Consider the following 72089-nt stretch of genomic DNA (forward strand, 5'->3'; position numbering starts at 1 on the left):
CAATGGAGGGAAAAGGAGACATATGTAATATTATATGTAATACTTTAAACAATAAAAATTTTAAAAAAGAAAGCAAGGACAACCCACTGAATGGGAGAACATATTCACCAATGATACAAAGGACCTGAATAGACACTTCTCCAAAGAGCACATACAGATAGCCATTAGACATAAGAAAGGATGTTCAATGTCAATAATCATCAGAGAAATGCAAATTAAAACCACAATGGGGCTATCACCTCATACCTGTCAGAATGGCTATTGTCAATAAATCCACAAATGACAAGTGTTGACAAGGATGGGGAGAAAAGGGAACTCCCGTGCACTGTTGATGGGAAGGCAGATTGTTGCAGCCACCTGGGAAGCAGTATGGAGTTACCTGAAAAAAATTAAAAATGGAAGTGCCTTATGACCCAGCGATTCCACTTCTGGGAATTTATTCAAATAAACCAGAAACACTAATTTGAAAGAATATATGCACCCCTGTGTTGATTGCAGGGTTATTTACAATAGTCAAGACTTGGAAACTGCCCAAGTGTCCTCAGGAGGTGAGTGGATAAAACAGCTATGGTACATTTACACCATAACATACTGCTCAGCCATAAAGGGGAAGAATATTTTACCCTTTGCAACAGCATGGATGGACCTGGATAACATTTTGGTAAATGAATAAGCCAGTCAGAGAAAGACAAGTACCATTTGATTTCACTCATATGTGGAATTTCATGAACAAACAAGCAAAATAGAGATGGAGTCATAGATAGAGAGCAGGCTGACAGCTGTGGTGGGGGGTGGTAATGTTGGGGAGGGAAACTGAGCAAAAAAGAAAATAAAGGAAAGAACCCATGGACAACAGTGTGGTGATTGCGGGGCAGGGGGGAGCATAGGGGGAGTGGAGGTGGGAGAGGGTGTAGGGGGGATAAATGGTGATAGGAAAAGAAAGAAAAAGAAAAAAGAAGGGACCCTGAAGAACTCCCTATCCCTCCTGCCATGAGAGCGCACGGAGAAAAGAGCCATCTTTGAACCAGGCGGCTCTTGCCAGACACCAAATATGTCACCCTTTGATCTGGGACTTTCAAGCTTCCAGAATTGCAAGAAATAAATGTATGTGGTTATAAGCTACCCAGTTGATGGTATTCTGTTATGGAAAACCAAACAAACTAAGGCATCTGTCCTTCTAAAACAAGGAAAATCCCCCCCCACCCCCCACCCCCCCAAAAAATTGTTTTCCTTAACCAGAAGCCATTGAAAAGTCTGGAATTTCGAAAAAGAGTCCAAATAAAAAGTAATCATTTCTGCTCCACAAACTCCAATAAATATTACTGACATTGGCAATAAAGCTTCAGATCCGGATTATGCATGGGCCCATCTTCATAAAAACATTTCAGTGGAAGATGTAAGTACATTGTTAAAACAGAAATAAATTCTTGATATAAGACCCAGGCTTTTTTCATTCGGGCATGTAAAACGTGTGCATTGCCATTGCCTTCAGGCCACTCCATTTCAGGAAATTCATACTTTAAATAATCATTGTGAAAGCAGAGCCATTTTGTAAGTAAAAGAATGGTAGGCAAATTCATTCAATCAGAACTATATACAAGTCAAACCTTTTTTTTTTAATGAGAATGGTGGGGACGTAGGGTTTCTCCAAATTTCAGATGATATCTAATAATAGGAATGTTAAGTCATAGCATACAGTATTGAAAAAAATTAATAAGCTCACTGGCCAAGTAATAGTAACAGCCTTTGAGTAAAGAATGAGGTAACCAATTGCAGGAGGAGATGAAGAAGTTTACTGAAAAAATGTGCCCCTGACTACCTCTCCTCCAACTCCAGATCTACTCTCTTCCTCCAACCAAAACAGAAAAATGGTTTTTAGCAACCAAAAGCAAAGGAGAGGGCCTATGTACTGAGCACATACCACACCTTCCCTTAATGCCCCCTCCCATGAGAGACCAGTGCCATTTCTGTATTAAAGATACTATATGTTCATTCATTCCATAAAAATATGTTGTCCTGATATGAGCTAGGATTTGGGTGTACAGTGGTGAGTAAAATAGACAAAATCCCTGCCCTCACGGAGCTTACAGTCTTTTTTTTTTTTTTTTTAATTAATGGCATTTTATTTGGGTATTATGAGACAGAATTATTTTCACATTCTTTTTTTATCCCTTCCCCCTTTTCACCCAGCCGCTATTTTCACTTTCTTAATTTTGTTTGACATTTTGAAAATAGTATGCCTAATTCTTTTGTGTGGATTAAAAAAAAATTTAACGTGGCTAGCATGTATTGAATATTATTTTTTTCTTCTCTCAGGAATTGATGCAAGCACCAATATAGTTTCTGTTTTAGCTCAGAGAAATAACGCATTCTGTTTGCTCAAAATCTTTTTTTTTGTTGTTTGTTTTTTTTGTTTGTTTGTTTGTTTTTTTAATTAAATCTTTATTGTTCAGATTATTACATTTGTTCCTTTTTATTCCCCCCCATAACTCCCCTCCTCCCAGTTCACACCCCACCCTCCGCCCTCACTCCCCACCCACTGTCCTCATCCATAGGTGCACGATTTTTGTCCAGTCTCTTCCCACATCTCCCACACCCCTTTCCCCCCCAAGAATAGTCAGTCCATTCCCTTTCTATGTCCCTGATTCTATTATAATCAACAGTTCATTCTGTTCATCAGATTATTTATTCACTTGATTCTTAGATTCACTTGTTGATAGATGCATATTTGTTGTTCATAATTTGTATCTTTACCTTTTTCTTCCTCTTCCTCTTCTTAAAGGATACCTTTCAGCATTTCATATAATCCTGGTTTGGTGGTGATGAACTCCTTTAGCTTTTCCTTATCTGTGAAGCTCTTTATCTGACCTTCAATTCTGAATGATAGCTTTGCTGGATAAAGTAATCTTGGTTGTAGGTTCTTGGCATTCTTCACTTTGAATATTTCTTGGCACTCCCTTCTGGCCTGCAAAGTTTCTGTTGAGAAATCAGCTGACAGTCGTATGGGTACTCCCTTGTAGGTAACTGAGTTTCTTTCTCTTGCTGTTTTTAAGATTCTCTCTTTATCTTTTGCTGTTGGCATTTTAATTATGATGTGTCTTGGTGTGGTCCTCTTTGGATTCCTTTTGTTTGGGGTTCTCCGCGCTTCTTGGACCTGTAAGTCCATTTCTTTCACCAGGTGGGGGAAGTTTTCTGTCATTATTTCTTCAAATAGGTTTTCAATATCTTGCTCTCTCTCATCTTCTGGCACCCCTATAATTCTGATGTTGGTACGCTTGAAGCTGTCCCAGAGGCTCCTTACACTATCCTCGCATTTTTGGATTCTTTTTTCATTTTGCTTTTCCCGTTGGATGTTTTTTGCTTCCTCGCATTTCAAATCATTGACTTGATTCTTGTGCTCCTCTGGTCTGCTGTCGGGCGTCTGTATAATATTCGTTATTTCAGTCCGTGTGTGCTTAATTTCTAGTTGGTTCCCCAATATAAGATCGAGGGTCTTATTAGTTTTCGTGTAGATCTCATTAAGTTTATCGGCAGCTTCTAAACAGTTCTTGAGAGACCTTAAAAGTGTGGTTCTGAACTCTATATCTTCCATTGACAATTTTGTCAGGTTTCTTTGTCTCCGCATTTTGTTATGCTTCCTTGGTGCACCCCCTAGTGGTCTTTGTTCGCAGTCTTATAGATAAAACTTGATTGTTGTAGCTAATTCCAGGGAGGGTTTGACCTCCAGGCCAAGTGGCTATGAGAATCAGCTGTGTCAGCAGTGAGAGAACTTCTGTCCTCTAGGGAGGTGCTAATCTAGCCTTTGCCTGAGGCTATCTGGCAAATGCCTCCGTGCAGGGCTTGGGCGGGGCGGGTCGCACAGGATCAACAGGGTGGGCCAGAGAGAGCAGTTATGGCGGCTCTCAGTCCTGTCCCCAGGGGCTCTGCCTCTCTGAGTCCCAGCACCCCCTGCAAAGCTGGGAGAGAAAGCTGCACTCGCTCTGACCGAAGCCAGACAGTCCCGCTTCTCCCATTTGAGTCTGGGTCCCTAAAGACTCACCTGGATCTGGAGCTCAGAGTCTGCGACTCCCTCCCGATTGAAAACGCCAACCGCGCCCTCCGCCGCCAGCCCGCTCCGCACACTCCGCACCTCAGAATTTGACTTCAGCACTGCGCCTCCTCTGAGTGTCCGTATGCGTTTCTCTTTCCTCCTAGTTGTAGGACTTCCACTCAGCCAGCGTTCCTGTGGTTCTGGGTCATGTCCGTTCCGTGTTTTAGTTTCACTTTTGAAGTAGTTGTTCAAAGCAGCAAACTCTGGCGTTAACCTATGCCGCCATCTTGGTTCTCCCTTACAGTCTTTTTTATTATAATTGTTTAAAGTATTACATATGTCTCCTTCTTCCCTATTGACCCTCCCCCCCCCACCCCGCCACTCCCACCCTTAAGGGCAGCCCTCACTGCCCCAGTGTCTGTGTCCGCTGGTTATACTAATATGCATGCATACAAGTCCTTTGGTTGACCTCTAACCCCCCTCCCCTCCCCTTCTCCTTGTCTCTGGATCTATTTTTGTTCATCAGTTTATATTGTTCATTATATCACACAAATGAGTGAGATCATGTGATATTTATCTTTCTCTGACTGGCTTATTTCGATTAGCATAATGCCCTCCAGTTCCATCCATGCTGTTGCAAATGGTAAAAGTTCCTTCTTTTTTATAGCAGCACAGTATTCCATTGTGTAGATGTACCACTGTTTTCTAACCCACTCATCTGCTGATGGGCACTTAGGCTGTTTCCAAATCTTAACTATTGTAAATTGTGCTGCTATGAACATAGAGGTGCATATGTCCCTTCTGATTGGTATTTCTGATTTCTTGGGATATATTCCTAGAAGTAGGATCACTGGGTCAAATGGGAGTTCCATTTTTAATTTTTTGAGGAAACTCCATACTGGTTTCCACAGTGGCTGCACCAGTCTGCATTCCCACCAGCAGTGCACGAGGGTTCCTATTTTTCTGCATCCTCTTCAGCACTTGTGGTTTGTTGATTTGTTGATGATAGCCATTCTGATAGGTGTGAGATGGTACCTCATTGTTGTTTTGATTTGCATCTCTCGGGTGATTAGTGACTTTGAGCATGTTTTCATATGTCTCTTGGCCTTCTGTATGTCCTCTTTCGAAAAGTGTCTATTTAGGTCCTTTGTCCATTTTTTGATTGGATTGTTTATCTTCCTTTTGTTAAGTTGTATGAGTTCCCTGTAAATTTTGGAGATTAAACCCTTATCAGAGATAACATTGTCAAATATGTTCTCCCATGCAGTGGGCTTTCTTGTTGTTTTGTTGATGGGTTGTTGTTTTTTCTTTGTTTGTTTGTTTGTTTTGTTTTGTTGTGCAGAAGCTTCTTATTTTGATGTAGTCCCATTTGTTTATTTTCTCCTTAGTTTCCATTGCCCTAGGAGCTGTATTGGTAAAGATATTGCTACGACATATGTCTGATATTTTGCTGCCTATGGAATCTTCTAAAATTTTTATGGTTTCCTGTCTTACATTTAAGTCCCTTAACCATTTTGAGTTTGTTTTTGTGTATGGTGTAAGTTGGTGATCTAGTTTCATTTTTTTGCATGTATCTGACCAAATTTCCCAGCACCATTTATTGAAAAAACTGTCTCAACTCCATTGTGTGGAGCTTAGAGTCTTATAACACCCTCAGATATAACATTGCCCAAATACCAGCCTATGTCATTTTTCTATCAAGGAGGCAGCATTGCATAGGCAGTCAAAGGGCCTAAGTTCAAATCTTAGCTTTATAATGTAGGTGCTGCACAACCTCAGGCAAGTTACTTCATTTCACTGTGCCTCAATTTCTTCTTTTGTAGCCTCATAGGTTTGTTGGGAAGATTAAATGAGGAAGGAAATTACCAAGGCAATCAACGGTGTAAAGCAATTAGATTAGTGCCTGATAGAACGTAAGCTATAGATGAGCATTTGCCAATTCTATTAACATTATAGCAAAGGATGGGATTGATTGAAAAGCCTGTGTTTGGCACACTCATTTGATCAATGAATGTTATGCACCCAAACATGCCTTAACCCAATTTCCTGGTAACCAGGCCCCTTTTCCTCCAGACGGAAAGTATGAGGTTTATCTGGAAAAACAGAACGGCTTCAGAGAAAAGACCTCCATAAAATGACATTTGAAGTTTCCCAGCCAACTTCCTGCCAATCATCCTAAAACAATTAGCAGCAGACAGCAAGCCCTGCCCAAGTCAGAAGCATTCCCCCTCTACTTTCCAGCAGCTCATGCTTAGTTATGAATGAATTTCTACAAGTGAACAAGCCTGTAATAATAGATACATACCAAGAAAGAAATAGATAGGGGCAGCTCAGTAAACAAAGAAAACATACAAACAAGAGAAATCTTCTAAAAGGTTAAGGAAGATATTGCAAAACAGCACCAAAATGCTATTTTTAAAAAAATGTTCTTGGGAAATTAAAAATAGAATTGCTAAAATTAAAAATTCAATAAATAGTTGGGAAATAATGTAAAATTATATATATATATATATATATATATATATATATATATATATATATATATATATATATATCAGTAAATCCTCTTCCCTCCCCCTGCCCGCCGCAAAAAAAAAAAAAAAAGTGACATCATAGAGGGGGAAACTGGGTGGCTTCCCTAACCCATTTTTCCTCCATGTTCCATGTCCTAGGCTACATTGGAGAGCTCTTGACCACTAGAGATGTCTGTAATCATAAAGCCTGTGGCACATGAGGTGGCAAACGTCCAATGAGTAAAGGAAAGAATGAGTGGTTGACGGCAGCCTTGGTGTCATACCTTTGCCAGCCTCCTGGGCTCAAATTATGCAGTCCCTCCTTGAATATTCTCTCCCCCCTCTGCACAGAGGGATGCCTGCCAAAGGCTCCTGAGTGCATGGACATTGGATTTAAACTTGTACAGACCGGGTTTTACTTCCAGGCTCTGCTATGAAATTTCCAGAGAAGCGAGGGTATGTCTGTCAGAATACCATCAGCCACGCCTGGCCGGCATGGCTCAGTGGCTGAGCATCAACCTATGAACCAGGAAGTCATGGTCAGAGCACATTCCTGGGTTGCAAGCTTGATCCCTAGTGTGGGACATGCAGGAGGCAGCAGATCAATGATTCTCTCTCATCATTGATGTTTCTCTCTTTCTCTCTCTTCCTCTTTGAAATCAATAAAATAAACACATATTTTAAAAAAGAATACCATCAGCCAAAATGGTGACATCAATTTTTTTAATGGTCTTTGTCAATGTTGGTCTGAGAATATGCTACTTAAAATTATAATTAGTATTAAATAAATGATGATAATTAAATATATACACCTCAAAATGTAAATATGAGAGAAAAGATAAAATATATAAAAGATCAATCTGCAACAAATATCTGATAGGAGTTTCAAAAAGAAAAAGAAAAGTTCTTTGTCCAATAAAGAACAGAAAAACTTTTCTTAGAGTTTGAAGAACATGATTTTTCCAACTGAGAGAACTTGGCACAAAAGAAAATAGCTATAGAAAAAATCAGCATCATAAAATTTCAGAGCACCAGACATAAAGAGAAGAAATGTAATCTTTTCCTCATACCATACGCCAAAATTGATGTCAGGTAGACAAAAGACTTAAATGTGTAAATCAAAACTTGAAATCTTTTGGAAAAAAAATATAGCATTATGTCCTTATGTTCTTACCAAGAAGAAGAAGAAGAAGAAGAAGAAGAAGAAGAAGAAGAAGAAGAGTTTTTAAATAAAACTCCAAATACATCTATAATAATAAAAGTGTAATATGCTAATAATAAAAGCATAATATGTTAATTAGACTGGACATTCTGCCAGATGACCTTCCAGACAAAGCTGGGGCTGCAAGGGAAGCCTGGGTCCCAGGTTCCAGAGGGAAGCCGGTGCTGGCAGCCAGGGGAAGGAAGGCCTACTCTTGCATGAATTTCGTGCATTGGGCCTCTAGTAAACTTATAAAGAAAAAAATGGACACATTTGACTACATTAAATTTAAAGCTTCTGTTTCATTATAGGAGACTATCAAACACTGTCTCATTGTTCACTCATCCTTCTGGGCTTTCCTCTTGTACACAGAGCCAGACTCTTTCTCAGCCTCACCTGCAACAAGATGCGGCCATGTGACTGATACCGGCCAATGAAATGCATTCATTTGGGACAAGCTACCCTTCATACTTTAAAGATCTCTGGCGAACAGTGTTTTCAGTATTTCTTAGGGTTCACGACATATTTATGAAGCACTAGTTTTGGGCTCAGCATGGAGGCAAGTGCAGCAGAGAGTACTGCTTTATGGTTAAGGACACTACTCTGGAGTCTCTCAGCTCTGCCAGCTACTAGCTGTGTGACCCTGGCCAAGTGACTTCACTTCTCTGTGCTTCATTTTCCTAACCTGTAAAATGTGCCGACAAAACAAGGACAGAGCGTTACCATATGCAGACATTGTAAAGTTTTAATAATAACAGTAAGTGCTCAAATATCTTTACTTTTATTACACTTTTCAAAATGATTTAATCCACACCATGAGTGTGAAAATAGGAGGGAAATAATAATCATTGTACTGGGATGACTTTTCCACTGTCTAGTGAGGTAACTGACACAATAAACATTTTTGAATGAATGACATGAGTGAGTATGAAAGTAATGATGTTTTAAAAAATGGCTCAGGCAGAATGGGCCCGAGCCCCTCAGCACTACTCAGCAATTATTTTCAGTGTATTTCAGCTTCAGCTCACATTAGAATCACCTGGAATCTTTCTAAAAACAGTAGTGGCTGAACCAGATCAATTAAATCACAACTTATTTATCCAGATCAATCAGATCAATTAAATCAGAAACTCTGGGGTGGGAAGCAAGCATTGGTATTTTTTTAATACAGGTGGTTCTGTAGGGCACCAGGTTAAGAATCACTGCTTCTATTCTTCTGAGTTGACGTCACCCTTCCCATTCACCGCAGTAATGATTCCCAAGCTTTTTCACTTCATCCGGCCCCAACTCTATCCCTGCCCCCCTCTTCCGTGTAGAGGGCTATTCTTCATCCTTCTCTATCTCACCTTTTGCTCCCCACTTCGCCACTCTTCCTATGCATGAGAATATGTACATCCCTGGACTCAGTCCTGCCTCCATTCAAACCTGCAGCTGCTCAAATTTGCAGTTATCATGCTGTACTATTGAGTGGATCATGCATCTGTCCACTCTCCAGCTAGACTGTGAACTCCCCAAAGGCAGGTTGTGTTCATCTTTGCAGTTTCACTTCGAAAACTACACTTAGGTGTGATTTCTATGTAGTAAATTTCACCCTTTTCAGTGTACGCTCCCTCGGGGATCAGTGAAGAAAAGGAGTGGCAGGCACTTCATAAAGGACACTGAATGGGGCCTTGAATAAGAGGTGGAGTTCAGAGTAGCAGCCTTTAACTCTTCCTAGAACGTTGAAGAAACTATCTTTTTTTAAATATATTTTTATTGATTTCAGAGAGGAAGGGAGAGGGAGAGGGAGAGAGAGAGAAACATCAATGATGAGAGAAACTCATTGATTGGCTGCCTCCTGCATGCCCTCTACTGGGGATCGAGCTTGCAACTCCAGGCATGTGCCCTTGACCGGAATCGAACCCAGGACCCTTCAGTCCACAGGCCAACGCTCTGTCCACTGAGCAAAACCAGCAGGACGAAACTATCATTATTAAATCTTAACATACATGCTACCTATCACTACTACTTCACCCCAAAATTCCTATGGTTGCAAATAAAACATGGTTTTTAAAAGTACCTTGTCAAGCACCCAGCCGGCATGGCTCAGTAGTTGAGCATCAAACTATGAATCAGAAGGTCACAGTTCAATTTCTGGTCAGGGCACATGCTCCAGTTGTGGACTTGATCCCCAGTAGGGGGTGTGCAGGAGGCAGGCGATCAATGACTCTCTCTCATCATTGATGTGTCTCTCTCTCCCTCTCCCTTCCTCTCTGAAATCAATAAATATATTTTTTAAAAGTACCTTGTCAAGTATAAAAAGCAACAAAAATGAAAGAATGCTGCTAAGAGAAAAAAGAGCACGAGAGAGAGAGAGGAAAGCATTATTTTATTTCAACAAGGAGATACAACTGCAACTGCCCCTCTTGTTCCTCAGTGTCTGTAAAAGTGAGATGATAAGAATACCTTCCATGCCGAAACCGGTTTTGCTCAGTGGATAGAGCGTCGGCCTGCGGACTGAAAGGTCCCAGGATCGATTCCAGTCAAGGGCATGTACCTGGGTTACGGGCACATCCCCAGCGGGAGATGTGCAGGAGGCAGCTGATCGATGTTTCTCTCTCATCGATGTTTCTAACTTTCTATCTCTCTCCCTTCCTCTCTGTGAAAAATCAATAAAGTATATTAAAAAAAAAAAGAATACCTTCCTTCACAGATTACTGACAAGATTACGTGGGTTAATAAATATGAAGAGCATAATACAGTGTCCAACATATGGTAAGTACAATACATTGTTAGTTTTGTAATATTATTGTCTTCAAAATGTTAATGCCTACAGCTTTCAATCTGGAAAGGAAAAGGAGAATGATTTTGGGAAAAGAGGCAGATGGAAATGTATTAGGTGCCAGGCACTTCTCATAAGTATGTGATTTGAATCCTTCCCACAAAACTATGGCATAGGTATACAGTGTTATACTTATTTTATAGATGAGGACAAAGAGACTCCAAACCATGTGTCTATTCAGTGCACTTCAGGTACATTCTCATTCTACAGGACACTGCTAGGCTTTTTGATTCAGAGAAGACCTCCTTGTTTGCAGAAACGATTAATCCATACTAATAAAAGGGTAATATGCTAATTAGACCAGGCATCTTCCGGATATCCATCCGAATGTCCCTCCAGACAAAGCCACGGTGGCGGGTCCCAAGGCAGAGGTGTTTCGGGGCAATCAGACCAGCAGGGGAAGGCAGTTAGGGGTGACCAGGCAGGCAGGGGAGCAGTTAGGGGCATCAGGCAGGCAGGCAGAGGGGTTCGAGGTGATCAGGAAGGCAGGCAGGTGAGCGGTTAGGAGACAGCGGTCCCAGATTGCGACAGGGATGTATGAGAGGTTCCGGACTGGAGAGGGTGCAGGCCGGGCTGAGGCTCCCTCCCCTCATGCACAAATTTTGTGCACTGGGCCTCTAGTTTCATTATAATGTGCTAAAGATCTTTCAAATTGTTTGCTCCTGCTAGATGGCATTGTAATCAAACTGTCCAGGAGCTTGGAAATTCAAAGACTGCTATTAAATCAACTATTGCATGTACCTCTGGCTGGGTTCCACAGCATCACCCCCTCTTCCCTCTTGGCAGGGGGGGAGGGGGCAGTCAAAGGAACTCCAACCACTCTATCCAAATGCATGTGAGGGTCTTGGGGGAACTCCCTCCCTACATGCTTTATTTGAGTCTCCACCCTCAGAAACTCCAGCTTTTGAAAGTGGCCTGGATAGGGAAGTTATTTTCCTTTTAAAGAAGGATATCTATAATAATAAAAGCGTAACATGCCAATTAGACTGGACAACCTTCCAGACGAAGCCGCAGAGGTGGGGGCTGAGGCAGAGGCGGCCGCCATGGTAGCGTGGGCCAAGCCCTTTGCACAAATTTCGTGCATCAGGCCTCTAGTGTAATAATAATATTTCCCCTGCCAAAGTGAAAAGATTAACATGAGACCAGAACCCAGACCACAAACAGCTGCATTCTGTGGGAGGGACTCTCTCGGGGGTATGGCAGGGTTTTTCCACATCTTGTCTCCTCGTAACCCACTCTTGGGATAGGGTGCTGAGAATTGTCCCAAGCAATGGGTGATGACGATGGGCAAAAGGGATGGTCGGGGAACAGCTGCAGACCTGCTGCTCCCAAACCCACTCGCACCCCATTTCTGGACCAATACAATTTTATTGATTTGGTCCCTCGGATAACTGCACCTTGGGTCCCACTTTCTCCAGGATGCAGCTGCACTAGCTGTGTGCGAATGACGTATCTTGTGCATTTAGACTTTTTTTGTGATTTGTATTTTTGTGTTTTTTAATCTACAGCCCTCATTCCTACACTGTGTTCTCAGGTACATGAGCAATCTCAAGGATAAATGGGCAAGAGCTCCGGGTCTGCACAGCAGGAATACTTTGTTTTGTCTGGTCTAATGATAAAACAAATAGGGAGAACACCTATTTGGAGTGGATAGTCTATTGAACTACCTCATTTTTGCCCATTAGAGCTGGCTTTTCTGACAAAATATCCTCTTGAAACCCCTCCACCTTCAATGTTTTATGGAAGACTAGATTTTAATGGGGTAGTCTCATTACTTGACCTCCTACTAGAAGATTGGTCTGAACAGGAATCAGTGGTTGGTGCAAAGGTTAGGAGAGGCTGGACTAGGTGAAAGGCACAGAGGGGAAGCCAAGATTAGATACAGGTTGTCAATATATGTGTAACCAAGGATTCCTGTCCCATACCTGTAATCCCAGGGGTTGGGACTCACATTACATACCAGATCCGTCCCTAACTGGATTGGGCTAGGCCTACCAAGCACAACAAGGTGTATGTGTGTGATGATGAAGAGAATTTTAAAGAACACTATATCTCTACCCATCTTGAGCTGCCCAGGGGTAGATATATGAAGCAATGACTAAATTCCTTAACCTTTAAAAACTCTTTGCTTTTTCTCTTTGTCTTCCAGAAAGACCACAAGCAATGGCTTCTTTGTGGTGCTCAGAGCCAGTGCCCTTCCCTGCTGCAGCAATGATTAGTGTCATAGTGGCTAAAGGAGAAAAGCGGTTTTCATTAACATGCTGTGAGACCACTGAAAACCTACCTCACTGGGTTGAAACAGGGCAAATGCAATAGAATGCATTGGGTGATGTGTATCTGATCCTGGGTTCTTGTCCCCCACCAATTGCTGTCCCCTCTAGTTATTGTGCTTGTCTGGGCTTTGTAGGAATTCACAGTAGCTGATTTGGTGATTGCTAGGTGGCCTAGTAAATGTATTGGTCTTTCTCCATGTTCTTTTGGGGTTTTATTGTTTACAAACTTCTGTTTTGTATTGAGAAAAATAGCCAAAGCATCTTTGACAAAAGGCTCTGCACCAGGGAAAAGGGATCTGAAACAAGCTTGGGAACACCTCTTCTTGAAGTGGGGCTCTTGAACCATCCTTTCTTTTGTTTTCTCTTCCTCTTTTCCTATTTTGGACCAGATTTTCTGTCCTTAAAATTTGACTCCTATCCTCTTCTATCCACATCCCAAAAAGCCCATTTACCCACATGCATACACATTTAATGTGTGGGGTGTCACCCTATCTCTTAAATGATTTGTGTAAAAATCTGAAGAAGTTAAAAATACTCCATCCCTTCTTCCCAATATCCTAACTGAAGACCATACCTTGATATGTGATTCATGCCAAACATTCAGATTGCTATGTTTTAATTTCTAATCCTAGGGTAGAGAGCAGCAATGAGGGGGGCTTTCATTTTGAAAGTGGGGTTAGGAAACCAAGAAAGGGGAGATGAATGTATATCCAAGTCACTCAGGAACTTTTATGCCGGTGCAAAAAAACTTATGTCAAAGTAGCCACAAGATTGTTTAATAGGAAACAGATGAATGTAACCCATGTTTACTGCTAGAAACCAAAGCTTTGTGTGAAATCTTGAGTTTATGGGGCGGGAGGGAGGGAGGGTAGGAAAGCAGGTACCTGTGTGTTCTTTCCCTGATTCCTTCTTGTTTCTAAACTGCAGGGGGCTGAGCCGCCTTGGGCTTTGGTGACCTCTATCACTGGGGACTGTTTATTTGATGGTTGATTTTGCTGTGCTGGCTACTTCCACTTGCTATCATTTTGTAAAACACATGCTGACTTTTTCCCTTCCCCTCTTTTCCCTGGGAAAATAAAATGAATGAATAAAGACTTATTCCTACTGAAAAAAAAAAAAAAGTGTTACCTTTCCAGCCCTTCATCTTTGGCCCTTTCCTCCGAAGTTCTGAACCTCTGAGGGACCTAAGAGAGGCTGCCTTAGATGAACCTATAATCCCACATGTCCCACCTTCTATCCCCAGTCCTTATAGGCAACCCTGATTAACATCACCAGAGGTTTGTCTAACTCTGTTAGATTTCTTAAAAAAGTAAGTTACCACTTTAATCTTTGTTTTCTATTTTATTAATGGTCATTTCTTTTTTGAACATTGCTTAGGTGTAATCTATACTAATAATAGAAGGATATGCAAATTGTCCAGGATGCCATCACAGTAACAGTAAAGACCAAACAGCAGGCTGCATGGGGCAACAAGGCCGGCAGGGAGGTTAGTGAGGGATGACCAAACAACTGAACAGCAGGCTGCATGGGGAGACCAGGCCGGCAAGGGGGGGCGGGCAGTTGGGGGCTACCAGGCCAGCAGGGGGGGGGCAGTAAGGGGCAACCAGGCCAGTGGGGAGGGCAGTTGGGGGTGATTGGGCCAGCAGGGGGGGCATTTGGGGGCAACCAGGCCTGCAGTGGGGGCAGTTAGGGGGCGATCAGGCCAGCAGGCAGAGGCAGTTAGGGGTGATCAGGCAGGCAGGCAGGTGAGCAGTTAGGAGCCAACGGTCCCGGATTGTGAGAGGGATGTCCAAGGAGTCCCGGATTGGAGAGGGTGCAGGCTGGGCTGAGGGGACCCCCCACCCCGTGAATGAATTTGGTGCACTGGGCCTCTAGTATATATATATATATATATATATATATATATATATATATATATATATATATATATATAACCCTAATATGCAAATAGACCAAATGGCAGAACAACCAAACAACTGGTCGCTATGATGTGCGCTGACCACCAGGAGGTGTGCATGGAACATGGCGGGCATCAGCAGCAGGTGGCAGAGCGTGGAACATGGTGGGCGCTGGCCACAGCAGGATGGTGGAGCAGGTGAGCAGGGGCGCCATCCAAGGCATGGTGCCAGTCACTGTCATCAGGGCGAGCCTCTGGTAGTTACTGAAAATTCTTTGTTCCTGCACACCATGGTCCTGCCTGCCACTCGCACCCACTGCCAGCACCCGGCGCTGGCCCTGATTGCTCAGCGCTGTCTGTGGGTGTGGCCCTGATTGTCCCTGAGGGTTTCTCCACCTCCACCTGCTCCTGAGAGGTGATCAGGGTAGCAGCCACCACTCACACCCACTGACGGCACCAGCCCTGCTCGCACCCGCTGTTGGTGCCGGCCCCAGTAGCTCCGCGCTGTCAGTAGGTGTGAGCAGGGCCGGCACCATCAGCGTTTGGGAATGGCAGGAGCAGGGTTGCTGGCAGACAGGGGACTGGGAGCCATGGTGGGAGGAGTTGGGCAGGGGTGCGGAGAATGGGCCGAGACCCACCCCTGTGCCCACCACAGCTTCATGTCCCACAGTTTCTTTCAAGGTACACGAATTCGTGCACTGAGCCCCTAGTTTTTATATAATAAAGTTCACCTTTTTTTTTTCAGAGGGAAGGCAGGAGTGGGGAGGAGGGAGAGATTAACTGGGGAATGTATATGCATAACCCATGGACACAGACAACAGTGTGGTGAAGGCCTGGGGGAGGGTGGGGGGTGGAGGAGGTTAATAGGGAAAAAGGAAGACATCTGTAATACTTTCAACAATACAGATAAATTTTAAAAATAATTTAAAAAATAAAGTTTACTCTTTTTAGTTTACAGTCCTATGAATTTTAATAAAGGCATACAATCCTGTTACCACTACCATGAAGACATAGTTTTTATATTTATACAAAATCATATATTTTAATGATTTCAGAAAGTTTCCTTAGTGACCTTTTGTTGTTCTCGCCAGCTCTGGCAACTACTATCTGTTTTCTGTCCCTCTAGGTTTGTCCTTTCCAGAATGTCAAATAAATGAAATCAGATGGTATGATTTTGAGCTTTTTGAGTCTGGATTCTTTCACTTGGCATAATGCTTTTGAGGTTCATCCATATTGTGTCGTGTATCAGAAGTTATTCTCTTTTTATTGCTCAGTGGGGTTCCACTGTTTGGATGGACTATAGTTTGTTTATCCATTCCTCAATTGAAGGGCATCCGGGTTGTTTCCAGTTTTTGGTGCTTATGAACAAAGCTTCTATAAACATTTGCATACAGGTTTTTGTATGAACATAAGTTTCAATTCACTTGGGTAAACACCTAAAAGTGGGATTACTGTGTCATATGGTAAGTATATTTTAGTTTTATAAGAAACTAGAGGCCCGGTGCACGAAATTCATGCACTGAGGGGTAGGGGTTCCCTCAGCCCAGCCTGCCCCTCTCACAGTACGGGAGCCTTCAGTAGATGTCCTACTGATGGCCACAGTCTGGCAGCAAAGGCTCGGAGTAGGCGTCCCTTGTGTGTGTGTGTGTGTGTGTGTGTGTGTGTGTGTGTGTGTGTGTGTGTGTCTGCTGGGGGCCTGCCCCCAGCCACACCCAGAGGCTTGGAGCAGGCACCCCTCTGTGTTGATCTCTCAGGCTCCTGGCCTCCACTGCATGTTGTTCTCTCCTTTGAGCTGTGGCCAGGGTGGGGTGCTGCCTGCAGGCTGCACTTTCCTGCTCACAGATCGCCGGATCGCTGCGGAGACCCGGGGGGAGGCCCTCCTGGGTGCTGCCTGCGCAGAACTTTCCTGCTCTGGGATCGCCATGGTGACCCAGGAGCAGGCCCTCCTGGGTGCTGCCTAAAGGTCGCACTTTCCCTCTCACGAGTTGCTGGATCTCCACGGTGACCCGGGGGCAGGCCCTGCTGGGTGCTGCCTGCGGGCAGCACTTTCCTACTCTTGAATCGCCATGGGGTCCCAGCTGGCAGCGGGGCTTAGCAGGGCTTAGGCAGCACACAGGGGTCCCAGCTGGGGGTGGGGCTTAGGTGGAGCGGGGCTTAGGGGACACACGGGACATGGGTGGCAGCTCGCACTGTCCCACCCTGCCTGCAGTATGCAAATTATCCACCATCTTTGTTGGTGGTTAATTTGCATATTGCACTGATTAGCCAATGGAAGTCATAGCAAAGGTACAGTCAATTACCATCTTTGTCTATTATTAGATAGGATTGCCAAACTATTTTTTAAAGTAGCTGTACCATTTTGCATTCCCACCAGCAACAGATGAGGACTGTTGGCCTGCATCCTCATCAGCACTTGATATTGTCAAGTTTTATGTTATTTTATTTTTAGCCAATCTTTTGTGTGTGGAGCATCTCATTGTGGCTTAACGTTGCATTTCTCTAGTGACAGTGAGCATGTCTTCATGTGCTTATTGGACATTTGAATATCTTTAAAGTTTCTTTTCAAGTCATTTGTCTGATGTTTTAATTGGTATTTTTCTTAGTTTTGAGTTTGTGAGAGTTTTTAATATACTCTGGATGTAAGTCCTACATCACATATTGATTACCTGCTTGTTTTTTTATCTGTCATTTCTGAGATGAGAGCAGAGATGGTCCTTAGTCCATAGCACTAGTCCCAGGGAAGCAGATGTTTATGAAAGAAGACAGGAAAGATCTTGATTGTATACTAACGCAGAATCGTTCACTCTCTTCATCCTGTTTCATACAAATTAGAACAATACAGAAGATCTCTGATAAGAGGGAAGAAAGATACAAAATAACACAAAAGCTTTCTAAGAGTGGGCCAAAACCAGGAAGCGAAGAGTTAGTTTGGTAGCTGTTTCATTTTGAGACTGGACCAGGAGGTGCCCTTTTTATTCTGCCCTTTCTCTTAACATCCTCCCATGTTCCTCCAGAATCGGAGAGGAAGAGGTTGGTCCTGAGAGAAAGGGACATGGAAGAAGGAGAGGAAGAAGAGTTCCTTGGTGCCCATCTGGGAGACTCAGTGTGTACTGAGCAATGGCTTTCCACATTGCAATCTTCTGAACTCCTATGTATGTTTGATCAACAGAAAGATTTGTAAGTAAGAAAGGCTTAGAGGTGGTGATCTATTTGGGATTTAAAAAAAAAAGAATTGCAAATGTCTATATTCCATATCAAAGAAGGAAGAAAAGGTGAAGCTTTCTACTAATGGACTGTAACATCCCTCCTCCTAGCCATTAAAGACAGGCTGAGGAAGAGAGTCAGCCCAACTCCCTATCTGAATTTCCACCACTTATCTTTCAGGGAGATAAGATGATGATAGATAAATAGATAGATAGATAGATAGATAGATAGATAGATAGATAGATAGATAGATAATCACTGACTTTTAAATCAAATCATCCTAGAATTCCTAGTTCTGTGCTACTTACTTGACCTGAGAATATGTTATGATTTGTAAGCACTTGTAACATCTAAGACATTAAAAAAAGACAACCTTAAATTGCCCTAGTCTTCTATGGTAAACATAAGTAGTTCATCTATTTGCATTTCCTTTCTCTTATGCCAAAGGAGACAATTAAACCGGCAATGCGGAAGTGTGAATTCCTGTTGGTACAAATGATACCAAATGTGCCTCAGTAAATCACTAAATGTCTTGACCTCTACAGCTCTTCTGTTGATCCCTACACTCTGGATTGGGTATTTTCTTAATTATCTGAATTTTTATAGGTCTTTTCCACATCGTGGCACCTTGTGTAAGACGAGTGGTTCTGAAAACAGCGTCATGGATCATCAGTTATAGTGGGAGACAGATTCACCCAGGGGCATGCCACTGAATGATCTGCCAAAGGTACAGTTGACAAAGTCTTCATCAGTCAGTACTGATATAAATACCATCCTCCTCAGCGGAACATTTGCAATGTGTCTCTCAGAGCTAAATCAGTACTCTAATTGCAACATCAGTTATGGGCCCTGCTCGGTGATGAGAGAAGCAAAGATATGAGGATGTTCTCAGCTGAAGCTATTTATACATGCCGCGTGGTCTTTAATTATCTGGTCGGGAGGGGATAGGGAGAAGCAGAAAGTTAGCATGACTAAAAATTTAATCTACCCACCCTCTTTGCACCAGTCCTCCAAGAGGGAAAATTCTAAGTACTTCATTTCTGAAAGGTAAAGGTGAGAAACCATAAAGCCTGTGAAAACGCAGTCTACCCATTTGCCACCTAGTATTTCACTGTTGATACTCTCTCTATTGTGTGAGTTTAAGACTTCAAGGGACTATGGGAAAGAAAATTCAAGTTTTATGAGCCCAAAATTAAATGAGCATCTTGGAAGAATCTCCTTTTACCCTTAAAGGTAGAAGAAAATTGTCCATTAGAAAGTTGATTTGGTTATTTCAGAACTTTGGTCTAAAAATAACTCTAGACTTCAATATGAAAACTTCCTAAAACATAACATAAAATCATAATTACACATTCATAAATTGATATATTAAATGAAATTCAAAATGTAGTACAGGAAGATTATCCTATATAATGAAAGCATAATATGCAAATCGACCAAAGGGCAAAACGACCAGTCGGCAGGGGCGGGGGGACAGTGAGCAGGCAGCACCAGGCCAGCCAAGGTGCACACCAGCTGGCAGAGGGAGGGAATGGCAATGGGGCAGGTGGGCGACCCACAACAGTGGAGGGGCAATGTGGGGGGCCGGCATCATCCCCTGTTCAGCCCATCTGGTCACCTCCTGCAGAGGGAGGCCAGGCAGCAGCAGCAGGGTGATGGAGATTGCACCGTCCCCTGATCCCCTGTCTGGTCACCTCCAGCCGAGGGATGCCCATGGGGAGTGGGCCTAAGCCGTCAGTAGGACATCCCCTGAGAAATCCCAGACTGTAAGAGGGTATAGGCTGGGCTGAGGGACCCTCCCCCAGTGCACAAATTTTTGTGCACTGGACCTCTAGTCCTATATAATAAAAGGCTAATATGCAAATCGACCAAATGGTGGAACCACCGGTCGCTATGACACGCACTGACAACCACAAGCCAGATGCTCAACACAGGAGCTAACTGTTGCTGGTCAGTGCACTCCCATAGGGGGAGCGCTGCTTAGCCAGAAAATGGCCTCACGGATGGCAAGTGCAGTGGCAGTGGCGGGAGCACTAAGGATGTCCGACTGCCAGCTTAGGCCCACTCTCCTGAGGCCTCCTGGACTGTGAGAGGTTGCAGGCCAGGCTGAGGGCTCCCCCCACTCCCCCTGAGTGCACAAATTTCATGCACTGGACCTCTAGTCAAATATAAAATACATTTGGGAAGAAATAGCTATAATAATGACTATATTTATTTGGTGGTCTTTGTATAAGAGACAGTGCTAAGAAGCTATCTTATCTCAATAAATTCTTCCTAAGACTCAATAACAGATATGTTATTATCCACATGTTACTAATTAATAAGAAAAGTATGGCTCAGAAGATTAACCAGTGCAAGTCACACCTCATTTAAGTATAAGTATCAAAATTCAGATTCTCATCTGACTCCCAGGTCTTTACCCTAAAACACTACTTTTTATTTTACATATTTGTATTAACCTCAGAGCATATCTTACTCATATTTCATGCTTCCCTATAATGTCAATTGACCTAGTTATGCCCTTTCAAGCCAAATGCTTTCCCTCTTGGCTCTCCTTCAGATATCTTTAAGATGTGAATCCATTGTGAACAGTGTTACTTTCTATTTATTTCTCAACTCAGATCTAACAGTGAGATCATGATTGGTTAAGGGCTTTTCCTGTCTGACCAAAGATTTTATGCCAGGCTCCCTCATAACGTCATGATTGCCCATGGTCAGGTACCTGGTCTTGTTCAATTACTGGTGGCTGGGAGGGAGGGAGCAGGAGGGGAGAGGAGCCCCACTGAGGGTGCAGAGGCTGTGGTGGGCCAGTTCCCCTTGGCAGAGGCTGCAGAGACTGCAATTGACTTGGATAATACAAATACGGTGAACGGATTCCAAATATATACCACTGTGAAGAATTTTATTTCTGAACTCATCCTATCATAAATGCCCTCCAGGACACCAGGAGAAATTGATTCCTATCCCTGGAGATCAGAATCAGGATAAAAATCATCTAAATAGACATTATCACTAAACTGTCATATCTCCTATCTATTCTCATAAGAACCCATTTATCTCCCTTAAAAGTCTTTTTCCCTATTTTGATGGTATATAAGTCCCAAATTCTAACTCTCTCTAGTCCACATTTTTCTGTGAATTCCCATGTACGTACATGAATTTAAAAAAATATTTCTTTTCTCTTTCTAATCTGTCTTTTGTCAGTTTAATACGCAGGCCCCAAAATATTAAACCTAAGAGGTAGAGGAAAAGTTTTTCTTCCTCCATCAAAAATGTACTGTAAAGAACATTTAATGACATGGAAAAATATCCACTCAGCATTAAGTTAAAATAAGGTCACTCTGATGTAGAGTCAGATCTCATTTTTGTAAATACATATGGTTGTATACATGCATTGAAAGCCTAAATGAATGCTTACTAAATTATTTACAGTAGTTACCTTGAGGAATAGGATACTTTTAACTTTTCTTTTTATTCTATTTAATATTACTTGAATCTGTAAAAAATAAACGCCACTATAGAATCCTGTGCTCCTTGTGTGCGTTTTTGAAAAGGGAGATATGTAGAAGGTTCAGTGGCCAAAAGTAACCTCACAGGGTGATCCTGCCATCAATTCTTAAATGGACAGGTCACATGGGTAGTCACAATCTAGGCCTATAACTTCCTTAGTAAAAGGTTTTTAATGAAGTCCTGTCCACTATTCTTGTGCATCTAGGTTAACACACCCTTGAAATGCCAGAGTAATCCTCTTTTTCAGACCCCTCAGAGGTGTAACCACCCTCAAGAGAGCACATAATCTTGTTAACTATCCAGTACCTTGCTTTCTTCCATCTTCATGTAATCTTCCTTACATTCCCTCATTGATTCAAAATGTATTTAAAAAAATGCAAAACGGTCATTCTCTGGAGAATCTGAGATCTTTTTTTCTCAACATGTTGTCAGTTTGGGCTCAAATAAACTCTTCAAAAAATTATCTACAGTTTTGGATGTTTCTTATGTTGATAACTCCAACACCTCTACACTCTCCATAGGATTTCCAAATCTCTTTCCTTTGTGATGATCACATATAGACATAGACTCGGCTAAAGTATACTTGATACCTAAGTAGTAAAGGTATGTTTAGTCAATAAATAATGAATTTTTTAAATATTTTAGTCTACCTAAATAAAGATTTTCGTAACACTTCTAGCACCAAGATTACTTTATCCAGCAAAGCTATCATTCAGAATTGAAGGTCAGATAAAGAGCTTCATAGATAAGGAAAAGCTAAAGGAGTTCATCACCACCAAACCAGTATTATATGAAATGCTGAAAGGTATCCTTTAAGAAGAGGAAGAAGAAAAAGGTAAAGATACAAATTATAAACAACAAATACATATCTATCAACAAGTGAATCTAAAAATCAAGTGAATAAATAAGCTGATAAACAGAATAAACTGGTGATTATAATAGAATCAGGGGCATAGAAAGGGAGTGGGCTGACTATTCTTGAGGGGGAAAGGGGTGTGGGGAATGCGGGAAGAGACTGGACAAAAATCGTGCACCTATGGATGAGGACAGTGGGGGGAGGGGGCGGAGAGGGGGGGGGAACCGGGCAGAGGGGAGCTATGGGGGGAAAAAAGAGGAACAACTGTAATAATCTGAACAATAAAGATTGAATTTAAAAAAAAATTTTTAATTTTTTAGGAGGGAAGTTTTTAATTTAATTTTATTTTTCAATTACATTTATAGTCAATATTATTTTGTATTAGTTTCAGGTATATGGCATAGTAGTTAAATAATCATATACTTTACAAAGTGTTCCCCCTAATATTTTCAGTGTCCACCTGGCACCATATATAGTTATTACAGTATTATTGACTATATTTTCCATGCTGTACTTTACTTGCAGAGTAGAAGATGGAAAGTGGGGTACATCATTCTGAACACATTTCCCCCCTTATTGCCATTATAAGTTCTTACACTTTATTTTTAAATCACTCTGCCCAAGATAAGGAACTAAAATGCTCCCTGAAACCAAATTCAGATAAACGTGTCTGGGGCTATTGTTCATTTCGTGTGTGAAAAGTTGTTTTCTCAGTCCAGAGCAGCGATGCACGAATGTGATGGCATGCCCACAGTAACCTGGGAAGGCTTTAGGCAATTAGCCTAGCTAAGGAGGAGCCAGCACTTATATCCAAAGTTTCTATTTTCTGAAGATAGAAATATTGGGGGTGGAGAGTTCCTGCAGAGAGATTTTGGCCAATGCTAAAAATATGTAAAAAACAAGAGCCCGAACAAATCAGATTAAACTAGATGAGAACAGTAGGTGGGACTTCAAAGGGGGCCAGGACCAAGGAAAGACATGTCCTCAGTCCTTAGGGCATGAGGTCAGAGGGATACCCTGAGGTGGCCTATTGGCCAGCCTTCAATGTCCCGTGGAAAAAGTATGCGTTGATCCAAGCCACGGAGCACATCTGCCTCCCCTGGGGAGCAGTAAGATACTTGCCCCAAAGCCCATGGGGTGACTCACATTTTTTTTTTAATTTTCCAGGAGGAGGAAGCTTAAGAGTAGGCTGACAACTTAAAATACAGCCTAGCTGACCAGCATCATGGGAATCAACCAGCCTGCTTTGTGGAGGACATTCAACTCTAAACTGAGATTTCCTTGTTTACCACTGGGTCAGTCCAGTGTGGTGCCTGTGCCCTGAAGTCCCCCATGGGTAAAAATAAAGAAAGAAGAGCTGAGTTTCTGAAACTCGGTGTTCCAACAACCAGAAAAGAGCCTGGTGGCTGGGCTTAATTTATCCGCAAGACAGTTCTATGAGAGAAAGGCTATACCTTTTGTCTACAGATAAGAAAACCAGGGCACAGAGTGGTTAAGTAATCTGCCCCAACATGCCAATATTAAAATTTTTCAATTAAATTAAATTAAGAAGACTATGTAGCTGCAGGATCCAGGTGTTTAAACACTAAGCTGTACTCTCTCTCCATGAGGTCACACATGGAAAGTCCTTTGACAGTGCCTGTTGTATACAAGGATTTCAATAAGTGTTGGCTACTATTATTATTCTCCTTTTACATACAGGCATTCAGATTCCAGTTAAAATTATCACTTAAGGTTATCAGTTAACTAAAAATTATTTAAAATAACAATATGTCAAAGCATATTCCCCAGGAACTTCTACTAGGTTTAGGTAATATTTGTGGAGCCAGTCTCCTAGTATTCATACTCTCGTATAATCTTGCCCAACTTGTATCAGGGTTGAGCTGTATGATCAATAGACTATGGAGGAAGTTATAAAATATCAATGGAGGTTAGGCTATAAAAGACATTGACTTTTGCCTATCTGTCTCTTAGATCCCTCACTCTGTGATGGACAGCTGCTATACTATGAGCAGCCTTATGGGGAGACCCCCGTGGCAGAGGACTGAGGCCTCTTGCCAACAGCCATGTGAATGAGCCATCTTGAAAGTGGATCGTCCCACAGTCAGATCTTCAGATGGCAGGAGTCCTGGCCAACAGTCTGACTGCAACCTCACTTGAGACCTTGAGGCAGAACACCCAGCTAAGCCACTCCAGGTATTTTAACCTTCAGAAGCTATGTGAGATGCTAAAAGCTAATTGTTCAATGTTATCCTGTTTGGGGAAATTATTATGCAGCAATATACAACTAACACATTATCTTTTCTAGAAACCTTCTACTGAGTGCAGTATTTTGTGCCCTCCTCTATGATAGCACCTTCTATGCTATAACTTACATGTTTTCATCTCAGTCTTCCCTTCTAGACAATGAGCTCAAGTACAGAGACTGACACTGTTCCTGACTTTTGGATTCTCCACTCCTAGCATAGTGCTGCAATTGGCATGGACTTAATTTAATAAGTCTATGTTATTGGACTAAGCTATATCCACTATATGTCCTTTTTTCCTTAAAATATGGTCTGTATTTCATATTTTTCATGAATCCATGTCATTCTTGCCATCTACAAAATTAGGCCTGCTTTCAATCAACCAGTAGTTGGTTATTAAAGCTAATACCAACATTTGTACTATCGAAGACATTATACACATCTTTTTTATTTTTGCAATAGAATCATATCAACTTTTAACAGAAGAGTTTAGTAATGTGTAAGGTAGAAACATTTTTGTGCTTTGAAAACCATTGTGCCATTAATCCAGAATTTTTATTTTCCCAAATACTCTCAAACACCTAGAGATAAAAGTAGTTCACCAGTGAAAAAGATAAATAATTTTTTAGAAATATTACATGAGGAGAACCAAGATGGCGGCATAGATTAACGCCAGAGTTTGCTGCTTTGAACAACTACTTCAAAAGTGAAACCAAAAAACGGAAGGGACATCACCCAGAACCACAGGAACGCTGGCTGAGTGGAAGTCCTACAACTAGGAGGAAAGAGAAACGCACACGGACACTCAGAGGAGGCGCAGTGCTGAAGTCAAATTCTGAGGTGCGGAGTGCACGGAGCGGGCTGGCGGCGGAGGGCGCGGTTGTTGTTTTCAATCGGGAGGGAGTCACAGACTCTGAGCACCAGATCCGGGCGAGTCTTTAGGGACCCAGACTCAAACGGGAGAAGCGGGACTGTCTGGCTTCGGTCAGAGCGAGTGCAGCTTTCTCTCCCAGCTTTGCAGCGGGTGCTGGGACTCAGAGAGGCAGAGCCCCTGGGGACAGGACTGAGAGCTGCCATAACTGCTCTCTCCGGCCCACCCTGTTGATCCTGTGCGACCCGCCCCGCCCAAGCCCTGCACAGAGGCATTTGCCGGATAGCCTCAGGCAAAGGCTAGATTAGCACCTCCCTAGAGGACAGAAGTTCTCTCACTGCTGACACAGCTGATTCTCATAGCCACTTGGCCTGGAGGTCAAACCCTCCCTGGAATTAGCTACAACAATCAAGATTTAACTATAAGACTGCGAACAAAGACCACTAGGGGGTGCACCAAGGAAGCATAACAAAATGCGGAGACAAAGAAACAGGACAAAATTGTCAATGGAAGATATAGAGTTCAGAACCACACTTTTAAGGTCTCTCAAGAACTGTTTAGAAGCTGCCGATAAACTTAATGAGATCTACACGAAAACTAATAAGACCCTCGATCTTATATTGGGGAACCAACTAGAAATTAAGCATACACGGACTGAAATAACGAATATTATACAGACGCCCGACAGCAGACCAGAGGAGCGCAAGAATCAAGTCAATGATTTGAAATGCGAGGAAGCAAAAAACATCCAACGGGAAAAGCAAAATGAAAAAAGAATCCAAAAATGCGAGGATAGTGTAAGGAGCCTCTGGGACAGCTTCAAGCGTACCAACATCAGAATTATAGGGGTGCCAGAAGATGAGAGAGAGCAAGATATTGAAAACCTATTTGAAGAAATAATGACAGAAAACTTCCCCCACCTGGTGAAAGAAATGGACTTACAGGTCCAAGAAGCGCGGAGAACCCCAAACAAAAGGAATCCAAAGAGGACCACACCAAGACACATCATAATTAAAATGCCAAGAGCAAAAGATAAAGAGAGAATCTTAAAAACAGCAAGAGAAAGTAACTCAGTTACCTACAAGGGAATACCCATACGACTGTCAGCTGATTTCTCAACAGAAACTTTGCAGGCCAGAAGGGAGTGGCAAGAAATATTCAAAGTGATGAATACCAAGAACCTACAACCAAGATTACTTTATCCAGCAAAGCTATCATTCAGAATTGAAGGTCAGATAAAGAGCTTCACAGATAAGGAAAAGCTAAAGGAGTTCATCACCACCAAACCAGGATTATATGAAATGCTGAAAGGTATCCTTTAAGAAGAGGAAGAGGAAGAAAAAGGTAAAGATACAAATTATGAACAACAAATATGCATCTATCAACAAGTGAATCTAAGAATCAAGTGAATAAATAATCTGATGAACAGAATGAACTGTTGATTATAATAGAATCAGGGACATAGAAAGGGAATGGACTGACTATTCTTGGGGGGGAAAGGGGTGTGGGAGATGTGGGAAGAGACTGGACAAAAATCGTGCACCTATGGATGAGGACAGTGGGTGGGGAGTGAGGGCGGAGGGTGGGGCGGGAACTGGGAGGAGGGGAGTTATGGGGGGGGGGGGAAAGAGGAACAAATGTAATAATCTGAACAATAAAGATTTAATTAAAAAAAAAAGAAATATTACATGAGTGGGTTGTACAATATCAGGGAGTTGGGATTAAATTGGAGGTTATATTTATTAGCTCATATTTAATATAACTTTATTGTTACTAAAGATATTCACGCACCTATGGTTCATCCACATTCTGATCCTATGGAGACAACATTCATCAATTTTCTCCTAAAATTTAATATAAAGCTTGAGTGATCAGTGACCTTTCTTATTTTGTATTTATAAAATAAGAAACCTATTAAATACATCCACTTAAATGCATTTTCCATTATGGTTATTACCAAGCGATGATATTGGACTGAACTATATCCATTATATGTCCTTTTTTTTCTTTAAAATATAGTCTGTATTTCAGATTTTTCATGAATCCAGGTAGTTCTTGCCATATACAGAATTAGGCCTAGAAGTGGTGACATCTAAGAGCTCTATCTTCAGGAAACAAACAAAGGCCCACTTCATAATTTCAAAGTTGTCATTTGTCCTTGCTCCAAAAAGTAGCAAAATACAACAAGCGAATGGATGCCATTGCTATCAATATGTCCCCAGATGAAACCATTCTGAAGAGAACTTTGTCAGCTCTGAGTGCTCTGAGGTTCATCTGTGAGCAATGACACGATATACAAAGGTGTGGGTGGAGAGTAGAGATCTTGACATTGACACATAATGGTACTGTAATCGAGTCAAAGCTCAAACTGCTTGCCACACAACTGCCAGTAAGTCTAGTGGCAAGGATGTAAGGCAAGGAAAGGGAATCAATTCAGAAAGCCAGCAAGCCAAGACGATGGATGGCTAGAGTCCTAAAGAACCATCTTGAGAAAGTATAGAATTCAGGCTTCTATTATGTCAAGGAAAGGGAGAAATGAGAGAGGTTTGAGATCAGGAGGTGATTGATGACTGCAGACATCTGGATGCCAGCAAGGGTCCAAGGGAGATGATGAAACATCTTTGCTTTTGGTCAACCACATCCAGTTGCAGTGGTCTCAGTCACCAGATCCCTATAAATATTTAATAAACAATCATTATTTTTGTACCCTTATCTCCTTGGGGAGGTAGTTTTGAGCAGGGAGGTTGTTTCAGTAATTCCTAGGCTACAGGTTAGATTCCTTTAATGGTTAGCTTATCTATGGGCAGGACTAAGCAGAAGTTGCTAATTGACATGGGAACTGAGCAGACTGAAGCAGGATGGAGTCAGAAAGACTGATTATCCTATCTAATAAAAGAGAAACATGGTAATTAGCATACATCCGCTACCCTTCCCATTGGCTAATCAGGGCGATATGCAAATTAACTGCCAGCCAAGATGGCAGCCAGCAGCCAGGCAGCTTGAAGCTAACATGAGGCTTGCTTGCTTCAGTGACGAAGGAAACCAATGTTCCCCACTTGCCTTGCCGGCCTCTGAGCTTGCAGTTTGAAACATTGTTACAAATATAGAAGCTAAACAAAACCCCAGAAACCTGCTTTCAGCCCGCCAGGATCTCAGAGCTGGAGTTATACATTGTTTCATTTATAGAACCCAAACAAACCAGATACCTGTTTTCAGCAGCAGAGGTCTCAGAGCTGGAGCCAGAGCTAAAGCTGGCCCAGAATTTTAAAAAAAGGAAAAAAAGGAGCGGTTGGGAGCTTCAGTCATCCGCCAGCCTGAAAACAGCCCTCAGCCCCTCACCCAGGCTGGCCAGGCACCCCAGTGAGGACCCCCACCCTGAAGGATGTGTGACCAGCTGCAAACAGCCATCATTCCCTCACCCAGGCTGGCCAGGCACCCCAGTGGGGACCCCCACCCTGATCCAGGACACCCTTCAGGGCAAACCAGCTGGCCCCCACCCATGCACCAGGCCTCTATCCTATATAGTAAAAGGGTAATATGACTCCCAGCACCGGGATCAGTGGAGCCGCAAGGCCTCCCGGCACTGGGATCAGTGTGACAGGGGGCAGCGCCCAAACCCCCTGATCGGCCCTGCTCTGTGCCTGATAGGGGGGAGCTCCCCAACCCCCTGATTGCCCTGCGGCTCTGTGTGTGACAGGGTGCGGTGCCCCAACCCCCCCCCCCATGGGCCCTGCTCTGTGTGTGATGGGGTAGAGCCATAACCTCCCATCGGCCCTGCCCTGAGTGTGACAGGGTAGAGCCACAACCCCCCTGATGGGCCCTACTCTGTGAGTGACAGGGGGCAGCACCCCAACCCCCTGATTGGCCCTGCTCTGTGCGTGACAGGGGGTGGCCCCGCAACCTCCCCATCAACCCTGCCTTGAGTGTGACAGGGGGCGGTGCCCCAACCCCCCGATCGGCCCTACACTGAGCATGACTGAGGGTGGCATCGCAACCTCCCGATCCGCCCTTCTCTGTGCATGACAGGGGGCAGTGCCCCAACTCCCCAATCAGCCCTACTCTGAGCCCAACCAGGGGCTGCACCTAGGAATTGGGCCTGCCCTCTGCCACCTGGGAGCAGGCCTAAGCCAGCAGGTTGTTATCTCTCGAGGGGTCCCAGACTGCAAGAGGGCACAGGCCGGGCTGAGGGACGCCTTCTCCCCCTCGAGTGCACAAATTTTTGTGCACCAGGCCTCTAGTCTATATATATAAAAGCCTCAGTGACCGGTTGACTGACCAGTCGATCAGTAGCTATGAAGCACACTGACCATCGGGAGCAGACACTCAACCCAAGAGTGCTCCCACAGTGGGAATACTGCTCAGTTGACCAAAAGGTGCCAGACACCTAGCTCATGGCTGGTGAGCACAGCTGCTGCGAGCCTCTCCTGCAGATACTCCCCCTGCATGCCACTCCCCCATCCAGACCTGAACCATGGTGGTGGCAGGTACAGTGGGGCCTGGATGAGCTGGAGTGGTGCAGAACCTGGCCTGGACTCCTGCTCCTCCCCAGCTGCCTGCCGCTTCTTGCACTGCTGGTTTCGGCCAATCCCCACAGGCCAGGTCGAGGGACCCCACTGGTGCATGAATCTGTGCACTGCACCTCTACTTTTATTCTATTACAATAACTCAACAATGACAAAGTTATAGAATCTGACACAATTTCCTCACATTGTAACCTGATGCAGTCTAGACTGGAGAAAATATTTAAAATAAACTAGATGAGTAATCAAAATCCATGCAATAAGTTCAAAAATTAAGGATGAGAATGGAAAACACCTACCCCATATACACAGCTTGTGAACCAAAGATTGAAACTCTCTAACCCCCTCCCCAACAACTTGTTTTCTACAATACATTAACATCTTGTCTTTATTATTAGTATACCTTTACTAATCCAGGAAACTCTTGCCCAGGCAAATAACTTGATTGTTCATTATAGGAACTCCCTAAAGAGAGCCTTTACCTCTTCAACAGGAAGCATCAACAGACAGTTAACCAGAAGGATCTTCAAATTACTCACTTCAAAATCTTTTTCTTGCTGTTTTCAATCCTAAGCTGTTATATCATTATCCTTACCCAACAAGCCTGCTCACTAAAAGACCACCTTAAATCAAACTTCCAATTTTCAATAAAATATGACCTTGCTCTGTCTGTTGTTTATTGCCTTACGACAATGAGAATAAGCGTAGCTTAGTCTTAGCTACAGGTTGTGTTAGTGACATTCGGAGAGCCAGCCCCTGACAAGTGTTTAGTATGACTCTTACAATAAACTAAAATGATTGGAGACTAAAATATGGCCTTTAAGGGATCAGTGGCCCTCAAGGTTTAAATAGTTCTACATCTGAACATTTAAATTTTTGCCTGGCCCAGCATTTGCCACAGAATGTTCTCTCCGTTAGTAAGAGGTGTTACTTGCTTTAAAGAAAAAAGTTTCCATAGTCAAACAATTTGAGAACTGCTCAGTTAAGGATAAAACCCATTATTTCTTTACTGCACGATTTCTCAGGGCCTTTAGTATACTACCAATTATTTTTTTTTAATGTATTTTATTGATTTTTTACAGAGAGAAAGGGAGAGGGATAGAGAGTTAGAAACATCGATGAGAGAGAAACATCAATCAGCTGTCTCCTGCACACCCCCTACTGGGAATGTGCCCGCAACCAAAGTACATGTCCTTGACCAGAATCGAACCTGGGACCCTTCAGTCCACAGGCCAACGCTCTATCCATTGAGCCAAACCGGTTAGGGCCTAAGTATTTTAAAAAAAAAAAAAATCCAAAGGGGAGTTATCAATATACAGCCTTTGCAAAATATATTTGAATGTTTTGTCCTAAAGCAGCTCACTAGATTGTCACTGAATACAACGCAGATGAAGGACAGTTTTATTTAACTTAACCTTCCACCCTGCCCTTTATCCATAGGCCACTGCAGGAGAATATGGCCAGAAAGTAAGCTAAATGGAAATAGCTGTCTTGGCACTCAGCAATCAGCTCTGGGGAAATTTTGGGCAGCCTTGAGCTGTGTGGGCAGGTGAGGATGAAGGAAATGAATCAGCCTGAGTCTTGATGGCCTTAAATGATGAGGTCTGTGTGCCCGGAGCCATGCATAGGTGGTCCCAGCTCTCCCCCAGAAATGGAACGCTAGCCATCCGACATCCTGCTGGGAGTTCCTCAAACCTTTCCCGCACTTCTGAGCACCAGGCACAAATTGGCTAAATATTCCAAGTTGCCGATCTTTGCTCAAAAGGAGGCCCTACTGGCATAAACCTGTCAGGTTACAATGAGGTGGCATGTGGCACACTGCTTCACTAACAGCTAAAATTCTCACGCTGCTATCTTTTTCACCGTGCCCTTCTACCTAGATCTCCACTGAAAGGACATTCTTTCAGGCTGCATTCACAAGTCTGACTCCCCTGTTGGGGGGTTGCAGAGAGGAAATTGACAGTTACTGTGCATTTCCTTTGTGCCTGACATGGCATAGGCACTTCACATGCTTTATCTCATGTAATTCACACAACTACCAAAAAAAATCATAATAGTGAACATTTATGCAGTGTTTACCATGTGTTAGAAACTATTGCAAATGTTTTACATATTTGTGGTCGCAGCAACTCTATGTGGTAGACGCTATCATTACCCCCATTTGACAGGTGAAGAAACTGAGGAATTCAGAGGTGAAGTCTCTTGTTTAAGGTCACAGAGGTGGTTAGTGGCAAGGCCAGATTTGAACACACTCCATATGTCTAACCACTCTACCATTATCTGCCATCATTTGTTTTGTTAGATGAGAAAACCAAAGCTCAAAGAAGTGAAGTGGCTCATTCAGAGGCACACAGGAAGTGGAAGAACAGGACTGGAATCTATGTCTGCCTAGTCTCAAGTTCTTCCCCCCCCCCTACCCCGCCCCCACCCTCCAGACCAATGGTTCTCAAAGCATGGTCCTGGACCAGCAGCATCAATATCCTTTGGGAACTTGTTAGAATTTCAACTTCTTGTGCTCAACCCCAGACCTAGCAAATCTAAAACTCTGATGTGGGGCCCGGAAGACTTGCAGATGATCTGAGGCAGGCTAAAGTTTGAGAACCCTGCTCTACACTGAGCTGCCTTCTGTAGGGCATTAAAACCTGAGGTTTCCTTCAAGGGCCAGAGAGTCTTGCTGTCTACTGGTTAGGGACTCTGAGAAGTCAGAGAACCAGTACCTGCCACTACCTGCCTTGCTAAAAGACCTCTTGATAAGACCCAGCATATTTCATTGGCTTGTCAATAGCCTAGCCTGTGGTTGTCTTTTTCCCCTTACCAATTCACAGAACAGGAAAAAAAACAGCTTTGCTCTAGTCTGTGGTCAAGAGGAAGACCAGGTTCTCTCTTTGGCCATCCTTGACCATGACACTTGCTTCACAGATACAGAGATGCTCAATGTGTTTCAATCCAATGTTTCTCACATTTGCTGCCAGCTCTGTCTGGACCTATCTGTAACCCTTCTTATCTCTCATCTCCTGCCTCTTCAGGAGAAACACTTATGTGGCAATGCCATCAGCTGACATGCTGCACTCCTAGTAAGTGCATTATGCAATGAAAAACTTCTTAGAGTTCTGGAACCAAATATTGCCCCCCTAAGGAGCAGTTCAGTAGCTACACTAATGCTTTCATCACCCACTGCTTCTATGAAATGTTTACAATCTCAGCTTTCCCCTGAATGGAACTGTTGTCAAGAGGTTCAGTGTATGTATAAGAGACAGACAGAATAATAAAGTGATTTTTATATAGGCTGAAAGGAAGTTAAGGAATTTTTGATGGTTCAAGATGGGAGCTGGAAAAGCCTTTGACTCGAGGACAAAGGACCACACAGTCCTTAATAAGGGCTATACCCCAGGGGAAAGAGAGGGAGCCCCGATAAGAGGGAAAGAAGCTAAACTGGCTCCAAGGTGCTTACTTGCAGTCAGGGATCAAAAGCAAACTACTCTTTAAAACCTGTTGGCCTCCTTTAATACAAATTAATTTGAGATCATTGAGTTTCTACAGGCCATGTGTTCCAATGCAGCATCAACATGGCATGCGTCAGTTTACTTTAAGGTTGAGGGTGCAGACCTCCTGGTGGAAGAACATGCTGTGTACTGATCAGCTAGAGTTGCAAGGAGAGCTACAGAGGAGCCATCCAGATCTCATTCATCGCTGTTCTTGCTTTTTGGTTGGTTTCTGGGATCTGTTGGTTTGTTGGTTAGTTTTGTGCTTGATTTGAAATCTTGGTTTTTATTGATCTACACCAAAACCAATTAGTACCAGAAAGGGCACCACATTAAGAATCAGCAAGCCTGGCGTGGACGTTAGATTCAGGCAGAACATTCCATAGCTTATAATGTGTCTGGTGGGTTATCTTAAGGATTAAGTGAGAAAATGCATGTAAATACAAGCTGTTAGCTATTATATTCTATTTGCACTCATTGAGAATTTAGTGGGTGCTTGTTCCTGCATAGACGAGGCTTTTCAGGGCCATAGAGGGGCTCTCCGTGGAGGGCAGGTCTGGCTTGCACCGTCACCAGCTCCCTGACCCAGCCCACTGAATTTGGACAAGCTCCTTACATATCTAACCTTCTGTATCTTTTCATCTGAAGAAACACATCCCCCAAGGGGGTTGGGGGGAGCAAATGAACGTGATCATCTGAAATTTTCAAACTTCCATGTCAAGCCAACAAAAGATAGCATAATAATTTTTTATACAAGTAGAATACATACTTTTAAGTTTCTAATTCTCATTCTGGTTGAACTTTTACTTCTGTGGTGTAATAGAACCCCTAATAGAACCTTCTAATTTGGAATTAGAAGGCCTGAATTTAGGTCCTGCTTCTGCAATTCTGTCATTCATTCCCTGTGCAACTTTGGTCCAGTCACTTAACCTCCCAGGGCCTCAGTTTTCTTATTTAAGAACTAGGCTAACATCATCTACCCACAGGTTTTTGTAACAAAAACAGAAGTTGTCGGGGAGAGAGGAAGAAGAATGCATGTTGTGAAATGAACACTATCCAAATGTGGTTGCTATTAACTTACTTTAGCCTGGGCTCCCTCTGCCTCCTGAACCACTGCACCCTCCTCTTGGACACTACAGCCTGGATTCCTCTTGTCAACCTAAGAGAACTGCCCGGAAGCATCACGGTTGGTGTGGGCATTTTGTAGAAATAGTAATTATAATAAAAGCCCCCACTTATTGGGCACTTAATGTGTGCCTAAACTGGGCTGAGCATTTTACATGTATTGCATCAAATAGCGCTTACAACTCTGCGAAGTAGGAATTACTCTTCCCAGTTTGCAGATAGGCTCAGAGAGGTAATTGTCCAGAAGTCACACACTAATAACCTGAGATTTTTGACCAACACCCAAGCCCACACACTTAATCACTGTATATCACATTCTTTCCTCTTGATTGCCCCTTGGAAGAAGAATGCAGTCTATTTGGGTTGAAAATCCCAAGTCCTAACTCCTTAATCTTCATAGTAAACTGCATGGAAAATGTTTAGCTCACAACTTAAATTATGACCTGCTTTCTCACCCTCACTCCTCCCAAATGACTGCAGTGATTTAAAATAAATAAATAATAAAACCTTGATGTAACCATCTCTGTTCCTCAACCTTAAGTGTTATAAAAAGTCTGAATCACAAAGATCAGATACTATTTCTAGAATGATATCCATTTGGTTAGTTCTAAGGTTTTTTAATATATTTGACATAAAATATTACACACACACACACACACACAAACACAAACACACACACACACAGTCTTTAAAGCTTTCTTCTTTTTCCACAAAAGCAGCAGAGAACATTTTTCCCAGGACCGGAGCCCAAGATAGTCCTGATACCAGATGCCTCCACAAGCTGGGCTGCTGTCAGCGGGACAGAGGAGCTGCCAAGAAGGGAGGCCATTTTCGCTCCACATTTGGTCTGAGGCCAGAGTGTTGTCTTTCAGCTTTTTTAGAAAGACCTCCTGGGGAGAGGTGGGCCCAGCAATGACTGTATGTGACCATCATGGCCCATAGGGTGTCGAAAAGAGGTAAAAACCTTTTTAAATGGCCAAGATCTCACCTTTTTCCAATGCAAAAAACAATAACAACAAACAGAAACAGTCCAGATTAACCTTTGCTTAAGGAGATAGGGAGTCCTAGTTCAATATTGCAGACGATGCTAATAAACTTCTGGTGAGGACAACGTCCTAGTGCTGTGGGCCTTAATGGCGAGCTCGGACCCACGAGTTTGGTCACAGTTTGCTTATGCGTGTGTTATTCAAAGTGAGTCCCAAGGAATGTTGTGCTAAGGCTGGTAAGGGCTCCTTGCCGAGGCGGCACATGCATGTGCAGGTCTCACTGCGTCAGTTCGGAAAGGAGATATTTGAAGGAATAGGAAAGGAGGCACTATTTTAAATCTTTGCTTTGTTCTATCACATTTTTACTTTTATAGGCTTCTGTAGAAGGAGAAGGATGTATATCCTTGGCCTCCAGTATGGCATGGGGGCTGGAGACAGTAGAAAGGTAAATGCTTCAAGTCATTGACAATCCCTAGTGCATTCATTCAACAACTGTTTGGGGAGGGGCGTCACTGTGTACCAGGTAAGGTGCCATGTTCTACAGATACAAATGACCAAGAGCAGGCATCACTGCTACCCTCATGGAACTTGGTATCTAGTATAGGAGATGGTCAACAATCATATAGCCACATGAATATATAAAAAATTGAAACTGTGACAAGTACTAAGAAGGAGTGGCCATGGTGCTTTGAGAGCCTAAGTTAGAAGAATCTGACCTAGTCAGAGAGGTCACCAAAGGCTTCCCTGAGAAAGTACTGCTTCCGCTACCTATAGGATGAGCAAAAGTGAACTAGGTAAAGGAATGGGGAGGAGGGGGTGAATTCCTGGCCAAGGGAACAGCACGTGCAAAGGCTTAGTGTTGAGAAGGAGTCATCTTGGTGGGAAGTCAGAAATATGAACTGAGGTCACCAGGAAAGCCCGACACTTCTGCCTCTAATCTCTAAATTCCCACCATTATTCAGGCATGCTTTGGGTTAAGATTGTTTTTCCCATAATGAGTTATTTTATGCTCAGGAGAATAACCTAGTAAGTCAAGTGAATTGTGTTATCTCTTCAATTTTCTTCCTTAAAACCAAAGTTCTTGAGGTAATGGCCACAAGTCCTTAAGATTTGTACAGGGATTTGAATGGTACTGAAGAAAAATAAGATTCAATTAGCAAAATGATACCTTGCTAGCAGTCAGATATTTAATGAAAATAGAAGAAAAACAAAGATTAATTGTTAGAAACCTAGTATCTGCATGCAGAGGACAGCCAGTCATGATTTTTAAGCTTGAGTTTGAAGCATCTGTAGATGGTGGAAGTCAGGATGGCAGTGAGCACCTGAAGAATCTTTCTGGTTTGCTGTTTGATGCTGCTGGGGATGGCATCAGTGTTCCAGTGAACTTTCCGAGTGGCACATACAGCAGAAGGCATGGAGGCTGCCCAGATGTCATCTGTTGTAGTCTTTTTTGTTGTTGTTGTTAATCCTCACCCAAGGATATTTTTCCCCTTGAAGTTTTTAGAGAAAGTACAATGGAAGGAGTGGGAGGGAGAGAGAGAGAAAGTGAGAGAAACATCCATGTGAGACACATCAATTGGTTGCCTCCTGCATGCAGCCACCTGGGATAGAATCTGCAACCCAGATACAAGCCCTTGACAGAGAATCAAACCTTCAACTCTTAGGTTGGAGGGCTAATGCTCTAACCGCTTAGCCACACCAGCCAGGGCTGTAGTCTTTTTTTTTTTTTTTTTCACATTTATATCAAGCAATCCAGCTTTAGCTTGCATAGCTTTGTGAAAAGGGCAGTTTCAGTTCCAAATCAAGGAGGAAAATTTGGAAGTGTTAATTTTGAGTTATAGCTGGATATTGGAAGAAACTAAAAGAGTTCAGGACTTAGCCAGAACTGGCAAAATGAGCTGGACAGAACCTTCAAGGGTGCACTATTGTTTTTTCATTGAAACAAAAAAAAAATTTCTTTCTATAATCACCTCCATTTCTATCAAAGATAAGCAAAGTAAGACTAATTTGTTTGAGAACTATGTCTGGTCTCATTAAACTTGGCCTGATTATTCACATCAGTGCACCAAGAGCTTGCATGGTCCATTTTGAGTTTGTTTTGCTAGAACTTTTCAGAAGGAATCCCAGATTGGACTTTGAAAAGCTAGGAAATCAAGCCAAGAATACACTACCTCATTTCGCCTGTAATGCATACTAATTTGGCTGAATTCTTCTTTTCTCACTGCTCCCAAAATATCCTTACTCACCTGCAAAGTGGGGAACCCTGTAAGCCAAATGCAGGCCAGCTCTTCCAAAGGGGGCTTTATAAGCACTGGTTCCTTAAAGCCAACTTCTGTTCCTTAACGCTGTCCGGTCACGTCTGATTTGATGCACATCATTCGCAAACATGTCATTCCAATCTAAGCCCTGGTAACAATTGTGTCTTGTTACAAGAAGAACAGATGCTTATTGAACTTAGGCAAATAACTACATTGCTATGAAAATAAGAATGCTAAGAGTTTTCTCATTCTAGAGAGATCATATAGGAAGAAAAAAGAAATGTTTCAACTCTGTTTACAAAGGTATAGTTTACAATATTGCTATAAGTTACAATAGTTTAAAATGAAAAAAAAAGGGTTTCCTTAAATCTGGAAAACAAAACATTAAAGAACTAGCAATGTTTTAAATAAAGGTCATTAAAAATTATAGTCATCCTTATCAGTTCACTCAGGCCCATGAATTAATTCTTGTTCTGCTTGATGTTGGGTTAGCATTTTATGAATCCATCAGCTTCTTCGTTAGCTCTAGAAATTCTTCCTCAACCTGGTGGCATGGTCTCAGAATTATTCCAGTGATGCCATCATGGGTCATTCTCACGCATAAACTGCTTTCAGGGGAGAATCGGGGTAAAACAGTAACTGTCTGTGAAAGGCGAAGGGCTTAAAATGGCCTTGCTTAAAGTTCTGATGACAGGTCATTTGACAAAGAATAATTAGTTATTTCTGTGGCATGCAACATTTTAACATAATAACTGGACAACAAGGGTATTGCAAATTTCTTATTTTTTTAATTTATTAATTTTAGGGAGGGAGAGAGAGAGAGAGAGAGAGAGAGAGAGAGAGAGAGAGTTGTTGTGCACTTATTTATGCATTCATTGTTTGATTCATTCTGAACAGGGATAGAACTCACAATCTTGGCCTATCAACCAACTGAGTTACCCAGCCAGGATCAGTATTGCAAATGTCTAATAACCTCATACAATTTCTGAAATATCTATATTAGTATCATAGATCCATGCACATATAACCTAAGAAGATTTATTATCACTTTTTTATGCAAAATTTCAGGTTTAATTTTTACTTATTCTGACATTGGTGGAAGCTGATGTCAAGAACTTAAAGGTAAGCAATAACTTTTGTTTTCTACCTCTTAGCTAAACAAAAATGCTCACCTTGTGGCCTTTGCACTAGGCCAAACTTGCTTTTATACATTTCACATGAGAAGGCAGTATTACCCTTTCTTGAACAAAATGATCAGGTTACTGAAGGACCATCTTTAGAGGAAGTGTTTAATAAGCATATTTTGTTTAAATAAATCTTCCAGCAAAAAGTGGAAGATTTATTGCCTTTACTTAAAGAGGAGGCTCTGTAGCATTATCTCAAAATTCTGCATCTCCTTTGGTTTGTTTCTCTCTTGGTTCCACCCAAGCCTTATTAATAGTTTGTTTCCTATCATCATCTCTATCTTCATACATTTTCTTGCAACATTCATCAACCCCTCACTAGCCTGTTTCAGAGTCAGAGGCAGGCTTTTCTTTCCCTTTTCAACTCCAGTTGGGAAGTCCTACTTCGTGTTTTTTTGCTTTCTTTTTACACAAGATAATCCCCATGTCTGTCATGACGTTTTTGGAACTGCCTTCCACAGAGATGGGTTTCAAGAGGTTCATACTCATGGGGTAAATATTCCCATTTAAACTATTTACCAAAAGGTCAGGTGCTCTCTCTCTGACATGCCCAAGCCTGGTCTCTGATGACCTCCAGTGAAGGTAATGTAGATTCTCACAAACTCGTCTGGCTGCTCCCACCCACAATTACTGATTCCCACTGTATATCCCATCGTAATGGGCGCAGTCACCACAGCTGGGTTTTCATTGTCCACAGGTTCTCTTTCCTCTGTAATTTCTGCTGCATCTTGTTCTTGATTTCGGTCTGTCTTAGATTTTCCAGCTGTAAGAGCATCATGTACTGTTTTTCCAGTTACCTTTTCCAGAAGCACCTTCTCCTCTTCTAGATCCTTCCGTAGCTCTTCCCCAGCTGAAGCCAGGGTCCGGTTGTGTTGGGCAAGGCCCAAGCTGCAGCGTGCCTGGGGATGAGCAGGAAACGCTGCCCCAGCTTGAGTAGCAGTGCCCATGGGCTCCTTCATCACTTCATAGTTGACAGCGCTGCCCACACAACTGTGCATAGCAAAGACACCTAATTAGCCCAACATCTCTCTTTTACAAGGTGACAGATTTTCCAGGAGTGCTCTGGGAAATCTTAGTTTGATGTCAGACTCCAGTTAGAATTGGATTTTGGAAAGTTGTCAAAAATGTCTAAAGGTGTGAACACTTGACTTCATAGGATCACAGGTCCCTGTGAAACCATACTTACCATTTAACCAAAGTGACAATTCAGAGATTTCCAAGGCAAATACAGAAAGTTAGTTATTAAAACTTAGCTCTTTTACTTGATGTTAAAAGTAAATCAAATACAAAACAAACTTACTTGATTTTCTTAAGTAACCCAAGACCTGATAAAGACAGCACGAAGCACAGGAACTTCTCTAAGATGCAAACTGTTGGTTTCCTGGGCAGATAAATTAAAGGGCAAAGGAAAACCTTTTTCACAATTTCTTATTAAGAGCAGACTAATAATCTAAGAAAATGGTTTTGTTTCAAAGAGGGAAAACCAAGTTCTAATCTTGCATCTGTGTACTATTAATACCAAGACTAATTTTTTAAAAACTCATACAAATAAATCCATCCAATGTTGGGCAGCATTGGCCACACAAGAAAAAATTCCTTTTCGTGATTCCTTGTTCAAACACCTTCCAAAAATAGTTTTTAATTTATTCATTTTTGTGATACTCTTTTATTCTCTCATTCTGGAACAGTCGTTCTACATTCAGACAAAATTACTCTCCTTTTCCCCTAACAAAAATACATACTTCATGCCTTTCTTATTGTAAATACATCTTCTTTTCCTTATATGTAGAGGGTTTTTTTCTTAACTCTTATTACTTCTAGTAGACTTATTTACAATTTAGACTTTTTAACTATTAATAATCTTAATTTTCAATGAAAACTAGAAGCGGACAATTATGAACTGTCTGTCACAATTATTCTATAGCAAATATCTGAACACATTTTACATAAAGGCATATGTCTTTTTCATCGTAAAGATTCTCATATTTATTAACAGACCCATATATTTTAGCTTCTATGTACCATATAAAAACAAGATGCCGAAAGTAAATAAACTTTACTTATATTCAGCAATTAACTTATTAATATGTCATCTTACTTGGAAATGATCTGGATATTCAATGAATACTCATCATTATTTCAACAGTATAGCTTTAAGGTTCAAGTTATCAAAAAGCTTTTTATAATTATTTTTAGGCATAGTATAAATCATAATTGTTGAAAAGTTTATTTATAAATTTGTATCCTATTTTAATCTATTTAATTCAGTTGTTCTTATAATTATGCTTTAATTGCTTATAAAAGTTTTAGGAAACATTAAACAAAACAAGCCATTATCTTAAATTATTTTTCTTGTTGACAAATCAGGAAAGTATCAATAAAAAATTAAACAAACAAAGGCCTAAATTTAAAATTATGGCTCTTTCCTTTTTTTGGTTTTACTTATCATGTTCGACATGCATCAAGAAATTACTTTTTATTGTACATTTTGTTCTGAGGTTTGATTTATAGTGTTATAATCATAAATATGTAGTAGAAATCATATAAGCATGTTTGATTAGTAAATCTTGGTAAGAAAACAATGTACATCTGCATTACATTTAATGCTAAAAACTCTGAAGACATCCCTGTTTTATTTTACAAAAATAATTTTAAAACTACCTTTATTTACCAAAGAATATCCTAGATCAAGTGAATTAAAAAACAAAACAACAAAAAACTTGGGTTAATTTCTATATTTCTGAGAGTTTTAGGAAAACTTCATTTATGTAAGTATTTATTTCCTTCTAAGCTAATTCTAATAGAACCCCATTGGGGATGTTTATAAATTAAATTGGTAATATTCACAGATGGAAAAATATCACATACATGTAGTATACATGCATACATAAACATACAGGCAGATGCAAACAGAGATGTTACAGCTTTCATTCTACAATTTTAGTCATGAGTCAATAAAATATAGTAATAGTAACTCACTGGTTTATCTCCACTTTATATCTTTACCTAAATTGCATTTCCAGCAAATAGGACAAGTGAAGGTTACCTGTGAGCCTATATTTGTGAAGACTTCTAAGACTTTCTTTTGCCCTGGTGTCTAATCTGATGGAGGCCGTGGACTAAGTCTTAGGACAGTGACTGAGGAGTTATCTAGCAGCTGTCTGGATATCTCCAGTGTACATCTGAGTAGACAAAATATTAATTTCTGCTTCTATATAGGTGGTGTTGTTTCTATTTTTAGTCTCAGGTGATTGCTTTTGGAGGTCCCAAGTCACCTGAGAGCCCCTGATGGAGGGTAAGGGGGATTAAAATTCAAGTGGCGAGGAGAACCAAGATGGCGGCATAGGTTAACGCCGGAGTTTGCTGCTTTGAACAACTACTTCAAAAGTGAAACCAAAAAACGGAAGGGACATCACCCAGAACCACAGGAACGCTGGCTGAGTGGAAGTCCTACAACTAGGAGGAAAGAGAAACGCATACGGACACTCAGAGGAGGCGCAGTGCTGAAGTCAAATTCTGAGGTGCGGAGTGCACGGAGCGGGCTGGCGGCGGAGGGCGCAGTTGTTGTTTTCAATCGGGAGGGAGTCGCAGACTCTGAGCTCCAGATACAGGCGAGTCTTTAGGGACCCAGGCTCAAACGGGAGAAGCGGAACTGTCTGGCTTCGGTCAGAGCGAGTGCAGCTTTCTCTCCGAGCTTCGCAGCGGGTGCTGGAACTCAGAGAGGCAGAGCCCCTGGGGACAGGACTGAGAGCCGCCATAACTGCTCTCTCCGGCCCACCCTGTTGATCCTGTTCGACCCGCCCTGCCCAAGCCCTGCACAGAGGCATTTGCCGGATAGCCTCGGGCAAAGGCTAGATTAGCACCTCCCTAGAGGACAGAAGTTCTCTCACTGCTGACACAGCTGATTCTCATAGCCACTTGGCCTGGAGGTCAAACCCTCCCTGGAATTAGCTACAACAATCAAGATTTATCTATAAGACTGCGAACAAAGACCACTAGGGGGTGCACCAAAGAAGCATAACAAAATGCGGAGACAAAGAAACAGGACAAAATTGTCAATGGAAGAAATAGAGTTCAGAACCACACTTTTAAGGTCTCTCAAGAACTGTTTAGAAGCTGCCGATAAACTTAATGAGATCTACACGAAAACTAATAAGACCCTCGATCTTATATTGGGGAACCAACTAGAAATTAAGCACACACGGTCTGAAATAACGAATATTAAACAGACGCCCGACAGCAGACCAGAGGAGCGCAAGAATCAAGTCAATGATTTGAATTGCGAGGAAGCAAAAAACATCCAACGGGAAAAGCAAAATGAAAAAAGAATCCAAAAATGCGAGGATAGTGTAAGGAGCCTCTGGGACAGCTTCAAGCGTACCAACATCAGAATTATAGGGGTGCCAGAAGATGAGAGAGAGCAAGATATTGAAAACCTATTTGAAGAAATAATGACAGAAAACTTCCCCCACCTGGTGAAAGAAATGGACTTACAGGTCCAAGAAGCGCGGAGAACCCCAAACAAAAGGAATCCAAAGAGGACCACACCAAGACACATCATAATTAAAATGCCAAGAGCAAAAGATAAAGAGAGAATCTTAAAAACAGCAAGAGAAAGTAACTCAGTTACCTACAAGGGAATACCCATACGACTGTCAGCTGATTTCTCAACAGAAACTTTGCAGGCCAGAAGGGAGTGGCAAGAAATATTCAAAGTGATGAATACCAAGAACCTACAACCAAGATTACTTTATCCAGCAAAGCTATCATTCAGAATTGAAGGTCAGATAAAGAGCTTCACAGATAAGGAAAAGCTAAAGGAGTTCATCACCACCAAACCAGGATTATATGAAATGCTGAAAGGTATCCTTTAAGAAGAGGAAGAGGAAGAAAAAGGTAAAGATACAAATTATGAACAACAAATATGCATCTATCAACAAGTGAATCTAAGAATCAAGTGAATAAATAATCTGATGAACAGAATGAACTGTTGATTATAATAGAATCAGGGTCATAGAAAGGGAATGGACTGACTATTCTTGGGGGGGAAAGGGGTGTGGGAGATGTGGGAAGAGACTGGACAAAAATCGTGCACCTATGGATGAGGACAGTGGGTGGGGAGTGAGGGCGGAGGGTGGGGCGGGAACTGGGAGGAGGGGAGTTATGGGGGGAAAAAAAAAGGAACAAATGTAATAATCTGAACAATAAAGATTTAATTAAAAAAAAAAAATTCAAGTGGCAGCAGGGAGCTGAGGGGTTGAAGTGAGAAGAGTCTGGCAGGTGGACAGAGGGATGGAGGAGATAGATGTGTGAAGGGGGACCTATAAAGTATTTAAGAGAGCTGGAGGGAATACTGAAGATGGTAAGAGGAGGAAGTGGACATAGACACAATGGGAAGGGAGTGGTCTTACAGGAACCAGTTTGGGGAGAATGTAAGTTTTGCAAAGAGGCCAATGAAGTTCCAAATTATCCTCAGCAAAATCATGTCGACAAGGAAAATAGCAGAGTTGGCAGAGCATTTGGTCAGTAGAGGTTCAAGAAGGGGGTTTCAGTTGACTGAGAAGCTCCCACGGGAGAAGTAGAGTCCAATGGAGAGAACATAGAGGCATCCCAGAGAGCTAAAAAGAGACACTTCTAGACCAGAGACAGGGAATAATCCCCACTCAGGAAAGAAAACCAGGAAGAAGAGACTTCAGGCTCAGCAGGTCCTCTTCAAACAAGGAAGCCTGGGACTCTGGCTCAGCTTCTGGGGTAGACTCAGAATCTTAGGAATCAAAATCTGCCCTTACCAGCTTCAACACATGTCTGTCTCGAGTGCTGGCTCAGGAATCAGATCCTCAGTCAAAGTGCGCCCTTGAGGTCCTGGGTGAGCGGTCTGGGATCCAGTGATGAATCTGATCCTGCCTGAGTCACAGCACCATAACTACTAAGGGGAAAAAATCCATGACACTTGTTAAAGATGATAAGGCAGACCATTAGGACCATCACGATGGGTTAGAGAGCTCTGCAGTGAGATTTCGCAGTAGTGGAGAGAGATTGGGATCAACTCTGAATGCAGCATGGCAAGTGGGAAGTTACAGACAAGGAGCAGGTGGGGCAGTGGATGGGAAATTACTAAGAAGCAAGAGGGGTAAGAAGGGTTCTGGCTAAACCCACCAAACAGAATTCTTGTTGAAGACAGGCCAAGGTGATCAGACATCACCTGGGAAATGTTGGGGGATGAGGAAGCTGGTCAGACACTGAGGGTGAGCAGATATTGAGGAGGGGGGAGGGGTGATTCTGGTAAAACTGACCAGAGTTCTTGCTAAAACTAAATTTGATGAGGAGCACACAAATGGGCCCAGGAGAAAGTTCAGGAGCCTGACTAAAGTTTGGTCAAGCAAGGAATCTGTCAGTAGATTTATTTATTTTTAAATATATTTTTATTGATTTCAAAAAGGAAGAGAGAAGGAGAGAGAGATAGAAACATCAATGATGAGAGAGAATCATTGATTGGCTGCCTCCTGAATGCCTCCAACTGGGGACCAAGCTCCCAACCCAGGCATGTGCCTTTGACTGGAATTGAACCCAGGACCCTTCAGTCCATAAGCACATGCTCTGCCCACTGAGCCAAACCGGGTAGGGCAGTAGATTTATTTTAAAGAGGAAAAGAATAACAAAAATGAGCAATGGGGGATCTCAAAAACACAACTTCACATTTTTCTAAATTTAACTCAATGCCTTCCAGCCAGGATTCATTAAAGGTCTCACCCCTAGAAAATCATGTAACCTTTCCTCTTCAGAGAGATTAACAAGGCCTTTGGGGAAAGTTCATGAAAGGAAGCAATCCAATGTAAAGAGGTCAGTATCCTGTGGCAGGAATGCCAATCACTCGCCATAATTTACCTAACTCAAGTGCCCCACCCTGAGTCATTTCCTGCAGCTCAAGTATCCTCAAAGGTTTTGTAGCTGACAAAATATGTTATTTCAGTATTATTTTCCTAGAATCTCATAACAGAAGTTTCTCCCCATGACACATGATCGAGCAAGTAAATTATAGTGGCTTTTCAGTCAATTAAGCCTGGGTTCAAATCCTCACTCTTCCACTTCACCATGGGCCCCTGGGAAGGTCTGATGACCTCCCTAAACCTTGTTTTCTTGATTGTAGACTGGGAATCGTAACTGTATTTACCCCACAGAGCAGCTTCAACAGTGAGATATAATAATGCATTAAAGTGCCTCGCCAATTGCCTGCCATACAGTCAGCATTTAATTAAGGGGGAAATTTTGAAAAGAAAGGATAGGTGAGGGGAGTTGACAAAGTCTTGAAAGGGTGTATGGTCCCTAAGATATAGACGTGCCATGGTCCCTAAGATATAGAAGTGCCAATGGCAGGAAAGAAAAAGGCTGAGGGTCCTGCCTGGAGAGGCCTGTGGTGTTGAAATAGAACTTACAATTGAGACTTGAGTAGGGAAGGACATCTGCTTGGGGACTTCTGGTCAGAATGATGCTTAGGAAACTAGTAAGAGCTACATAAGTGAAGGTAAATTAGAAAGTGGAGCAAAAAGATGAAAGGAGAATGGCCGACCGCCTTCCTGCCTATTGTGAGCTGCGGCCCACGAGAGCTGCCTTGTTACCGCTGGATTCATTTCTTGCTGCAGTTCCTCGGCCTTGTTGAGCTTGGCCTTGGGTACTCAGCATTTTCGGGCTTGACCTGATTTTCTCCAGTAAGATTTTCTCTTTCTGGGGGGAAAAAAATGCAGTAAAACAAAAAGGGAAAACTATATAGTGAGAATGCCAAGGAATGTCTGAGAATATGAATCATGGGGAAGAGAATTCTTGAATTTATCTTTCCCAACGTTATTTTTATCTAGGAGAAAGAGATTTCCTTCTTGTGCCCCTGTATGTACAATTTCTTTTTCTTTTTTCTATTAATATGGAATTGCTCACGAATTTGCGTGTCATCCTTGTGCAGGGGCCATGCTAATCTTCTCTGTATCGCTCCCATTTTAGTGTATGTGCTGCTGAAGCGAGCACTTGTACAATCTCTTAACTTGCTTATGAAGTTCCTGCTTGGGGAGAGGGAGAGAGAGAGAGAAACTGGTCTGTTGCTCCACCCATCTATGAACATAGAGACACTTTGAATACCTGTTTCTGTCTCTGTTGGCTCTTTCCTCCCACACCCATGTGGCTGTGAGAAGCATTTGAACAGGCCCCACAAACGGAGCTAATAACCCCACGAAGTTAGGTCCTGTGCATTTTGGAGGCTGAGGTATGAGGAATGGAGATTGTCAGCACAATACATGCAAGGGCTCCTGGCGTTCTGGATGTTGCAGCTCATTAGCTGTAGTAACGCCTCGCGGAGCGGCCTGGTTTCCTGCCTCCCCAAGGCAACCAAGCGGAGAGGAGCAGAGAGCATCTGTACTGCGCCCCACACATCCACATCCAGGACGCACCGCCCGCCTCAGGCATCCAACAGCCCCACGGAGGAAACGTGGGCCAACCTCCCGCCCCCCATGTTACAGGAAGCAGGACGAGAAAAGGGAGTGGCTGCAAGTTTGAGATGTCAGGACCCCCTGATGCGCTGCAGGTTCTAGGGTCCCCTTGATCCACAGCATAGACTAACAGTCGTATAGAAACATATTTTATGTTTTGATGGAAAACCATGCATACCCCTCTATAGCATACCCTCTCAGGCTGTGAGATTCTAGCGGCTAGCCTGTGCATTGTATTTAAATTATTTTGTAAGCAACTGATAGTAATTTAATTGATCCTCCTCTCCCAACCATCCTTAGCCCTTTGGAAAAAACAGTTTTATGTACATTTGCAATTCACCCCAACATTTTATTTACTTGTATAAATCTGTGCTGTTTTGATTTTTTCCCCTTTGAAACAATTGTTGAATAGTGTCCCCCCAAAAGATATGTTGAAGTTCTAATTCCTAGTACCTGTGAATGGAACATTACTTGGAAATAGGATCTTTGCAGATGAGGTAATTGGGGTGGCCAATATGATTGTGTCCATATAAAAAAGGTAAAATTTAGCCTGGCTGGTGTGGCTCAGTGGTTGAGTGTCGACCTCTGAACCAGGAGGTCACAGTTCGATTCCCGGTCAGGGCACATGCCCAGGTTGCAGGTCAACCCCAATGTGGGGGGTTCAGGAGGCAGCCAATCAGATTCTCTCTCATCCTTTATGTTTCTATCTCTCACTCCCTCTCCCTTCCTCCCTAAAATCAATAAAAACATTTTTTAAGTTAAATTTGGACAAAGAGATGGACATGCACCCAAGAGAGCCTCATGTGAAGAGGTCAGGGAGAGAAGGCAAAGATCGAGGTAACACAAATACAAACTAAGGACAGCCAAGCACTGTCAGCAAACCACCAGCAGCCTGGAGAAAGGTACGGAGCAGACCCTCCCGCAGCCCTCGGAAGGGACAAACCCTGCCGACACCCTGATCTCAGACTTCCAGCCTCCATTCCGTGAGAGAATACATTTGTGTCATTAAGCCACCCAGTTTGTGTTACTTTGCTATGGCAACTGTGGCAAACTAGTAAGCCAGTTACAACATCTGGCTAGTTCCCTTGTATCATATGAGTAAAATTATTTTTTTAATTAAATTTTATTGGAATGACATTGGTCAACATGAACATATAGGTTTTATGTGTGGATTTCTAAGTTACAAAATCTGTATATAGCACCATGTGTCCACCACCCAAAGTCAAGTCTTCTCCTGTTGCCTCATATTAGGACCCCCTTCTCCCCACAACTCCCGGTAAACCCCAGCAACCACTGCTGTTTGTGTTCATAAGTTTCAGTTTTATATCCCACATATGAGTGAAATTGTATGGTTCTTAGCTTTTTCTGTCTGACTTATTTCACTTGGCATAATGTTACCAAGATCCACCCACGTTGTTGTAAATGATGCTATTTCATCCTTTCTCATGGCTGAGGAGTATTCCATTGTGTATACATACCACCACCTTCTTTATCCAGTCCTCTGACACAGGGCACTTTGGCTGTTTCCATGTCTTGGGCATCATGAGTAACGCTATAATGAACATAGGGGTGCATATATCTTTGTGTATAAATGATTTTGAGTTTTTCGGGTATATACCCAGGAGTGGGGGTGTTGGGTCATATGGCAGCTCTATTCTTAAGGTAAAAATAAATGAATGGGACTGTATCAAATTGAAAAGCTTCTGCACAGCAAAAGAAACGGACAACAAACAAACAGGCAACCAACTAGATGGGAGATGATAGTTGCAAACAGTAGCTCCAACAAAAGTTTCAATTTCCAAAATATATAAAGAACTTGTAAAAGTTAACACCAGCCCTAGCCAGTTTGGCTCAGTGAATAGACTGTCAGCCTACGGACTGAAGGGTCCCAGGTTTGATTCCAGTCAAGGGCACATGCCTGGGTTGTGGTGTCGATCCCCAGTAGGAGGCATGCAGGAGGCAGCCATCAATGATTTTCTCTCATCATTGAGGTTTCTATCTCTCTCTCCCTCTCCCTTTCTCTCTGAAATCAATAAAGATATATTTTTAAAAAAAACACAAAAAATAAAGCAAAAAAAACTTAACATCAAACAAATAAACAATCCAATCATAAAGTGGGCTGAGGACCTGAAAATACACCTCTCCCAAGAAGACATACGAACAGCCAATAGATATATGAAAAGATGTTCAACCTCACTGGCAATTAGGGAAATGCAAATTCAAACTACAATGAGATACCACCTCACACCTGCTAGAGTGGCCACTATCAACAAGACAAGCAATAACAAGTGTTGGAGAGGTAGAAGGAAAAAAAAGAACCCTCATTCACTGCTGGTGGGAATGTAGACTGGTACGACCACTATGGAAAGCAGTCTGGCGATTCCTCAAAAAAGTAAAATTTTAACACTCGTTCATTTTATATCTGTATTAAAGTCATGAGTCTACCTTTTCCTGAAAATTACCTCTCAGTAAGATAAATGGATCTTCTGTTGTCCCTCTCCATTCATAAAGACTTCTCAGCCAGGACAACTGCTCAATAGTCTTTGTTTCATTGAGCTGTTGGGTTGCATAAAGGCATCACAGTATATCTTTTTTAAAACAACCCATAATTGGGAACTAACCTGATCGAATGGGCTGCCTCCCCTCATTCAGATAAAGGATGGACGGAAATGAAGCTCTCGCAGCTGCCAGGCTGTGCTGAGCACTTGATACTCTGTAGGACATTTTTTAAATGCCTACCCAACCGTCACCCCCTCCTTCAGTGGTAAAAGAACTCCAGTGTTGGAGCAGTAGTGTTCCCCTTTCCCCCACTTCTCAGGGAAGGAGGCCTTATCCTGACTGCTCCAGGACTGCCAGGGGGTCCTGGTCCCCTTGCCAGTGGTTAACCAGGCATGGCTGAGAGGAAGGGCCAGAGGAAGAGATTCCAAAAGTAAGGTCTCATGCTCTTAAAAGGAGCTATGTGAGGGAAAGCACACTCTTTTTATGAGTCTACACGTGATGCCAGAACCATGGCATCCATCCCGTGGTCACTAGAACAGCTAGCTTGACTAAGGGCCAAATTGGTCACACCAAATATGACAGAGCAGAAAGAAGGAAATCCCTGGCTTCTTGATAGCAGTTTTGAGCCACTGAGCTAACCAAAGCTAAAACTGGTCTTCCTTGAGACTTCCTGAAATGTGAGAAGTAAGTATTGAAGCAAGTTGAATGAGAGTTTTCTCTTCCTTATATCCAAAAGCATCCTGTACCCTATAAGATATCTTTGAACATTCTCATTTTACTGATGAAAACCTGAAGTTCAGAGAATTTATAACTTGCATCCAAGGTAACCTATCCAGGGTCACCTATAAAACAAAATTTGTATCCAAATCAAAATCCAAACCCATCCTCTCTCCACTACCATTTACCTCTTCTGTGTTTATTATTAGTCACTGAAAAAAAAAAAAAAGACTAATTTCTTCTTGGTTTTTGTTTGTTAAAGTGTCATAAGAGGCCATAGAGCATAGTGGGTAAGGGTGAACTTTGGTGTTGGACAGATCTGGGTTTAAATCTGTCTCTATGTGACCTTAGGCAAGTCACTTAACCCCTTTAAGCCTCAGTTTGCTCATATAGAATAGGGATAGAAATTACTATAATATAAGGTTGTGATGAGGATGAAATAAAACTACAGACATAAAGTACTTATCACAGATCCTGGCACATTATACACGCACAGAACAAAATTGGTTCCTATTATTGTGCCCTGCAGTGCTACCCTCCCTCTTAAACAGACAGCTGGCATTTTTATTGTGAAGAGAACATCCTGTTCCCCATGCACAGAGTGGTGTCAACTTGACTCCAGACTCAGCGGGGTCTCCCCTCACCCTGCTAAGACTGTGAGCCCCTCCTCTTCCTGCCCAGCCAGCACCATCAAAAGAGCCCAGCTCCCCGGGAGCCCCTGGCATTCCTTGGTGGAGCCCGGCCTGGTTTTGTCTCTACTCACATTACCGCCCCCCTCCGGGGCTCTGAGAGCTTTGATGTTCACGTGGCTGCCTGGCAGGGGCAGGAGGATAAAACCCTACTTGTTCCCTCTCTCTACAATAAGACCTTTGGCAATTTAGAGGGACAGCGAGATAAAAGACTGGGGGTTTTTTCTTTCTTTTTATTTTTTTTTTTCCAATAACAAATGGTGGTTTGTCTTTACCAGCTGCTCCTTCAGAGCCACACCAGCATCAAAGAGCATGAAATCTGCAAAAAGCCAAGGCAGGGGAGATCTATCCCACCCTGTGGGGAATTCTCCTGCCCACAAGACAAACAGAAGGGGGGGGGGGTGCGGAAAGGGGTCCTGTGTGCAGTGTATCCCACTGGGGTGATCTAACCTCACACTCCCACCCCATCCCCAAAAGTTTGTTTTCTAAGCGTTCACACTGTGCCACTTTAGGCTTGGCACACAGACAAGAGAGGGACAGGGAGGGACCTGGAGAAAGGAAAGCTCAGCTTGTCTCGTGGGTAAATCTTGAGTTGATTTGACATCTTCCAGTCCAGAGGGCTTAATGTGGGCAGGCTGTGTATATAGAACATTCAGGGTCTGCTCCACGTCCACGTGACCACGTGCAAGTGGAGGAGGAAAGAGAATAATCCACCTGCATGACAATGAGGCCTATTGTTTTTTATGATGTCCTATGTGTCAGGTCCTGTGCACTCTATCGGGTAAGTAGGTAGACTACTTTCCCAATTTTACAGATGTAGAAGCTGACGCTAAGACAGCGAAAGTCAGTTTTCCAAAGTCACATCCTAAGGGGCAGGGGCAGGAATTAGATCTGCACCAAATTCAGACCTGCACCGAAGTGTGCGATCTTAACCAGAGGTTATAGTCTGCTTTCTGCAAGGAGAGACTTTGAAAACTGTCAAGCGAGACACACTTGTAGGACATGTGTGACTCACTGAGTTGTGTCTCCAAAAAAAGATGTTAAAGACCCCAGTACCTGTGAAGGTGACCTTATTTGGAAACAGGGTCTTTGCAGATGTCATAAAGTTAAACTGAGGGCATACTGGATTAGCGTGGACTTAATCCAATGACTGGTGTCCTTATAATGGAAGGGGGATTTGTATACAGAATCTGCACAGAGGAACGAAGACAGCCATGTGGGACAGAGGCAGGTACTGGGGTGATGCTGACACAGGTCACGGAATGCCAAGGACTGCCGGCAACCACCGGAAATGAGGACAAGGTGAGGAAGGGCCTTCTCCTAGGTCAGTGGTTCTCAACCTTCCTAATGCCGAGACCCTTTACTACAGTTCCTCATGTTGTGGTGACCCCCAACCATAAAATTATTTCTGTTGCTACTTCATAACTGTAATTTTGCTACTGTTATAAATCGTAATGTAAATATCTGATATGCAGGATGTATTTGCACTGTTATAAATTGAACATAATTAAAGCATAGTGATTAATCACAAAAAACAATATGAAATTATATATGTGTTTACCGATGGTCTTAGGCGGCCCCTGTGAAAGGGTCGTTCGACCCCCAAAGGGGTCCCGACCCACAGGTTGAGAACCGCTGTCCTAGGGCCTTCGAGAGAACACAGCTCTGCCAACATCTTGATTTTGGACTTCTGGACTCCAGAGCTGTGAGAGAATAAACTTCTGTTGTTTCAAGCCATCAAGTTTGTGGTACTGTATTAAGGTAGCCCTAGGAAACTAATGAAGCCTCTCTCTTTGTGAGGTTGGGGAGAGAGAGAGTTGGAAGCAGGGTGGGAGCAGGGAGCAAGGATGCTATTGTGAAGTAAGGGATGAGAAAGAAAAGGTGAACTGGAACCAAGTTTGATGGCTCAGCTCCTTGAAAGTGAGAAGAGTGAAAGAAAGTTCCGACACTGCCTGCCAGCGAGGGGAGGGATTGGGAAAAAGCAGATGCTGCCATAGTTGGCGCAGTGACAATGACCTTGCCCCACACCACCGCGCCAGCCTTCTCACACCTCAACAGGGCTCTTACATCAGACTCGTCTTCGGTTACTGCACTCAGGGAACATGTATTTAGCACTCACAAAGTGACTGGTGCTGAAGGGGCTGGGGATGAGGGCCAGAGAGCAGCATAAGGAACAAGGATCTAGGAGCCTCACAGTTTATTTAGCCTGGTGGTTCTTCACCTCCCTGTCATCCTAGAAAGTGTGTACTCTAACCTCTAGCCCATCCCAAGTTGGATGGGGCATTCACCCCCTCGCTGGGCCCTTTCCCACCCCTTTATCATAATGCCTGGGCATTGCCCGGCCAGCGTGGCTCAGTGGTTGAGCGTCGACCCACGAACCAGGAGGTCACAAGTCCATTCCCAATCAGGGCACATGTCGGGTTGTGGGTGGGTTAGATCCCCAGTGTGGGGAGTGCAGGAGCAACTGATGGATGAATCTCACTCATCATTGATGTTTCTATCTCTCTCTCCCTCACCCTTCCTCTCTGAAATCAATAAAAATATATTTTAAAATAATAATAATGCTTGGGCATTGTACTGTGTTTCTCTTTATATATTTGTATACAGAGACAGGTAGATGAAAGATAAATGGATGGATAGATAGATAGATAGATAGATAGATAGATAGATAGATAGATAGATAATAGACAGATGATGATGATGATGATGATGATAGGTAGATAGATAGATAGATAGATAGATAGATAGATAGATAGATAGATAGATAGATAGATAGATAGATAATAGACAGATGATGATGATAGATAGATAGATAGATAGATAGATAGATAGATAGATAGATAGATAGATAGAATGGCTCCTCCATTAGGTTGTGAGCTTCTGGAAGGCAAGGCAGCATCTTGTTCAATTCTGCCTGGTCAGTGCCTTCACAGATCTTGCTGATAGTAGTTGATAGTAAATAGTTGATCAGTAAATGTCCAGGGTATTCTAAAACAAAAAGATTTTTAAGTAATTGAAAAATAGGCAAAGGACATAAATGCACGAATGACAGAATGAAGAAATATAAATGGCTCTTAATCACATGGAAAGATGCTCAACTCTAGTCATAGCAAGAGGCATACAAGTTAAAGCTACACTGAGACAATGTCTCATCTCTCAGGCTGGCAAAGGTGACAAGATATTGTGTTGGGAGGCTGTGGACACTAGCAGGTTCATTGGTGCTCGCAGGTGTGCAACAGATAAGTGTAAGGAGGTCAATTAGGCAACGTCTATCAAAATTACAAGTATGTTTCCCCGGGGGAGTATTACAAATATTACAAAATTACAATATGCCACCTCTGGGGAGATCTGCAGTGCACCTCACAGCTACACCAGCAAACATAAAACTGGAGCGTGTGCAGCATTGTTTGCAAGAGCAAAAGATCTGAAGCAATTCAAGGGCCCTTCTCTGGAGAACTGGGAAAATAAACTGTGGTGCTTGAATAAGAACGAAGAAGATAAAGACTATATTCATATGCGCTTAATTTGCATTAAGAAACACTGGGAGGAGTCACGTGAAACTAATGACTGTAGTTCCCCAGGTGGGAGCAGGAATCAGGGTAAGTAGCTGGGGAGGGAGCAAGATTACTCAGGTCATGGTTTTCACATCATTTTTATTCATGTATTTCCTAGTCAAAAATAATAATAAATAAAGATTAAAAACAAAAAGCATGTAATATCAAGTAAGGTTTAGATAATATTGTTGGAAAGGTCTCTTGAACACTGCAGGCAGGCACATGAGGAAAAAATAAAAAACACTCGAAACTCAAAATAAATTAAAATTTCAAAATACCTTAAAATGTATCCACTTGGTCAACCAATTTCCTGGGAGATTAAAGATGAGATCTATTTTCCTTAAGAACAAAAACTGCGGTGAAAAACAATACCAGCCAAAAGCCCTTCAGCTATCTGAAGGAAAAGTCCCATTGCCCACTGTGGGGAATTTCATAGCTCAGGACACAATTTGCCTAGCTACTCAGTTCTCTCATTTTCCCCCTGCCAATCCCACTGGAATTCCATTTATTTCCTACTTTCAGCCTTCCCTAGCCATGTTCAGCCTCTTTCTCAGACCCAGTATCCTCACATACCTTGACTTCTTTACACTCCACCGAATTCCATCAAAGCCTGGCTCCATACACCCTTCAGATTTTTAATTAAGAACCTAGATGCCTCATGGAAGTGAAATGCCCTGCCCAACCCAAGACACTATAACTCATTAAACCCTATTGAAGATAGAGACCATCATAATGCATTTTATCAGCATTTTCAGATGGAAAGATAAACAAAAACGGCCTAGAGAACGGAGCACTTTGTCCAAGGTTATGCTGTGAGGGGCGATGGGGCCAGGATGGAAACGGAGCACTCTGACTTAAGAGCCCACTCTCACCAGCGCTGCCTCCCTAGATGCCCCCAAATACTTTATAGTCTCTAGGCCAGTGGTTCTCAACCTTCCTAATGCCACGACCCTTTAATACAGTTCCTCATGTTGTGGTGACCCCCAATTTCATTGTTACAAATTGAACATAATTAAAGCATAGTGATTAATCACAAAAACAATATGTAATTATATATGTGTTTTCCGATGGTCTTAGGCGACCCCTGTGAAAGGGTCGTTCGACCCCCAAAGGGGTCGCGACCCACAGGTTGAGAACCGCTGCTCTAGGCCGTTACTTCTACTTATCAACCCACCATCCATGCATTCATTTATTCCTGAAACATCCATGGCCGCTTATTGTATACCAGACACTGGCTAAGTGAAGGGGATACAGAGATTAAGGAGACATGGTCCTTGACTCTGAAAAGCTTACAGTTCAGAAAGAATCCACACAAGTAAACATGCAGACCCACAGACAGGAGGTTCTGCAATCTGAGCTAGGAAAGGACCCCCAGTCCACTTTTGCTTTTCCTCCTCTGCTCAGGAAGTCTTCATTTGGGGTCCTGCATGTATAACAACTGAAAATCAACTCTATGAAGATTCTTCCTGGTGAAGTAAGAAACCCAAACAGACTGACGTGCTAACAACTATCAGATTTGGTCATGGGGTCTGCTCTCTTGTAGCAGACAGTTTTATGAATGTTGTTTCATGTTGAAACAAAAACAAAGGTATTGTGTATTTTTTCTTCTCACCACAAGAATCCAGTTTGAAAACAAAACAGAAAGGAGATCTAATCTGATACTTCTCAGAGTAGAATTCAGAGAAGCGAGCAGGAAAGAAGAGCCCTGAGATCTTACCTATTGCCCTTAAATGTCCTCTTCCGTATCACAGTCCAAAGGACTCATGTTCCTAGCACCATTGTGCTGACCAAGCTAGAAAGGACTGCCTGCTCACTAGATATGCAGGCTTCCCTATGATCTACTCAGTCTCTACAGGACAGGAGTTACTACCCAGGTTCCACCCCTACCCTCTCCGAACAAAGCATCAAAACTACTCACACACACCTGGGTTGAAAGGCTGTAACCTTAGGCATGACCCAAATTCAAAGTCCTCTTGGGGCACACTCATAACCAGAAGTCACTGCTGACTGACCTCTGCATGCACACCCATCAGCTCAGCTCCTGAACTAATAGTGATATATGCAGAGCCCTGGCCTGCTCTGCCCAATACTTATTTCTGCGACCATCAGCCTGGCCTCTTGTGCTGCAGAGTGGCAGGGAGAACAGGTGGGCTCTGGGACCTGAGAAGAGAGGGACCCAAAAGAGATAGGGATTGTTCCACCTGCAGTCACACAGGCTGAGGTTAGGGTTCACTCCAGGCATGGGATGCAGAGGGAGTGCAGGTGAAAGAAATACTGTGGGGGGTTTTAATCTATCTTTATTTTTTATATTTTTTTCTAAATTTTATTTTTCAATTACAGTTGACATACAATATTATATTAGTTTCAGGTGTACAACATACTGATTCAACATTTTTATAACTTACAGAGTGGTCAACCTGGTAAGTCTAGTACCCATCTGACACCATACATAGTTATTACAATATTATTGATATACACTAGGCTGTACTTTTCACCCCAGTGACTGTATTTATAACTGGCAATTTGCACATCTTAATCCCTTCCCCTTTTCTGCCCATCCCCCCAACCCCCCTCCCATTTGGCAACTATCAAAATGGTCTCTGTATCTATGAGTTTTTTTCTGGTTTGTTTTGTTTGTTTATTTGTTTGTTTTATTTTGTTTTTTAGATTCTACGTATAAGTGAAATCATGTGGTATTTGTCTTTCTCAGTCTGTCTTCTTTTACTTAGTATAATACCTTCTAGGTCCATCCATATTGTTGCAGATGGAAAGACTTTATCTTTATGGCTGAGTAATATTCCATTTTATATATGTATCACATCTTCTTTATCTACCCACCTATCAATAGACACTGAGGTTGCTTCCATATCTTGGCTATCATGAATAATGCTGCAATGAACACAGAAATGCATGTGTCTTTTTGAATTAGTGCTTTGGGTTTCTTTGGCTAAATACCCAGAAGTGAAATTGCTGAGTCCTTCATTGTCTCTTGTTATAGCCTTTATTTTAAAATCTATTTTGTCTGATACAAGTATTGCTACCCCAGCTTTTTTATTTTTTTCCATTTGCTTGAATATCTTTTTCCATCTCTTTACTTTTAGTCTGTGTGTATCTTTCAATCTGAAGTGAGTCTCTTATAGGCAGCATATGTATGGATCTCATTTTCTTGTTTATTCAGCTACCCTGTGTCATTCAATTGGAGCATTTAATCCATTTGCATTAACGTAGTTATTTGTAGGTATATAGTTATTGCCATTTTATTATTCATACTTTTTATTTTTTTATTTTTCCTCTTGAAGAAGTCCCTTTAACATTTCTTGTAATACTGGTTTGGTGGTAATGAACTCCTTTACTTTTTCTTGTCTGGAAAGCTCTTTATCTCTCCTTAAATTCTAAATGATAGCATTGCTAGATAAAGTAATCTTGATTGTAGGTCCTTGCTTTTCATTACTTTGAATATTTCGTGCCAATCCCTTCTGGCCTGCAAAGTTTCTATTGAGAAATCAGATGACAGCTTTATAGGAGCTCCCTTGTTGGTAAGTAACTGCTTTTTAAAAAATATATTTTTATTGATTTCAAACAGAGAAAGAGATAGAAACATCAATGATGAGAGAGAATCATTGATCATCTGCCCCCTGCATGTCCCCCACTGGGGATTGAGCCCACAACCTGGGCATGTGCCCCAGTTGGGAATTGAACTGTGACCTCCTGGTTTACAGGTCAACACTCAATCACAGAGCCACACTGGCCAGACTCTTGCTGCTTTTAAGATTCTCTCTTTGTCTTTAATCTTTGGCATTTTAATTATGATGGATCTTGGTGTGGGCCTCTTTGGGTTCACCTTGTTTGGGACTCTTTGTGCTTCCTGGACTTGTATGTCTATTTTAGGGGTGGGCAAACTTTTTGACTCGAGGGCCACAATGGGTTCTTAAACTGGACCGGAGGGCCGGAACAAAAGCATGGATGGAGTGTTTGTGTGAACTAATATAAATTCAAAGTAAACATCATTACATAAAAGGGTACGGTCTTTTTTTTTTTTTTTTTTAGTTTTATTCATTTCAAACGGGCCGGATCCAGCCCGCGGGCCGTAATTTGCCCACGGCTGGTCTATTTCCTTCACCAGATTAAGGAAATTTTCCAAATAGGTTTTCAAACATTATTTTTTCAAATAGGTTTTCAGTTCCTTGATCTCTCTCTTCTCCTTCTGATATTCTTATAATATAAATGTTGGTATGCTTGTTGTTGTCCCAGAGGCTCATTAAACTATCCTCATTTTGGGGGTTCTTTTTACTTTCAGCTATTTCGATTGGATGTTTCCTGCTACTTTATCTTCCTAATAACTGATTTAATCTTCTAATCTAATTTACTGTTGATCCCCTCTAATTAGAGCATTCTTTCACATATTTATTCTTCATTTCTGACTAGTTCTTTTTTATGTTTTCTATCTCCATTTTTATGTTTTCTATCTCTTTGTTGAAGTTCTCACTGAGATCATTGAGCATCCTTATAACCATATTTTGAACTCTGCATCTGGTAGATTGTTTGTTCCATTTTGTTTAGTTACTTTTCTGGAATTTTGTTCTGTTCATTCTCCCTTGCTGGGTAGACATCTTTCTTGGGACATATTTATTTTTCTTCTCATTTTGGCTACCTCCCTGGTTATCTCGATGTAGTCAATATGTCTCCAAGTCTCGGTAGAGTGGTCTTATGTAGTAAGTGTCCTGTGGAGCCGAGTGGTTCATTCTCCCTGGTCACCTAGACCAGGTGTTCCAAGTGTGTCCTTGTGTGGGCTGTGTGTGCCATCCTGGTGTAGCTGAGCCCTGATCACTGTTGGGACATCAAGGGGAGGGATTTACCTCTGGCTGATTGATTGTGAGGACTGGTTTGGACTATAGCAGAGGAGTTGTTGTGCAGGGCTGACCCCACAGAGCAGGGTTTGCTTAGTGGGTTCTGGTGCCTACTTAGACTGTGTGATGGTGGTTGGCTGATGCTCTGGTGTGTTCTGAGTCAGGCCACCAGGTGACTTCATTCTGGAACCTCTTGGGAGGGGCTCTGGTGCAGACCAAGATCGGCTGTTGCCTTGGCTCTGCCCAGGGACACCCAGTATGAGCTACAAAGTGATCTGGAGAAGGTTGCAGCTTGAACTGAGCTTGGAGGTGCCTGGGAGAGGCTACACTGTGAATCAGGGCTGGTTTCCACCAATGCCAAGCTTGGGGCTGCTTAGCAAGAGGTATGGGGCATGCCAAGGCCAGACGCTGCTTGTTTGCAGTTTGTGAACCTTTGAGAGATTTTAGGAAAATCTGCATTCATTTTTATGGGAAAGGCATTGGAAATGGGTTGAGTGTACTTGCAAGTTGAGTGAGGCGGTGCCTCAGGGAATCACCAGGCTGGGACAAAATGTGTTAGCCAGGCTGATGGAGACTCAAATATGGTGCTGCCTGTGCCTGCATGGGGAGAGGTCCGAAAAGGAACAATGGCTTCTGCCAGCACTTCTGTCTGGGAGAAAGTGGCTCCCCCACTCCTCACCCTGAAGCCAGACAATTCAGCTCCTCCTTGTATGTCTCTGGCACCTTCCAAGCTGCAGCCCCAGTGCTGGAGCTCAGAGTTGAGTGAGTCCAAGTAAGTCCATGTGAAGTCCCTTCAAGAGGAATGCCTGGGACTCTAGCAGCTCTCTGTCTTACTCAGCCACAATCTCTGCTGGTTTTCACAGCCATAAGTTATGGGACTTCTCTTCCCGGCGCTGAAACCTTGGGCTGGGGAGCCTCCGGGATGGACCTCCACAGCCAAGATATCCCTCCCAATTTTTAATCAGCCCCATGTGGGTGTGGTCCCAGTCTCCATGTGGCTTCTTCTTTATATCCTTAATTATAAGATTTCTGTTCAGCTATACTTCAGACGGTTCTCACTGATGGTTGTTCTATAATTTAATTGTAATCTTGATGTGGTCATGCGGAAACAGTTCAGGTTGGAGGCAACCTGGTGACCTCAGAGACAGGCCAGGTCTGTAGTTAGATACCAGCTATGCAAGAGCACCCAAATAATTTACTTTGAAAAGCAGCTACTATTTCCCACAAAGGACCCAGAAAATTACCTTGAGAGGGAACAGTCAGACGTTCATGGGACTGGCCTATACTTTTGTACGGTTTGATAATGTTTTTAATTTTAAATACACAGAAGCAACCTGAGGTGAGGCACTTTTTTCTTTCCCAAGCTAGAACCTCCCAAGCCCCTACTCTGGCCTGACCCATTAAACACCAACGCGATTTAACCTTATGTGTCTCTAGATTGAGGGTCAGAAACCCAAAAGCCTACAGAGATCAGGCAGATTAGATACATGAGCACTTACGCCAGGTGGGGGTGTGGGTGAACTGGAACTCAGATGACAGCTGACAGCCAGCCCTAACCAATTGTTGCCATAGAGAAGCAGAATCAGGGTTGCTAGTCTGATTTTTTTAAATGAATATAGAGAGAGATTTATTTTAAGGAATTGGCTCACACAACTATCAAGGCTGGCAACTCTAAAATTCATATGACAGGCTGGAAATTCAGGTTATAGTTAGCATTTTGAGTCTGGATTCAGCAGGGCAACAATTTATTGTTGATAATTACAATGTCAGCATAATGTTAATCTTACTCAATCACCTTCAGCCATACTCAATGACAAAGAGAGATTTTGTTCTTCGAGAGGTGGAAGTGGATTTAAGTCCTTCATGCATATTTCCAGTATTGCTCATTCACATGGTCATATAATTATTTGTCTTCCTCCTCCAATAGACTACAGGGTGTCATCAAAAGGTTGCCCACAGACCACAGACATCAAAATTTCATAGAATGCCTGTTAGAAATTCATGTTTCTGGCCACTTCTGATCTACTTTTTAAAAGAATATGTTTTTATTGATTTCAGAGAGAGGAAGGGAGAGGGAGAGAGAAATAGAAACATCAGTGATGAGAGAGAATCATCGATCAGTTGCCTCCTGCACACCCCCTACTGGGGATCGAGCCAGCAACCCAGACATGTGTCCTGACTGGGAATCAAACTGGGACCTCCTGGTTCATGGGTCAGTGCTCAGCCACTGAGCCACACTGGTTGGGCAGGAAATCGACACTTCTAACAAGCTCGCTCTTTTTTTCTTGTGTATGCTGACATTTAAAAATCACTGGACAAAAATTGTTTTCTCATTTTTGTTACTCAGTAACCAAAGTCCCTAACACCTAGTGGGAGCTTAACAAATGTTGTACAAGTTAGTAAACAGTGTCACTAGTTTATCCTTGAGTTCTCTTGTGACATCATAATATCGAACTTGCAATCTTGATCTCTCTGTTTTCAGTGCTGAGCAACTATTGTACAGTCATCTGTGTTTGTGCCGGTTATTTGTACCACTAGACTAGAAAATTCCTATACTTTTGTCATCCCTGTATTCCCATCACTGAGCCCGATCACTGGCATATACTAGGTGTTTAGCAAATACTTGTTGCATAAATAGACAGATGGAAGAATGGACAAGTAGACGGAGCTACCTGAATACAGGCCACACACTGTCTTATTAAGTTGTGTAAACTTTTCCTTGCTAGCTAGCCCCTGCGGTTTTATAAGTTTCTCATCCTATATTACAGTAATTCATAATTGCTACAGTTGTTAAGAGTGCATCTAGAACTTCCACTTGCTATAATTGCAACATAGTTAGAAGTCTGTAACATAATTTCTATAGCATTAACTATATTCCTTTTATCTCTTTCAGAAAAAAAAAATATATATATATATATCATGATGCCCATAATTCAGATTCATGCTATTTTGGAGATAACCTTGAATCCTCTTCAATGTATAAACAAAACTATGTAAATGCTTGGGTGCTTAAACTCTTATTACTATTTTTTTTTAAAATAAACTCTTTGTAACACCTCATACCCAATCCAGACCCAGTGTCAAGACACTCAGATTAAAAATAACTGCTGTAAGCCCTCACTGGTTTGGCTCAGTGGATAGAGCATTGGCCTGTGGACTGAGGGTTCTAGGTCTGATTCAGGTCAAGAGCACATGCCTGGTTGGGGATCGAGCCCTAGTAGGGGGTGTGCAGGAGGCAACCGATCAATAAATCGCTCTCATCATTGATGTTTCTATCTCTCTCTCCCTTTCCCTTCCTCTCTGAAATCAATAAAAATACTTTTTAAAAAATAACTGCTGTAAATCATTTGACCTAAATCAGGAGGTAAAAATTTCTGTTTCCAAAATGACCAAAATTATTAAAGACTGACAATACCAAGTGTTAGTAAAGATGGCTAGTGGGAAACTCATATCTACGCAACAGAAATACATTTGCCCACAAAAAAAAGACTTGTACATGAATGTTTATAACAGATCTATTTATAACAGACTAAAATGTTCCTCAACAAAGAAAGGATAAGAAACTGTAATATCTTTATACAATGAGATATTACTTAGCAATAGAAAGAAACAGCCCTGGCCAATGTGGTTCAGTTGGTTGGAGAGTCATCTTGTACATCAGGTTCGAGTCCCAATCAAGGCACATAACCAGGCTGTGGGTTTGATCCCTGGGCGTGTATGGGAGGCAACTAATTGATGTTTCTCTTTCACTTCAATCTCTCTCTCTCTCTCTCTCTCTCTCTCTCTCTCTCTCTCTCTCTCTTCAATGAAAACATATCCTCAGGTAAGGATTTTTTTTAAAAAGAAACAAACTATCACTATACAAAACAACACAAACACATCTCAAACTCATTCTATATAATTCCATGTATAAAAATTTCAGAAAAGGCATGACTAGTTTACACTGATAGAAATCAGAAGAATGGTTTTCTCTGCAAAAGGGCACATATTGACCAGAAAGGGATACAAAGGAACTTTCCAGGTGAGAGAAATGTTATATATCTTGATTGGCAATTGTTACATTAGTGTACTGGTAATCATTTGTCAGAAGTCACTGAATTATTCATTTAAGACCTATGCATTTTCCTGCATATAAAATATATCTCATTTTTAAAAATTGTGTTTTCTCCACTGGCCAGAAATATCAAAGCACAATTAATCTTTTATGCATTGTGGTTTTATTTTGAGGAGCAATTTTTCATTTTGAGGAGCAAATCTAAGGCTTTAAACCAGGGGTGGGCAAACTTTTTGACTCGAGGGCCACAATGGGTTCTTAAACTGGACCGGAGGGCCGGAACAAAAGCATGGATGGAGTTTTTGTGTGAACTAATATAAATTCAAAGTAAACATCATTACATAAAAGGGTACAGTCTTTTTTTTTTTTTTTTTTAGTTTTATTCATTTCAAATGGGCCGGATCCGGCCCGCGGGCCGTAATTTGCCCACAGCTGCTTTAAACTGTCTATGATTCCAGTCAGAAGAGTCACCCCCATCTCAACTCAATGCCATCCTGTCACTCTACAAAGGTATTACAGACCAGTCACACACCCTTCCAATGTGTAATTTATGCAGGTGCCTGGCACCATTCTGGCTCTTTATATCCATTAGTTGACTTAAATCTCACTTTTTTTAAATGTGCCTTGCAAATATTTAACAAGAATCAAGGCCTAGATAGGCCAAGTTACTAGCCCAAGTTCACACAGCTAATGAGTGATGTCACCAGGACTCAAACCCAGATACCATTTCCATACTCTTTTCTCTCCCAATAAACACACACACACCTGAATCACAATTCATATATCTTTCCTATAGGCCAGGCACTCTTCTAAATGCTTTAAATGTATCATCTTTTTTTTTTTTTTAATCCTCACCCAAGGATCTATTTTTATTGATTTTAAAAAGAAGAAAGGAGAGAGAAAGAGAAACACTGATGTGAGAGAGAAACATTGATTGCTTACCTCCCGCAGGCACCCTGACTGGGGATCTAACCTGAAACCCAGGTATGTGCCCTGACAGAAAATCAAACCCACAACCCTCTGGCACAGGGGACCGTGCTCCAACCAACTGAACCACCCGTCCAGGGCGATCTTTCCATTCTTTTATCATGAATCTGTGATAACAGTTCTTCCCGTGAGAGTTTAAGATAAATAAACAAAGCCTTTATAAAGGGCTCTGGCGCCCATGGAAAGTTTTAAATCATTGCCTGATTTGTCCTGCCTGGCTCGCATTCTCAAACCCATGTTTGCTTTGGAATCCAGAGACTGGAATAATCTACCGAGAGCAAATGAAGGAAGCCACACAGCATTTGTTGGCCAAAGGGCAAAGGGGGTGTTTCCTTCCCTTTGCTTAGGTGTTAAAGCAAAATTCTCCATTATTCGACATACTGAAGGATTACCAGCATCTTTTAGAGGGAAGCAGATGCACTGGTTGCATTTCCAAATATAGAAGCTGAAAGCAATTAGCAGAGCGAAGAGAGTGATGAGCTCTGTCATCTACAACCTTGGCTGCTCTTTCTAACCTTGGTCCTTAAGATGTAGTTTATTATAGAATTTTTCACTCTCATCAGTGGTTTCTAAGAGTGAATTTCTAAATACTGTTTATACCGAAGCCAAGATTAGTTCATTCTGATCTGTTAGAAATCACTAAGAACCCATCCAAAAATGCCAGAAAATTTCAAGTGACTCTCACATATACACTGAGCTTAATTTCCCACAAAAAGGCTTCATTAGAGTAATGTCTAAATCATTTACTCAACCTCCTGGCAAAACAGAAAACTTCTATGAGTAAGAATGATATTGTGCAGGACTAAGACTGAAACAGCTAAATAGCTGCTAATGTTTCTAGATGAACAACTGATTAAATGATGAAGAAAAAGGAAAAAACCACACATTATCACTACCTGAAAAAAACGGGTTTCTGGTCCAATATACTTCCAATAATGTCAATGCTTGGAAATTCATTTTGCATCATCCACAGAAAGTCCTCAAGATTTGGTCAACAAAATTGGAAGTTGGTTTCCAATCTGGTTTTAAGTCTTAATCATATTTTCCTTGAAAAATCGTTTGTAGTTTAAAGAGTTCATGATGATAATGCCTTAGATGTCAGCTATAAGCTGAAGAATCTTACTCCTCTCTTTGGCTTATGGAGAGAAGAAATAACAAAAGCTTCTCCCCGGATCTTATAACCTTCTGAGTTCCGATTCACAGTAAATATGATTCCCAGGACTGCAAATAGTCTTATAAATCTTGCCTTTTCTAACAGCTTTAACTTTTCCATTTCCTTAGATATTAGCAATAAAAGTTCTATTGTGTAAATGTCCTCAAGATTTGGGCAAAGCTGTCACAAGATTCAAAATACGCAGTCCCTAAGGGGCAGGTAGCTTTTCGTATGGTTAAAAGTTGTGAAGCAATTGCAGGAATGCACAAAGTGTAAAGAGAAAAGACAGAATAATAGAGATAAGGCAGAACCAAGAGGGGAAATGTTAAGTTTTAAAACACATGATTTTTGTTATGCAGGCAGTCTCAAACTTTGTAACTCATGCTGAAGTGTTTGTTTGTTTGTTTGTTTGTTTGTTTGTTTTTATTCTGGTTCTCCTTGGGGAAAAATGCACAGCAGCAAAAATAAATTAATTAATTAATAAAGGGATGGGGGCCTTGGATACCGAAGGTTTCTCTTCCAGTTCCATTTTCCTAAACCCAGAAAACTCAAGCAATAAAAACAAATTGACAATATTAGCTACCAGTTATTGATGCTTACAGTGAGCCAGACACTGGTCAAAGTAGTTTATGTGTAGTACTCACTTAAGTGTGTGAGATGTGAAGTGTTTAGAAGGATGGGTTCCGGAACCACATTGCTTGATTTTAACAGATCTCTCTTTCAGTTACTAGCTATACTAGCTATACTGGGAAAGTGCCTCTTCTGTATAATCATTATACAATGGCATCTAACTCCTAGTTCACATGTGCAAATTAATGAGATAATACTAAGGTTAAGTATGTAGAACAGTGTTTGTTTGGCACAAAGTAGATACTCAACTAATATTTGCTATTCTTATTCCCATTTTTATATTTAGGAAACTGAGGAGCAGAAACTGTTTGCTGAGGGGAAGGTAGGATGGAAGTGGGAAAAAGGACATAAATGGTGATGAAAAAAATAAAACAAAAAGAAAGAAAATCTGTTTGCTAAAGATTCCGTGATTAACATCTAATGAAAGAAACTATAATATCTGTCACTTTGTAAATATACTATACATTCTGTAATAACAAAGAGATCACTGTGAAAACACTTCTCCCTTTGGTATTCAAAATTATGCTTTACCTAAACTGAACACAGAGTTCCAAGTGTACATTTCTAATGGAAAGCATTTAAGTAGCTGTCAATTATCTTCCCCTTCCTCTTACAATCCTGGTTATAAAACCAAAGAACATAAAAAAATTATGCCAAATGAATAGAAACCTACATTCTTCAATTCTCCAATAACAATCACTTCACTGATCTGTAAAATGGACAGCCCAAACTGGTCCAGCCAGCAGGGCACTTTCAGGGTGAATTCTCCACTGTCCAAGGCCTGGATTACTGGCTGGGCAGCCTCAGAAGCTTGACACTGAGCAGAGGACACAGCCATCTATTAGGGACAGACTCCCTTTAGCCACGCTCATTACCAAGACCCACATATGAAATCAGAATGCTGAAGAATTAATTACAAGGAGATATAACACTCTAGATATCTGGACGGCAGCTAGATTAGTTGATGGCTATATTCACTTCCTATGGACCAATCAGCATGAGGAACTGGATAATAATTGGAAGGCTACCTAATGAATGTAGAACCAGAAAGAAGGCAGATTCTGCCATCTTCAGAGTAATCGGAATTTGAAGAGTTTATATCGAGGCCCGATGGGTCTAGACCTTTGTTCTGCAGAGACCCCCTCCCAGACATAGTTCAGTTTTCCCTTCCTCTGAGACTAACTATCTTTCCCAGGGGCTATTTCTTTTTTTGTCTTTGTGCGTGACTTCAAGCCTATTACAGTCAAGCCGTTGGGGCTTACAAGCCAATCCATACTTCCAGGTAGTTTGCCTAAATGACCTGATTCCTTTTATGTTAGTTTCACAATTGAGCTCTCCTGTGAGGCAATCTCCTTTCCAAAGTTCAAAGCACATATTTCTCCCAAATAGCAACAGTAAGATAATCACTGAGTCGAGAACAAAATAAATCCTCCATAAACAAAATCCCCTTTCTTAATGCCCCTCTTCCGAAGGTCAACAATCGTTTTTGCCTCCCTGTGGTAGTAGGAAGTGTTCTTGGGGTGCGGGGAGGGGGCTGGCAAATCTAAGGGTCAGTTAATTCATTCACTCCTCTTTTATTTACTGGGTGTCTATTATGTGCCAAGCACTGAGCAATGCACTATGAGTCAACAGGATATGAAAAGACACATACTCTGCCTGCCCAGATCTCTGAGTGATGTGAAATGGATAGTAATTATTTACTGCAATCCCACCAGAAAAGGTAAAATTACAAATGGAGGAAAGTACCCTTAAGGAAAAAAGAAATACAATTCTTTGAGAAAACTAATGAGCTGACCCAACCGGGAGGGTTAAAAAGGTTTCCCGGAAGAAATGAGATTCGAGCAGAGATTGAGACGAGAGTTATAGGTACTAACTGGGAGATCAGAGAGTGACCAAGTGGGTTTGGGGACAGGAGGGCAATGAGCCATTGGACAAAGGAGTCATAAGACAGGTGGCGAAGGTAGGAAGGAGCTGGGTGGGCCAGGAAGGACGAGGCCAGCCAAAATACAGACTTTGCTCTTTATCCCAGGGTGAGGAGTTTTACGGTGAGTCGACGATTCTTGATCAGATTTGCAACTCTAAAGATCACTCTGCTGACAGAGTGGAGAATACATTGGAGGGGCTCGGGAGGAGGCTGGGAGACCACAGAAGTTCAGGCAAGAGATCCTGGTTCCCTTGTGATTGGTAAAGATGAAGAGAAATGAACAGGACTGAGATACTGCAAAAATAAGTGTTCGTGAACAGTCAATGAGCAAGGAAATTTGTCCCACTGTGTCGACATATTACTCAGCAATAAAAAGGAATAAACTTTACTCAATAATGGGATAGAAACTAGGGGAGCAGCAAAGGGAATTGACCAGGAAGAGGGAGGCACAAGGTAACTTCTGGGGGTGGAATCTGAATTATGTTGGTGATCACACGGGCACACAAATTGGTCAAAACTCACCAAAATATATGTTTAAATGGTTACATTTTATTGTACATAAAGTATATTTCAGTAAGGTTGATTTTATTTAGAAATCAGTGTAGCATAACTATTAAGTGTATGGATTTCAGAATCATACAGACATGGGTTTGAATCCTAGCTCTACCATTAGTAATCCTGTCACTCTAGGAAAGTTGATAAAACGGGGAGGGGAAATGGCTGCTCTGAGGATCGAATCGCCCAGTATAGCAGATTGCCAAATACAAAGGCAAGGGGGCTTGCTATGTAAATTTCATTCCTTCGTCCCGTGGGAGCATTAGGTCAAGGAATGAACATTTCTTGAGTGCTTCCTATTGTTAGACATGTGCTAGGCCTGCAGACATTCTCGTTTGATCCTAATGAAAACTCTAAGAGGTGACCATTGTTCCTATGGCTTTGAAACATAGACATCACCTAGAAAATGGTAACTTGACCAAGGTCATTCATCGAGTGAACATGGAGCCCAAGGTTCTCGCAACGGTGAGAGAATGCCACCTCCGACCCTCCCTCAGTGACCTGGGAGGAGACCCTGGGATCCTGACAGGGGATTGTTCAAAAGGCAGCACATAAACACAGGTGCTGTGAGAGGTGATCACAAATGGCACACAATTATTATTTTGCTTTTATTGTATTTATCGATGAAATTCCTGTCTTTGTTTGGGCTGCTATAACAAAATAACACAGACTGGGTAACTTGTAAAGAACAGGAATTTATGTCTCACAGTTCTGAAAGCTGGAAACCTAAGATCAGAGCACCAGCATGGTCAGGTGAGGGCCCACTTCCAGGTTTCAGACTTCTCAACGTGTCCTCATGTGGTGGAAAGGGACAGGGAGCTCTCATTTCTGAGTGCTTCCCCTCACAACCTAATCACAGAGGCCCCACGCCTATTGCCATCACACCGGACGTGAGGATTTCAACACATGACTTTTCAGGGAACAGAAATATTCAGACCACAACAATCATCTTCCACTTATGGTGATGACTTACATTTCCTTTTTAAATAAATGTAAGTTTTTAAGTGAGTCAAGTTAAAACTGAAGCGATTGATGGTATGAGCACTACTGGGACATACCAAAATTGTGAAAAGAATTTAGAAATGACTGAAGCTTGAGAAAGGCTGGACCAGCCCAAGCAGAGAAGTGCTAAGGCCTCAAGATGCCAGGGAGGCAGCCCAGGGAGGCAGAGAGGATTCAGGCTGGAGCTTTGGTGACTCCAAACAGCCTGAGAAGAGAGTTTATGCCCATGTCACTATCACTTCCCATTTCAGTGGCTTCAAGACATCTATGGACAAAGCCTGGACCCTGAAGAAGGAACAAAGATGGATAAGGGACGTGGGAGGAGGGAAAGGGGGCCAGCGAGGAAGGGAGCTGGAGCAAACGGCACAGTAGGGCGCTCTCAATGCCAGTTCAGGCACCAGTGCTATTATTTTTCCACTTCAGCTACAGCTTTGGGGGAAAGCCAAATCAGCTGAAATCTTTTCTTAGAATCTCTTTCCTCTTGGAACTAGGGAGAATCTAGCTGTAAAATGATCCTTTTTAGAAAAAAAAAAAGGAATTAACATAATGAATCTCCTTGTACTCTCCACTTCGCTCTGTCACTGTCACAGGCGTCCTTTGGAGATGAGACAATAGAGTAATTGTTCCCAGGAAAAGACAGTGACGCTCTGCTCACAGTATTTAAATCCACTGCCTCTTACACCAGGTGTTGTGTTTCCTAAGCAAAACCTTTGCAGAGCGGCTGGATGGCACACATGATATATTCGTCTTATAAGCCAGCACTGGGGTTATTTCCTAGTCTCATATCCACACTAATCCTTAAGGGATTTTAAAAAGGCTTATGGAATTTATTCTATGCCATCTTTTCTCTCCTGTTTCTCTCAGAGGTCCTAGCATGTTCTAGCTTCAGATTCCGTCAAATTAACTTCTAATTAAAACCCCTAAATTCTGCTTAGATACTCATACCACCATGACCCTCAAACACACACTGTCTGTGCCCAAGTTCTCAGGAGAAATGTCCTGGAAAGTTCCTACGGAGAGAGCAGGAGGGAGGGAGGTTAAGAACCTCTTCAGACCTGCAAGTCAGTCTGGGGGAGGGGGGAGCAGGACCGTAGGGATAAGACAGTGAGAGGTGGCCAGACGTCAGTATCAAATGACCAGGGAGAAAGAAGCAACCTACCCACATCTTATGGGTGGCACCTTTGGGGGTGAAGGAAGGGATTACAAACCAGGGAACTGTAGCATCACATGATACTACCTGTTATGGAGACTGTCTAAGCTAGAGGGGCCGTGGCAGGCTCAAGAGAGAGAAGACAGGGAGCTGACCATCCCCACCTCACCCCAGAGGCTTATTCCTATGCTTCTCCAGCTTTAGTCAAGTGTGGGTTGAAGGACGGAGGACACATCAGGTATCTCAGGGCCCGTTGCCCAGACCTGTGTATTAGATCAATATGAGGCATGGCTTCTCTCCTCCTGCATTTTACAATAAAAGCCATATAAGGTCCAAGGGCTTTCTATGACTAAAGAAGCTGAAATTCACTAAGAGATGAGAAGGAGAAGATATGAGAAGAGGAGGAGAGACGAGAAGACATGTGATAATTTCCATAAGAACTAGTAAGAGATTTTAAAGAATTGTCTGGTTATTGTCACAGATAGCATTTGTTGTTTCAGGGAGCATTTATTGAGAGGCTACTCCCCACCTGATGGCTGATGTAGCACAGGTGCCTGGTCCTGAACTGTGCTACATCAGAGAGAACTGGGCGAAGAGCCAGGAAATATAAACCTGAGCCCTGGCTCAGACACTCGGTGGCTTTGGGGAAGAGCATTGTAAGCAAAGAATAACTTGTGAGCCATCCAAGAGAGACAGGAAACAGCACATGAATTCAAGAAACTGTAAGTAGCATGGTGTTCAGTTAAAGTGTCAAGCAGGGATGGCAAGATCTCAGGCTGATACTTAGTAAGTGCCCACTAAAGATTTGTTGAATGAATGAATGAATGAATGAATGAGAAATAGGCAAAAACAGATCACAGAGGACCTTGTATTCATT

General features: G+C 42.2%; 1 non-coding gene and 1 pseudogene across 1 annotated transcript; both read right to left on the reverse strand.

Annotated features, from left to right (window-relative positions):
* Positions 1–39172: 39172 nt before the first annotated feature.
* LOC132226219 (calcyclin-binding protein-like) lies at positions 39173–39936 on the reverse strand (annotated as a pseudogene).
* Positions 39937–46886: 6950 nt separating this feature from the next.
* Positions 46887–46993, reverse strand: LOC132228869 (U6 spliceosomal RNA). The gene has a single exon (XR_009451479.1). It is a non-coding gene; the product is annotated as a U6 spliceosomal RNA (small nuclear RNA).
* Between the last annotated feature and the right edge of the window lie 25096 nt (positions 46994–72089).

This window comes from Myotis daubentonii, chromosome 2, assembly GCF_963259705.1.
Source record: "Myotis daubentonii chromosome 2, mMyoDau2.1, whole genome shotgun sequence".
In the NCBI taxonomy this organism is placed as follows: Eukaryota; Metazoa; Chordata; class Mammalia; order Chiroptera; family Vespertilionidae; genus Myotis; species Myotis daubentonii.